The sequence below is a fragment of the Pseudopodoces humilis genome, chromosome 9 (genome assembly GCF_049639895.1).
Source record: "Pseudopodoces humilis isolate 2021_Gansu_Grassland_sample_001 chromosome 9, ASM4963989v1, whole genome shotgun sequence".
NCBI lineage: Eukaryota > Metazoa > Chordata > Aves > Passeriformes > Paridae > Pseudopodoces > Pseudopodoces humilis.
Genome location: NC_142208.1, coordinates 14531753 through 14603841, shown reverse-complemented (window position 1 = coordinate 14603841; position 72089 = coordinate 14531753). Strand labels below are relative to the sequence as shown.

General features: G+C 40.8%; 2 protein-coding genes and 1 long non-coding RNA gene across 3 annotated transcripts in view; 2 read left to right on the top strand and 1 right to left on the bottom strand.

The window, feature by feature from the left end:
- Positions 1-29371: 29371 nt before the first annotated feature.
- On the bottom strand, positions 29372-33497 carry ZNF503 (zinc finger protein 503). The gene is made up of 2 exons (XM_005520507.3): positions 32635-33497; positions 29372-31545 (listed from the first exon to the last, which is right to left on the bottom strand). The coding sequence occupies exons 1-2, from the start codon at positions 32941-32943 to the stop codon at positions 30025-30027; spliced, it is 1830 nt and encodes a 609-aa protein (XP_005520564.1). The 5' UTR covers positions 32944-33497; the 3' UTR covers positions 29372-30024.
- A 2369-nt stretch (positions 33498-35866) lies between these two features.
- Positions 35867-37658, top strand: LOC148183777 (uncharacterized). Its single transcript, XR_015773306.1, has 3 exons — positions 35867-36058; positions 36767-36957; positions 37061-37658. It is a non-coding gene; the product is annotated as an uncharacterized LOC148183777 (long non-coding RNA).
- Positions 37659-60000: 22342 nt separating this feature from the next.
- The window catches only part of LRMDA (leucine rich melanocyte differentiation associated), a 616838-nt gene continuing 604749 nt past the window's right edge, over positions 60001-72089 (top strand). The window contains exons 1-2 of the mRNA XM_005520506.3: positions 60001-60119; positions 64143-64243. Coding sequence (XP_005520563.1) covers positions 60090-60119; positions 64143-64243 — 131 coding nt within the window. The 5' untranslated portion in view covers positions 60001-60089. The remainder of the gene's footprint in view (positions 60120-64142; positions 64244-72089) is intronic.

Below are 72089 nucleotides of genomic sequence, written 5' to 3'. Positions count from 1 at the left end.
CATAATCTTCTGTGTGTATGAAGACACAATAATAAACTGGATTTTTCCTCTGGCATAGGAAATGACGTTCAGAAGGAAGTTATAAAAGAAGAAAAAAGGAGCACAGGTAGGCCTTTTCTAAGCGATTTTTCTAAAACAAAAAAATCTAAATTAACTAATCTTATGCCAAAAGTTGTCTAAGAGTACAAAAATCTGAGTTTTGTTCCATCTTCTTGTGTTTACTGAACCTTAAATTAACTGTAAGTATCCCTATGCTTGCATGATTTATCTCTTACAGTGTTGTAGGAGAGAAAACTTTGAAAGGAGCCTTTAAAATCAAGAGTGCAATAACAATTTTTTGTAGTTTTGTCTTTTTGCAATACAGCTTTAACAAAGGATGTATTTTCTTTGCTCTTCAGTCTGGATTTCTGTCTTTCAACATGAGAAAATAAAAACTGATAGATTGCATGCTGAAGTCCATGCTTCTGTCACTCTCCAGTTTGTGGGTGAGAAATGAAAGGGGCTAATTTTTTTTGCTGATGAGCTACATGCATTTTGTATGTTTATATGCAGTGAGTATAAAAAAGTGTTTTCTCATTTCCTTAGATTTAAGTTTGCAGCTCTGGTATATTGCTCCCCTTCCTACCATTCATAGTAACCTTTGTCTTTCTAAATTAGAAGCCCTACAGTCATCTGGGATGAAAATGAAGGTGTCATCTACAAAGACAGGGTTTTCATCTGTCTGACCCAAACAGTGGCAATGTGGATTGCTCATCAGGGAAAGCTGATTCCAAGGAAATATGTGGATCATAAAGCAGGCACCAATTTGTCACTGCATAGGTGCAAAAACACTATAAAATATACATACCAAATGCTAAAAGGAAAAGCAGCTGTCAGTTCTTTGCTGTCCTCATAAGGTCTCTCCTGCCCTCGTACCTTTCTTCAACTAATGCTGCTACACCGCTAAATATGTATTTGAGGCATATTGCATGTTCCACTGAGGGGGGTGGGGCTGTCACTGTACTAATGATGTTCCAAATTGAGCTCTGTATATCTAGCTTATGCTAATTCCCATGGCTTCTTAGTGCTTTTTTCATTGTTTCATAATAATATAAATCTTTCATAATTTCTGACTAATGCTTTAACCTGGATCCTTTACAATGACTTTTCAAAGTATTCTTCATTTCACCTGATTTTGTGCTAGCTAATGAGCAAGTAATGATTTTTGTTTTAGTACTTACTACAAACCTGAAACAAATTCAAATAGAGAAATTGGACCTAAATGTCCAACACTGCATATTCCACCAACATTTTCACCAGTGTATCATGGTAGTAAAATGCTAACTTCATTGTATGTTACTTTGAACGTCCTTCAGAGTACATTTACATGCAGGAGAATACAGCCTTCTTTATCAGCCAGTGCTGGGTAGCCCACATTTTTAGTTGGCTTTATTATTCTTAACTATTTAACAGTCATCTTGGTAATCAATTGTGCATTTCTTCAGGTAATAGTATTGGCTTGTAATTGGCAATGTTACTAGCATTAAAACTTTGTTCTGCTGTTTCTTGCTTGATAGATTGACTTAAGTTGCACTGAACTTAAACCAGGAAAAAACACATATCCATAAAAAGTAGGATGTTTTCTGTTCTTAATCTTTTTTTCCATGGGTTTTTAGAGCAGGTTTTTAGCTTGTCTGCTTTCAATTAAATGCCTAAAAATAGAGTTTATTTTGGATGATTGATTATAGGAATCATGTGCATGCAATTGAAATACAATATTTTAAGTCATGACTTCTTTCAAGCTACAAAATGATCTTTATACCTTGACATGGTTTACCATTTTGAAACTAAACCCATTATGGGTATAAGTTCAATGTGTAGCTCTTTAAACTGATAGAACATTATCAGGATTTATTAATAAAACCAGCACATCTTCCTATTACAGCTGTGTTTCAAAAATGAAACAAACAGATTAATGAGTTCTCTGTAATTATATCATTAGTTAATGGCATTTCTGATACAGTCTGATAAAAAATAATTAAGATGATGTGGTATTTAAGACTCACTGTGAGAGTCTTACTGCTGAGTACCTTCTAAAAAATTTTCAAGGGAGGTTTTTTCATTTAGTTACTAAACTGGGACGACCAAATATTAGGAATAAAAATAATACATTTTTTTACTCTTAATTATCTGCTAGTCCCATGGGACTATCCTTATCCTTTTAATGGTGATCCTAATCCATACTCCTAAAATGCACATAAGTGAGCTGTTAGAAGCACCTTTGCTGTCTTTTTCCCACTGTATGATTTTGTTCCTTCATTTCTTGCAGATTAAAGTGAGACAATCCATCCTTTTTCTTTTCAGAACATAATTATTTTTTCTCATGACATTTCTTCCTTCAACTTGGTCTAGGCAGGAAAATTTTGATCTCACAGCTCTATCAGGACTATTTTTTATTCTACATTTATTGCACCATAGCTGTGCTGGCAAAATTTCTACTTTATATGCACTTATACCACCAGGAAATTCTGTTGCCAGTTTTGCTTGTACTGCTTGAGAAACAGGTTTGTTTCTATTGCTTACCTAAACCATACCCCTTAAATTAAAGCTTTTATATTTGCTTTACTAGTAAACCTTTGAAGAAAACACGTGTCTGGGAAGTACCAGGACGTAGTTTTGGAGGAGTACAAGCTCAATGACACCATGGTCTCACTGTGTTACGCAAGAGCACAAAAATCTTATAAGAAAGGTGGGGCTTTTTGTTCCTCCTCATCAGTGATTCTTTTTGTCCTCTAATCACAATTTCTGATAAGCACCACAGAGATCTGTGGCTTGTCAAAGACTAAGTAATTCATTAGATAGAGCTTCAAGTGTGGAAGCAGTGAGAGTAAAAAGGACAGTAGCAGAAAAGGGAAGGTCTTCACAACCTCAACATTAAAAACACACCAGAGATGGAAAAAACTGTTTCTTAGGGATTCTTGGTAAGTAATGTGACAATCTAAGTCATAAAATCTTTAAAAGCTATTTAAAGGTCAGTGGATTCCAGTAAATTTGACATTAGTGCTTTGAGGTTTTGAAATTAATGCACTTATTGAAATATTTCATTATCCCTTCTTTTTCTAGTCAATAGAGAAGGTAGAATTTTGTGGTCTACTTCTTCAAGTTGCCATTATGTCAAATCAAAAATACGTCTGGTGAATAAACTATTTTGGCAAGTAAATGAAATGCTTTTATGGTTAGTTTAGTGTTTTCCTAAAACCCCAGCACAGTCCATGAAGCATTCTGCCTTCTCTCTTAACCAGACTTACTGATTGCTACACTTCAGCCACAGCCAGTCTCTAATATTGTTTTTGCCTTGCCCTAATGATCTTACTAAGACGCATCTTAACCCACACTGGCCCAAAAACAAATGCAGGGGGCAGTTGCTGCTTTTAAAATTACTACCGCAACCATTTCCCTGGTGAAACATAAACACATATTAAATAATGTGACATTAATAATTGCATAAAAGGGATGTTAAAAAAATAGTTTCAGGAAAGAGAATAGACCATTAATGAATTACTACATTAGTGAAGTAGTTTGGGCAATAGTTGAGATGTTTGTACTAAGCTGATAAATGCTGTGCAAGTAAATCACTTGCATATATCTTCTTTTCTAGCTGTAGTTCAGAGTCCTTTAGATCTCCAAAGGTTGTAGATAATTTTTGCACCCACTCAGTCAATGACTGGCAATGCGGCATGGAGCCGCAGTCATTCATTCTGTCAGTCAGCAGCCCTTGATAATGTGCCTGTCAATATAATTCACTGCCTGTTCAAGGAAAGTGACACTTTGAATAGTGGACACTTTTTAAAAGCATTCATACAGGGTCAGTTCCATGATAAATAAATATATTTTGTGTTTGGAACAAATAGGCAGTACGCAGGAGCTGGAGTCGGAGCTGAAATGCAGCACCAGTCTGCAGGATACAATAAACTGCAATGATGAGTGAATATCATACATGCATCTTTGGGTTTTTGATGCTGTAGTAACAATGGGAAAATAGATAATAAAGTCTTCAGGATCCCATTTGGCTTGATTGAGCCCTGATCCATGACCAGGGGCCCTATGCACTGGTACAGTACAAACGAGATATTAGAATAATAGTATCAATAATTCTTTAAACCCTATTAAAAAGGGTGAATATTTTCATTGCTGAATGAAAAACACAGGCAGAACTCTTTAATTACCACTAACAGTGTGTTAAAGAAAGTATTTATATGGCATATAGTGTTTAGTTTCTAGTTTCTATTAATACAGTCTGAGAATGTGAGGAAGAAATATGTGATAGTGACAGAATTTTTAATGGTACCTCACCTTAAATGCATTTTAAAATATGTAAATCAATAAAAAAATTATTTGTAATAGCAGACTAAGAGTGCTGGTTAGCCTTACTGCTGAATGAAATGTATGCTACAAGCCCTATTACCATACATCGTGGGAGCTGTAGTTAGGATTAATCTGTCAAAAGGGATGGTTTAGTGTTGATGAATATGACATGTGACCATTAATGATGTTGATTTTATCTCCTGAGATTAGCATGATTTACTTCGGATGGATAATAATGTCATTTGCTTGATGCAGTAGATCTGTTTACGAGCTGATTAAATTGTAAGGCCTTGCTTCATTTCATGCTATTTGGTTTACAGCTTCATTACTGCAATCACAAAAGCTGTGGAAATGTCCCACATCCCATGTCACAATAAATCATTGTTTAAGATTGCAGCTATGTATTTTAGCATTTCAGTTTTGCATGGACCATGCATTCCTTAACAAATATGTGATTGGGAATACATTAACAAGATATTTTGGAGCATACTGCTGCAGAAATGTAGAAAATAAGCCTGAATCTTTTAATTGAGATTAAGGAAGCACTTGAGTAATTAGCTGTAACAAATTACCTTATTATTTAGACAGTGAAGTAAACGTTTTTGTTGCAAGGATGATTATCATAAATCTGCAGAAAAGTGACAGTCAAACAACCATAAAGGAAACTTGTAAGCAAACTACATTTTCTGCCTATTACCTTTTATATTTAAATAAAATTTATCAGAGACAAACTCCAAAAAGAATGCATTTGTTGTTCAGGGATAGTATATGTTACAAGCTATACCATCTGTAATTGCTTCACTGGGAAGAATATATGCATGTAAATCACAACGGAAAAAAAAGAATCTGTTAATTATAATGGCAAATGCTAATGTTGCCATAGTTAAGGCTGTGTCAACGTTTTCATTATAAACCCAGTAATAAAGGAAAGAAGGAGAGAGGGAGGGTGGTAATCAGCCATCAGAGATTGCTGTGTGCTAAAATTTTGTATACAAAAAGGCACATTCACACCATGTAAATCAGATGTATTGGGGAGACCATGCTCACAGTCTCAGTGAGTGGAGGACCAGGGCCAAACTCTCAGCTTGGGAGCGAGGGTCACTGTTGCAATAATTTTTTCACATTTCACATTAAATGATATTGCTATTTTTATTGTACATATTAAAAAAATGTTGCATTTATCAGCCAAATGGGACCTTTCAGAGCTTGTGGTTTACCACTAGCTGAATTTGATAACTGTAGTTGATTAAGTCTTGGTTCACGTGCTCAATTTTAATTAAAGCTTTTATATTTCTTTTGAAGAGCATGCTTAAATAATTAGCTTAAGTTGGGTGTTTTATTGTAGTAGAATGGAATTTCTTTTGGTTCTTTTATTCCCCCTTTTTTTTTGAATCCTCCCAAGTTGGTTCTCAGTGGATTTCATGCAAACATCTCAAGTTCGCTTACATGTGAACTCTGCTGGGTTATAATATGGTCAAATGTGACTGTGAACTTTATAGCAGATCTGTGAACCTTTTTCCCTTAGCAAAACTCCCCTCTCACCTCAAAGTATTTCCGCTGGCAAATGAAGAAGTGGGAACCCCAGGAGGAACTGTACTCATGTATACGTATACCTATATACCGGCCTAGAGTACCCAAGGATTTCCAAAAATGTTCCAGCAATGACCAAAGTCAGAATGTTTTGCAAATGATTCATGACTCAGCTTTTCTGGTTGGCCAACGTCATGGCCGGCATTTTGAAAAGCCAGGCCTTTTTTCTCATTTGTTTGTTCATTTTTCACTGGTTGATGCATGAAGCATTTTGGAATGGGGACTCCTTTAGGAGAGTCCATGCTTTGGATTCAGAAAGAGGGAACAACTCTAATGCTTGCAACTCATTTCTATCTGGTTCTGTTTGGGAACAGATTTACTGAGCTGATTTAGTTTTCCAATACATTGTGGCTTCTGGGCATAGATCTTCCACCCCTGACTTTTTGCAGAACCAGTCCCTGTTGACATTTGTAAAATTAATGAAAATGTTTCACATGTTGAAGTGTTGATTTTTCCAGCAACATTTAACTAATCAAATTAAAACAGTGATAAACATTTTATCCTGTTTTCTAAATAGCTTTAGACCTGAGTTAATGAGAACATATCCTTGCAAACAGACAGATGCATAAGTTTGGGGTTTTTTTCCCACAAAAGAATAATTTAATTGCTGTGACAAAAAGAAAAGGACAAAAGAGGAAACCATGCTTTGAATCTTCATTGCTTCAGGAAAAATTTGGTAATATATTGCATCCCTGCTTAAGTTAGCGGAAATGTTTTTACTGCAGTTTCACAGTTTTATATTTTATAACTTTGAAATTAAACAAAATAAAGGCTCTCTCTCTTGATGAGCTGCACTTTTTGAAAACAATTTGGTTTCTTGCCAAAAGGGAAATGTAAGGGCAGAATTTTTTAGGGTGAACATTCTTTCACTTCTATTGCTGTTGGAACAAAAAGAAAAATGCCTTTGAAAATGCCAACTGTTGGCTTCACTAAAAATATATAATTTCACCACTGACCTGCCAGGGATGGTTAATTTAGTGTAATTTATGCACAGGAGAAAATCCCTTGCTAGTGCTATGAGGTGGAGAGGCTATCAGCCAGGTTGTGATAGTAGTTTTGTGGTGAAAGACACCTTTAACCTGCACAGCTGAAGTCATCTCCTTGAACTTTAGCAACCACTGTTTATGTTACCTTGGGAAAAAGTACTAAGGACATGAAATGTCTTAATTCCCATACAAGCTGTCCCCTGTCTGCCCTTTACCTTAAACTCTGTGATATTTGGGGAATCTATTTAAATAGAAATAATGATTCCTGGTTGATGCTTTGAGGTTGTTTTTCTGAAAATGGTGGCAACTGCTGAACACGTCTGTGTCTACCTTACTGATAAAGCTGCTACCATGGTATGAGTGAAGAGACTGATCTCTGTGACTGAGCCCTGAATAAAAAATTTATACATTCAAAAAGTTGATGGCTGCTGGAAGATGATTCATCAATCTTCTCTGCAGGTGCCTTCAAGTATAACAATTATTGAACTTGGAATTTAGGCCACTAAGAGAAAGCACTGAATTTTCCTTCAGCAAAAAATTTATGTTCATGGAAAAGCTTGCTGATGTCAGCACAGTTGTCCAGGCTAGTGCTGGGTGCATTTTCTTTGAGAGATTCCTAGGAATTGGCATTTCCTAAATCTGTGGCTGTTCTAGAAGGCATCCAAATAGCTGCTGAGAAGGGTCAAAGTCACAAGTGTGGAAAATCTACAAGGCAGTGCGTATGCACATACTTGCATTATGACCACAGTCATCCTCACTGTAATGTTTAGTGTCTGCTCAATGGCACTCAGAGCAGTGAGTTCTGAGTAACTTTAGGAATCAGAACCATGTGTTTTTTGAACAAATGTAGATTCCTAAAAGATATCTTGTTAGATTTCAGGATAAGCAAAATCTCTGTGACGATGAAGTCTGATTTTCTTTATTACTGGGCCACAGAATTTTATTGAGGAGTGCCTGCAATAAGTGTAGCTGTGTTTGATTCAGCTAGCTAAAGAATATGAAGAGAAATTGGGGCAGATAATTTGTTATTTTCTCCCTTCATAGAGTTCAAAAATAGGTTTTGCAAAAAAGCAATTGCGCCTCCTTCAATTATTGAGACTGCTGTAGTCAAGCCTTTTAATGAACAAATTTTGTAGAATTTAGGGTCTCTGAAGTGCAAAGCCACAACAGAGTGTGGCTCTTAATGTGCCATATGAACATTATGTTGCTGGCTTTCTCTGTCAAAGCTGGCATGTATCAGAATGCAATAAAAGAAAAACTATTTCATTCAAAATTAAACGGCCACATCCAATTAAAGAAAAGACTGAAGTCTGAAACCGTAAAATCCATTGAAAGTTCCTTTCTGTTTTAGAGGAAATGTACCAATTGCTAATGGAAGTGTTACTCTAAACGATTGGCTACTAGTTAACTATTATGTGTTCTAGCAGGATTTGTGGTAGGACTTTTTTTTTTGTCCTTCTTCCTCCTCAGAAGATTTGGGGAAAAGAACAGAAAACTGTTGAAAAGATTTCCTTGTTCTTTTATCTTTTGAATCAGTGTCATACTAACAAAAAGATGTTTTGAAGTCTTTAACCATTAATTGACTAACTGGTTTTCTTTAGACATAAAACTTGTCAAGGTCTTGATTGTTGTGAATCCATGGTGATAGATTCTGGCTGACTGCCTAAGTACAAGGTCTCTGAACACTAGGATAACACTTTCTGAAACAGTTGGGGCTTATCCCCCATAATGCCATTTAAACAAACTTAATTGACTAAAACTTTCACTTCTGTGCATTCTCTATGAGGTACTATTTGCAAGAAGAGGCCTTTTAGGAATAGACCCTAAGTGACAAAATCTGACCTCTACCTAGCCTTAGATTTCTCAGTTCTTGTTTATTTACACAAAATAAGCCAGTATGAACTGCCTTAAAAATTCACTACAAGCGAAGAGTCTCTTATACATCATCTTTTTTCACTAGTGAATTCTAACCTTAGAATGAGTCCAAATTGTGACTCTATGAACAGCATAGAGTTCACACACTTCTGCAGTAAGACTAATCATTATCTTCAGATTAGTGCCTATGTATGTCAGTCAGTAGGCTTGTTCTCTATGAAATGAATAAATAGTTTTAGACAAAGGTGAGACCTGCCTTTTTTTTTTTCTCTTTTTTTTTTCTTTTCTTTTTTTTTTTTTTTTCCACAGTTGTTATTGCAGTGAAGCTTTAACAAAGAGACACCGCTGGCATAATTTTCTTCAATTTTGATTTCTGGGCATATGCTGAACATCTATCTCTACAGGTTAGTGATTTTCATTTTCCATTCCTCTTTCACTGGTAAAGTAACTTGGGTTTGAATGGAAGCAGTATGTCAGATTTAAATAATATACAGGAATGATAAAACTCTAACACTTTTTTTTCAGGGAACATGACAACTCTGGGATAGCTGTTTTATCTCTAGGAAGTCTTCAAACATCACATGGTAAAATTCTTGGCATTTCTAGGGAGTTTTGAATGGCCCACATAACATGAGTTGGTGACAGTTCTCTACTCTGTAGTTGTCACTGCTCAAAAACATCACCTGTGGTCTCCCCCAGCCCCTGTCCACAGGCTCTGGAGATTCTTCAGCCCCTGTCTGAGCAAGACCATGGTCATGGGCCCCACTGATCCTGAGGCTGACCCAAGGGCTGATGGCTTCACTGTTTTACCACAAGCCTGCTCAAAGGTCATGGTCCCAGCTGCACTCACTGGGTCTGATCCTGACCTGCAGACAGACCTCCAGCTTGACCTTGGATTTGCCTCATCACCACAGACTTGTCTAATTGTCTGAACTCTTGGTTAAATATCAGCTGCTGTCTATGGTCCTGCCCTGCTTCCTCACTGGGACAGCCAGGACCCTGCCCTGGTGAATTGCCCTTGGCTCCCTATTCCCTATGTCCTTGCTTCTTCCTGTCAGTAATGCAAAAGCTTTTATCTTATCAAAACAATATTGCAGACCAGAGCCAGATGCCAGTCTTTACCCTGCGGTAGCCATAAGGTGATTTCCAGTGTTATTGGTGATTTTTTGGGAGAAGGGGGGAATATCACTAAGAAGCCCATCCAATGAAGGGAGCTCCTGTTAACAGTGCACTTGTCTTGTGAGCGGAGGATTTCTCTCTCAATTATTTTCCAAGAATAACCACAGAGCTTAAACATAAACACACCATTTTCTTTTAATGCATCTTTGAAAAAAATATACCAAGAAAAGAGGATTTTAGCCTGGGCAGCTGTTACGAGTTAAAATCAGAAGGATGAGTTTGGACTAGGCCTTAACAGGCCCCTTATTTCACTACAAAGTCTCGCTGTGGAAGAGTAATTTTTTCTCTTGAGCTCATAGATTGAACACCCTAGTCAGGCAGACGCTATATAATCGATGTGCCAGTCTTTCCTCATAAGAGAATGTAACTGTTATTAGAATTTAGAGTTAGCTTGAACATCTTTCTGATTTTAAGGATGTTTAATATATTTAGTTCTTAACTGACCTTGGTTTTGCTAACCAAAACATAAAAAAAATCCACCCACCCTCAGGTCTCAATTTTATTTAAAGATAATTTTTAATGGAAAAATGTTCCAGTTTTCAATTAATGGAGCAAATGTTCTGAAGTATATTTTGACTTTAAAAGTTTTGTGTATATTTATACTGATATATAAAATCACATTTTTGCTATGCAGAATTTGGTTTTCTTGACTTCTGCATTTAACTAAGCACTTTGCTTTTAGAAGGCAAACATTGGTGATGTGGCAGTGGTTTGTGAAGCAGCTATAAATGTGATATATCCACAAACAGAGAATGCTTTTAAGATATCTGACATAATAACTCTGAGACTGTGCTAGCTTTGTTAAGTCCATTATCTCAATCAATAGCGCTTGTATATGTGATATCTAAAAGGTATTATTTAATTATTATGTAGGTCTTATTTGACTGCAAAGACGCTGAGAACCTTTCAATGTGAAGATGCAGTGTCCTTAGGCCAACTCTTAATTTATCAGGACAAGGTGAGACTCTCTGAATAACAGTGAGTCTTATCACTGTTTTACAGAATCAAGTCTACTGAGAGCATACAGCACAAAGCTTAACAACACAATTGCAGAACAGTAAAAGAAAATGTTTTTGAAGGAAAAGTGTTTCTGCCAATAATGCTAGGGTGCTGAAATGTACAGTGATTTGTATTTTGATGTGCTGCATCCATACAACTGGAAATTGGACAGAGTAAAAACTACTACTAAGAAAATGCTCGAGACTGGCAAGAAGAAAGTATCTGCCACCACTGAAAAAAGGATGCCTAATACTTATAGAGGTGTGTGCCCTATCTCCACAATGAGTGGTGACCTGTATGGAGAAATAAAAAGGGAACATAATGTTTTCTTGTAGCGTACTGTTTATTTACTGGGGTTTTTTCCTAACGTTATAAAATAGTTTGAACATTATGTAAGTTTTCTGGTATGACTTCATGACCCTTCCTTTTCCCTCATCAACTTGCACCTTAAAATATTTTAGAATTAAACCAATTTATTAATAATAAAGATGTGTTGAAATACCAAATACTGTAATGTAAAACATAACAAGAACCCCTCCTGCCAGCAGTAAACAACAAAGTTAAAAAGGTATGTGTTAAAGGAACAGTAATAACCAGCAACACAGACTCACTGGTAAAGGTATTGGAGAGTTGAATGGCTGCATGGGATTTAGTGAGAAGCAGGAGTAGCTGTTTTCTGCACAAGTTCATGGACTTGTTCCTCATCTGTCAGTCGCTGCATGGCTGTGAGTGTGAAGCACTACCCACAGGCACCCCGAGATGTTAGAGCAGGGTTCAGACACTTGAGTTAGTGAGGCAGTGAGGTAATCCTCCTGCTGCAGTCAGTTCTGCTGTCTTCTCTGGCTCAGTGTCAGAGAACAAAAGGCTGCAATTTCATCCCTCTTTCCTCGTTTCTCTCTTGCTCTTTTACAGTTCTCAGTTTTTCACTGAACGAGAAGTGCTCGTTCAATCTGCATTACAAGTCTTTAGGCATTTCTTGCCATAGGTTATCCAAGAAAAATGTCCCTGTTGTTTCCTCACCGGCTCTACAGTAATCTGGGTGTTTGTCTCAGACCTACCTAAGATACAAAGCCCCAACAAAGCAAGGAAAGAACAAGGGGGTTTTTATCTTTGGAAAGACAGAAAAAGTCCCTCTACTACTAAGCAGCTTGCAAGGCCAAAAGTTGATAATTTTACATAATTAATATTTCTTTACTTCATCTCTAATCATTCACTTGTCCAAAAGCTGTTTCAGGCCAGTTTACTAACTCCCAGACAGACTAGTAATTATTGTAGATTTAAGACACCTAAACCCAAAATACTGTCAGATGTGACTATTGCACAAGAGGATCAGACTAAAAGCCTGACACATTACTACTCTTTCAGATTAGCAAAGCTTTGGATGCAGGCTTCCCTCCCTCATTCCTAAAATAATGCTAATCCCTATACCTAAGGGTTTGCAATTCTGTAGCTGGACAGCACCTATACTAAAAGGATTTTCCATTGCTGCTGTCTTCTTAGCAGATTAGTTATAGGAGGGGACTCCACAGAACAAGCCATGCTTGACCTGCACAGAATCTTCAGATGTCTTGACTTTTTCCTCCTAAAAACTTCTCATGCATTAACAATTAGTAGTGGAGAAATATTAAAATTGTGTTTATATTTTACAAATTAGATTATCTTAATTTTTCCCTTGTGAAAGGAGAAAGACCAGTGGTACAAGACACTAAGGAGCTTCTTCCTTCTAAATTTAAGATTTAATTTAACCTACTTTGACACAGCGTAGATTATGCCATAAAGATACCACCACTGAAACTACATTTTGCAGTGCATCAGTAAGACAAAGTTTTGCAGTGGAAGTGTGTTAAGTATATACACATTTGTGCTATATTTCCAGCTTTTATTTTAAAAAAAATAAAATTAAGTAATAAATTCAAGTATAGCTAAATAATAATAATAATCTGATTTTAAAAACAGTGATTTGCAGTCATCTGGGCCCACTTTAACTTGGTGGGCTAGGGGTTATGATATAAGAAGTGTGGTGCCAAAGAAGTAGAAAGTCTTCTTTCCTCCTGAAGTTAAGGTATTTCATATTATGATACACCATAAACAATGATTCTGTGAATCCAGAAAACCCTGGTCCAGAAAACCTTCTAATATATAGATCAATTGGTCTAGATTCCCTAGTTCTGCCTTGGACCATTCCTTTCATGTCCTAAACTCACAGTGCTGTTAAAGACTACTCACTGCAACTTTCATGCTTGTTGAGAGGTGAGGAAGAACAAGGTAGGCTCATAGTCCTTTCAACAGAGATAGGAAATAGATTTTAGAACTGCTTTGGTCTCTTTATTATGCAGAATTCAACACTGAAATTTTTATTCTTCCAAGCTAAAGAATAGTAATTTATCACATCTTTTGCGGTTTCCTTTACAAACTTTTTCAGACCACAGTTGTGGATGTCCCTCCTGAAATGGCACTTTCTGCTCTATTCACACCAGAAGGCAATTGGAACTCACGTGTGATTCTCCATCCTCCTAGCACTTCATAGAGACATCTGACCAGAGACTGCTGATGCACAGGCAGCTGGAATATGTGCTGTTTTATACAGAAAAGAGTGTGGGAATAAGTAAACAGAAGGGCCAGAAATCCTCACTCTAGGGAACTGTGGAACTGATACTGGAAGACTGTCAAGTCAGAATATCCCTAGATTAATAGGACATGAGTTCAAGCCATACATGAATCCAGATTTCAGAGGCTTGAGCTCAGGTGAAACTCTGGATTACATGAAATTTGTGAGAAAAGTACAGGAAATCTACAGTGATTTCATGTATTTAAAGCCTGTTCTCAATCAAACTACTAAGACAATTAATTTCAACAGGAAAAAAACCCAAAAGAACCCAAACAAACCTGGAAGGGACTTCCAGAATTTTGAATTAAGAAATTTTCAAAAATTCAAGTTTAAGATATTACTTGAAAACTGTCTCAGGCTGAGGAGGGATCTGAATCTAATTGTCACAGCCCTACAAAATTATTCTACATATAGAAACTTATAACATACATAATAACCTTATTCTAGTTTGTATTCTAGAACAAACATGTCTGCACGAGACAGTTATTCAGTAAGGATGCTGCTTTTATTCTTAAATTCCACGTGCAGTCAAGCTCTCAGTCAAATCACCACAACTCTGTATGTAGATGAATTGTCAGTCTCTCTCTGCTTACATTTACAGGAAATCTGTATCTCTGCTACTAAATGCAGCTGACAGATCTGAAAATGTCACATTTGTTTGCAAAGTAGGCAGAGATCTTAAAAACTCTCACCCCTATTAGCCTACTATTTTTGTGTCCTTTGCATGAGTTATGAACTGCATATTCTTCATATTTTGTGTTAAATGTCATAAGCAAACTAATAAATGTTATGGAGAGAGGAAAAGTTTTTTCTTCCCTTGTTTGCCAAATTCCTTCTTATTTTGTGTTAAATATAATTAGCAAACTGATAAATGTTACTGAGAGAAGGAAAAGTTTTTTTCTTCCCTTGTTTGCCAAAGTGAAGAGTTTTTGAGTGTGATGTAAACTTTATATTTGAGTCTAGGAGAAGAAAGTTGCTTTTCTTTGGGAAGGGGGAAGGAACTAAATCTTGGTTCTAGTTCAGTAAAAAAATCCTACATATTAGACCTTTTAACCATAAAGACTTTCGTTTCTTCATGCTATTTGTGTTTGTCACCCATGTTTGCCTTATTCTGTCACGAGTACTGTCTCAAAGCCTTAATAAAACATTAATGTCCAAGCCCCAGAACTTCCACTGTTACATTTCTATCATTTATCTCTGTTACTGATTTTAGCTCTGGTTGCTTTTTAGAAAAGTAAAACAGCAAGCTATACATTTCAAAGAAGGGACAAGATTAATGAATGTATACAACTGGGACCTGCTGCTCATGATGTAAAATATCAGTTAGAACTCTTAATATGTACTTAAAACTGTTCATTTTCCACTTTGTATAGTTCTTGTAGCTCCACTTCAACACTCTTCTCTAACACAGGTGTCAACAATTCAAGTACAGACTGAATGGCCTTATTAGCATCTTTTTAATGAGTAAATAAGTGTAGCTTTTAATTCAATAGCACCTAGGAGTTGTCACTATATGACTACTTTCTAGCCCATAAGAAATTACATGGCGCTGGCTGTTGAGGCATGTTTAATGTGAACTCATCCCAGCTGTGTTCTCAGCAGAGGGCAATTCCTGAAAACCCAGAAGATGGATCGGCTCTCTTTTTCCCCCAGTACTTCCCCCAGCACATTGGAAGGAAGAGATCAGTTCTGTTATCTTTTACGGTTTGCATGCTGTGGGCAGGAGTCTGTATCCTTGTTTAATGTCACAGCAGACTGTAGATATCAGGCATTACACAAACATTCTGTGACAGCATCTTTCAGAATCACAAGCCCAAAACCAGTTGGTTTTCTTGTTGGGAAGGTCATTCTAGATTTCCAGAATAGGACCAGTGAACAGAATTCCTCAGCTTTCAGATATGTTTTTGTTCTTTAAGTAAGTGTCATTAGCCCCAAGTCACGGTCACCTCTGGGGGCTCTAGAAGGTTCCTCACACCTCCCCTCAGCAGTGAGGGCCCAAAGGCACGTAAGGCATTAGCCAGAGTTTCTGGAGAAGGGGAGGATGTGCATGTCCCACACCCCAGTCACTGGTGGGAGGACACCCAGCCTGAGGCCTACAACACCTGGATGCAGCCGCTGCAGGCATCTCCCAGAAGGTCCATCTGCCTCACAGGAACGTGCCCCATCACCAGCTCCAAACCAGTATGGGCCACCAAGTGACACTAACTGGGCAAATTGAGGGAACCTGAGCGTTTTGAGTTGTCACCTGGGGATGATCAGCCCTTGTCACAGAGGGCTCCGTGCTCCAAGGGCAGGCAGGAATGGCTGCCAGGGCGCTGCGGTGCACGAAGGCGCTGTTTGGCTGCTTGGGAAGATGGGAACAGCAGGTCCCTTGTCCTTGAGAAAGAAGGGCCGTGAGGGGCAGGTGCTGCCCGGCCCTCGGCTCGCCCTGCCACCTGTACCCTGGGGGAAGGAGGCTGTGAGCAGGTCAGGGCCTCAGCTGAAATTCCATTCCTTCTTTTCTCTCTGAGGAATGGTTTTCATCACATTAACTTCTTCTGGAGATTTTTAAAGTATATATCAAGAAAAATCCCTTTACAAATCGTCATCTACTTAAGTCTTTGGTGCAAATGTTATACCTTTTTTATTGAAAGTAAACTTTTTTCATAAAGGTCTGTTTCCCTTTAAAACAAAGGATTTGAATTTTTACATCGGAGTAGTCTTTGAGCTGTTTGTTATTTGTGTATCTTGCAGTATGGTATTTCACTTTAAGGAAGAATATTTTTGGGAGATTTATTTTGTTCAAAAATTTAAAAGTTGATGTGTTTGACTTGAGATTCTATGGGTTTTGTTGATAACTTGTTTTCCACAGGAAAAGGTTAGTTTTGTCATAATGGCTTTTCCGTTCAGATGGGAATGCTGTAACTCTTTTATGTCTAATATAGTTGTCTACACATCATTGTTTTGCAACTTTCTTCTGTTGTTTAATAACAAGCTGGGGCTTCTTAAGTGTGAGAAGGGAAAATAGCCTTTATACTATTGTTTACCTCATCATTGGTATTACACAGTTCTTCATGTCTTAAAAATGTTATTTAATCATGGTAGATTTAATCCTATCTATCAACTCCTCCATTGTGCAAGGCTTTGGAACAGGACAGCACTCCTTGGGTTACTGAGTCCTCCCTTCCCTATTGCAGCCGTCACACTGGATAATTTGTTTTTGAAGTGTGTTGTACTCTATCTTAACAGCCCTTGTGTGGTTTATTCCCACTATTCCCAGAGGATGGCTGTTACAGAATGTGATTGCTTTACAACATTGCTGGTGAGCCATTTGCCATTGGAACTGACTTGGGATAAAGTCAAAAATAATGAGCTATCACCATATACTTAAAAAAAAATTCATGGCCAGCTAAAGTCCATTTGGTCTCATGCCAAAATCCTCCTATAATTTTTTTTTCTCTCAGCTTTTTAACTAGAAGTTAGACAGCAATCCTCAGCTTTTGTTATAGTTGACTAAATAAATCAAGCTTGTTTAATCTTATTTTATAAAATAAGCTTTCTGTTGCCCTTATCTACCTAGCAGTTCTCCTCTACCTGCTCTGAGTCTGGTGAATCTCTCGAATGCAGGTGACTAGGTTGAATGCAGTATTTCAGGTGAGCTCTTTCCCGACCTTTACACAACACTATTGCTTTTTCTTGGCTCTGTTGGAAGTCGCGACAGCTGTCATGCAGTGGTGATCCACAAACATTGTATTTTAGCAGTCATCCCATTAATACTGAGAAATTATACAATTTATGCTTTTTTAGCACATAATAGATTTGAGGTTTGTTTTTAAACCAGAGGAAATTTAATATGTTGTCATCTACTTTCAATAATCCCAGGCTATATATCTTAAATATTTTTATTTATTATCTGCATTGTAACTTTCAACTTGCTACTGTAAAGTTTTGGCTATTACTGAGAGCAGAATGAAAAAAATACCAATGTCAGACATCATATTTCAAATCTTATAATAGTCTTTCTTTAGCTTATATCAGTTTTGCTTTAAGTTTGGTAGAGATTCCTTGTTGCTGTTGCAGTCTCAAATTCTAGAGTTCTGAGTTGGATTGGAGTTTAACTAGACTCCTACAGTCTGGGACCACACCAGATTTAATTTCTTTTTCATTTCATCTGATTTTTATTCTCTCCTGTCATTCCTATCAGTTGTTTTGCTTTCACCCCATGCTCAGTATTGCCCTTCTCATTTCAATGAATACAACATACCAATACAAGGCTGGAACATGCCTGTATTATCCTTAAACTTTACTGCATTAATTTCTTTCATTTATATAACTGAAAAGACATTTTCATCTATTTTAATTTCCTTTGCAAAGCCTAGGACAGCTCCTTTCTTGGCAGTTCTCACTTCACCCCATGCTTCCCAGTTAAGGACCAACAAACACACACAAGTGCTTTTCCCTGTCTTTTTCTCTTGACACATCTAACACTTCTTGAGGCGGTAGTGCATCCAGTTAGGCCTGGAGTACCTTCTTCTTTTTTCTTTGTACTGTGTTTGGAAGGTAGATTCTTGACTATTTAAATATTCTTTATGTGAATTATTAGTAAGACTTTACTCCCTATTCAACCTATTAACTCCATGGTCCAGCTGATGTCACTACACCAGAGTTTGCCTTGCTGGAATTTGAAGGTTTAGAGATCCTCTTACTCAGTTTACTCTCCTATTTAACTTAACCAGTTTTGTCTGAGTTGGTCCTGAGCTGGCTGATTTCTATAACTTTCTAATATTCCCATTACATATCAATATAAGTATATAAATATAAATATAATACCTCTTGTCACCTCTTATTGTCCTGATGAAGATTTGGTTAATTGCATCAAAAAAACCCTGAATGTTACTTCTATGGATAACATTTACAGTCCATTTTGTCCCTAATTTTGTGGTTATAAACAAACGCCTTTAGCCACCACTCCAGGAAAAGAATTACTGAGTTATGCTGCACACAATGGGCCCAGACTTAGGGAATACCAGACTCCAAGGTAATGTTTCCCATGCTTTCCTCTGCTGCAGTGAACCCTGCTAACAGTACCATCAGAGTAAGGCTGGTTTTTTTTCTTTTTTTAACAGATTTGAGCACCTGTAGTTCAGCTTCTCTGAAAATCAATTTCTGAGCCTATAAAATGGATTAGTCTCTAGCCAATCTTTAACCTGCTTTTCAGTAGGTCTGTATATGTAACCCACTGTTCACTGTGCTATGCATCCCTCTCCCTGGCTGCATCTGGCCTACAGCGGATATGAGTATGCTCCAGCTGCTTGCTAGGATATTTAACTCGAGGTGTAAAGGTTTGTGAGTCAGCCCTGGAGGTCCCAGGTAATGAGCAAGATGGTGATTATTACACTTCCAGGATTGTATGTACTTGCATTCCTAAGGACAACTTGTGATGTGGGTGTGGAGAGGATAGTTTAATTCTGGTGGGGGGAAAAAAACTGTTGTGAGCTTTAGAACAGATAAAAGGAAACTATTACAAAATACATCAAAAGAGACTTCACAGAAATATGCCTGTCCTCATTCTAATGTCTGCAATACAAAAATACTGGGAAAATGTTGCACAAATGAGTTTACCATTTAATAGCTGATGAAATTATGTGGTTATGCAGTAATTGTTCTCAAGATGGGGATGCACAACTCGCTACATTATTCCTCTAGTACTCAGATTAGTGTGTAAACTAATCTGTGTATCTATGCATACAAAAGCTAAACTAAATTACCTATACAATAGTTAATTTTTATTGGTTTGTTTCATCCAAGATTATTAGGTATCAGAACAGATGTAGATATTTTCAGAGGTGCTTGGCATAAACAGCCAAACAAACTTGTAGAACTTTTCACAGTCCTCTATTTTCTTACTAACTCATAGGAATTTAAGGTTTGGGGTTTTTTTAGTTAAGTTAAAAGTATTATTCTATTATTTTCTTGGGGAAAGACCTGGACAAGACATTTTTTTGTGTAAATAACACAATACAAGAAATAAAAATGCACACATCTCACCCATCACTGAAATGAAACAATTTCTTGAGTTAAAACATGAGAGATGACTTGTCAGAGTGATGTGCTGATTAAACTCCCCATGCTCTTATTATCTTGACAGGCATCAGTTCCAAGTTGACTGAGTCTGTGATACAGTGGCTAAAACCTTCTCCTCTTGGTAGATGTGTTCAATGTTTTCTTTCTTACCTATTTGTGTGGATGTACTTTGCATGGCCTCTTCAGATTTTGTCATCTAAACTGTCTCATCAGAGAAAACAAAAATTCCCATAGTTTGCTTCAAGGTGTTCACAGGCCCCTTCCCAAATTGTCGTGAATCATGTGACTGTGTTACATATTCTTATGTTCAAAATTAGAATTTGTAAGCTTTAGGGTGTCTTTTGTCCCAGGAGAAATCCTGCCTTTCTCAGAATTGCTAGAAAACTTCTACTAATTTCAGGCTGACTAGAATTTCACATTACATTGTGAATTTAGGGTGTGTGCAAGTTTTAATGGCTTAAATGTATAAATGTAAATTGACACAATCCCATTAACCAGCAAACACAATTAACCATGTGGAACACTGCTTATACAAGTTGAAGTGTTTTAGTTAGAATAAATATTTTCTCCCTTACAGAGTGAGCTTTTTTCATAACCTGTGACCTGGTTTATACACAAGCTATGATGATTCACAAGTGCCTTCTCTAATAGGGATTAAACGATACTGGTAAAACTAGCAGTACAGGTAGAATCAAGCAGTATTTTTGCTTACTTTAATAGTATCTACATGCAGGAAATTGTACCATTTTTACTCAGTTACTTTAGAAATAGGTACATTAAAATAATATTAAAAGTGTGAACTGTTCATTGAGGAGGTAAGACCTGCTATAACACTTCACCAGTTTATTGAACTCTAAAACAAGATTGTGGCACTGTGAGTAGCCAGTTTTCTCAGAGAATTTGTCAGTACCTGTTTTGTAGATACATCAACAACCATTTGTTTCTCAACCAAATTGCACAGTTAAACTAGAAAAATTAGTTGCTGCATCTGGTCTAAATTCCTTTCTCAATCTTTTTATAAACCTATTGATGTATGTAGGATATCTGCTTTTGATCAAGCATAACATTTTACTCTAACTCCATAAAGTCAGCTTGAAGACCATAATTATAAATGTGATCAGCTCTTTTCATAAAATATTTGACACCTCTACTGAAACGTATTTAGCAGCTGATCTTTCTTAAATAAGTAAATAACACCAAAACAAAAAAAAAAAAAAACCACACTTATTTCTACTCATCTGTTTTACCTGGAACACATTGCTTGGGCCTGATGGTGCAATATATATTTAAGGAAATTGTAATCTTGCAAAAGAAGGTGAATTGAAAGGGGAAGTAGGAAAAAAAATCATATGAATGTTCTCAGACTCATGAGCTCAAGTATTTTATGATGGAAATTGGCTATAAGGCAATTATTTTTCTCTTTAGAAGATGACAAAATTAACTTAATCTTGTAAAAATATGTAGCAACAAGTAAGGTTTTGACTGGGTTTGTTTTGGTCTCCATCACTGAATTTCTGTGGTAGCCTGATCAAGGCAGTGGTAAGCAGGTTAGTGGAGATGGTCTTCAGTGGCTCCATATAGGGTGGGACAAAGTAACAAAAATACAGGCCAAAGAGGAGAAATATTTTTACTTGCACAGCTGCTAATTCTACTACAAGAACCAGTTTTAGTTTGCTCTATAATCAGTGCATGCAGTGGGAAGCCTTACATTTTACTGCAGCCTTGTCAGGCAAAGCCTGCTGTCACCTAACGTGCCATGGCGGCTTCTACTTTCTTCGAAAAAAATTGTGACTCAAAGGTGCATATTCCGTTAGCTATTTGTCTAACAGCTTGGTGGCTACAGATTTGGATTTTTTCCTAATTCCCCTGAGTAGAGCAGGAGACTCATCTTTTCTAATTACCATTTAGGGTGAAAAGGGCAGGTTGCAAAGGTTGCCTCTTCTGTATGGAATGTTTAAAGCTTTTTCTTGGGCAAAGAGAGTGGGTAGGAACAAGATTAGATCTGAGCACTGGCTGGGACACCCGAGCTCTGGGCTTTGGTAACAACCATAACCACAACCTTGTTAATTCCTTCTCTTTCCCTCTGGCTCAGCGCACTTTTATGCAAAATGAAATGCCTTCAAAGGAGCAAATGGAGATTTCTCCCACATCAGAATATCCAGTGACTGAGAACCCAAATAAGAAGTGAGGATTGTGGGTTTGAAATCTTTCAGATCGGGGAATTGATGCATATTCCTCTGCCTCAAGACAAGTACTTCAAGCACGGAGAAAGAAAGCAGCAGATGATGGTAGTAGTTGATCTTTCCTGGTAGGAAAAAATACATCTCCACAAAGAGAAGATTAAGGGCTGTGAATTGTACAAGAGGGGGGACATTTCCCAGCAAGTCTGAGATAGATTGGTGTGCTTGAGAATCTGGGCTGATGCTTACTAACTTCAGTGAAATTAAACCATTACATTGCAGCTGCAGTTTTAGATCTTGTGATGGCTGAAAGGGTGTTAGTAGTGGGATTACCTCCCTTATGAGCGAGTCCTAGCACCTGAGCTGTCTGTCCCAGCTGAACCGTTCCCTCTAAGGCTGTGGCAGTGGATGAATGCCAGAGGTGGCCTTTTCCGAGCAGCATGCGTTGCCGTGAAAAAGCCGAACGGCTTCTCCTGGTCGTGCCGTCAGGGTGCCGAGGTGACTGCTGCTCGGGCCAGTGCCCCATCTCGTCCCAAGCAGAGGGAAGTCAGGGAGACGCTCCGGCCTTTCTCCTGTCGCCCGTCTCCAACGGGGGGACCCGGGGAGGTGCCGCAGCAGGTCCTGGGGCTGGCCCAGGGCCCCCAGCCCTGCCCTCCTCGCCCGCAGCCCGCGGGGGTCAGGCTCAGGCAGGGGCAGCTCCTCGGCTTTCTGTCCCTGTCCCTGCCCTCCTCCTCCCAGTGTAAGTAATGACCGCATCACTAACAACTGATGCTTTCACCTTTGCAAAACGTGGGTCGCGGCTTATGTGACTAAAAGGGCTGAGGAGCCAAGGGTAGGGTACAAACCCTAAGTCTGTAATACGAAGGGTACGTTCATAATAACCGCATTAGGCGGAAAACAGGCAGTTCTGCATGTCTTCTGTGATCTGTAATAATTATCTGCGTTTTACAGGGCTCTTGCGTCACTGAAATACCTGGAGGTGACTCCGTGGCAGCCGCCCATGGCAGGGACGCCTCCTCGTTAGGGAAGGGATGGCAGCGGCCGTGCGGAGGCGCAGCCGGCGGGGAGAGGAGGGGCTCGCTGCCCGGGGCAGCAGCGTGCCACGGAGCCAGAGCGCTTCAACACCAGCCTTAGCTTTTGACGCTTTTAAATGATGGTCACGGGGCTAGCGTGACAGCTAAAGGAACTGGAAATCAGCTGATACTAAGTGAGAAATCATTTATCGGTTTAAGGCTGGTTTGGGCCAGTTTTCTTAAGGTGATTGAAGAAAAGGGGAGAAGGGTTTGAGAAACCTGGAGCCTGCGTACCCATTTCTAAATTGCATTGGACTTCTAGTTACACATCGAAAATCCTTTTCTAAAAATAACTGTGTCCACCCAGTAAGGTAAAAGGCTCGCAGAGAGTCTCTTAGTCTGTTAGATCTCCATCGTCCAGTAGCATTTCATGCTTCCGCCCGTTTAAAAACAATGGGGAAAGGTGGTGTTTGGATTTAGACTAATTTTTCAACAGCGATAAAGGGGCTGTTTTCTGTAACAGCGTAGATTATTAGAAACTTGTAATTTGCAGTTCGCATTTGCCATCAGGATCACAGCAGGGGGGTAAAAAAGGGACTAGATCCTATAGCAGGCTCAGTAATTCCCGTTTTGGATTTGGTATGTCGATGGAAAAACCCAAGGCTTTCAGGGAGAAGTTGCTTGAGTTTAATAAACAGTGACTTCAGAAAGTGCAATAAAATCAATTAATGTTGCAAAAGCACTGGCCAAAAACAAAGTGGCGAAAGGATTTATGGAAATGTAATGGATTTACAAGCGTTTATCCTGCGACTTGATAAACAGCAATGGGAAACCGAGATGGTGAAAATAATTAGTCCCGCAGCCCCAGTGAATATGGACAATTTATTATTATAATTTTATCCTTTCAGTGGTAATTCAAATTTATTTTTTAATTTTGTGAGCTGAAGCGCGGGGGGATTAATCCAAAGTTTGGTTCCCCCTTCCTCGGGGGCTCGGTTTCTTCTCGCATTTTCTCTCTTCACAAAGCAAAGCTGATCTGTCATTTGCCAGGGCTTCTTCACACAGAGAGCTCGTTCTTAGGTTTTCTGCATGTATTTTAAAGACTATTATCGTTGGCCTCGGTAAATAATGTTACCCAGCGGGAGAAGGATCAGCTGTTTGTCTCCCTGTACACCAGGGTTTTCTCTCCCTTTTGATTTTCAGATGCGTTTTCACACAAACTTTGAAAGATCCGCAGTTGGGAAGAGGCTGCAGGAACATGCCCTGGCTCTTGAGCAACGCTAGCAGCGAAAACTTTTCCGCCTGCTCTCAAGAGTTCGTAGCCCTATTATTACAGTAGAAAAGAGACATCCAGCATGGAGTAGAAATTACCATTTCCAGAAGTCAGAATTTATTACAGTTAAACTGTGATAAGATTCCCATCTGTTATGAACACATGTAGCACCAATTGTTTTTCATACAACTGCAATTTATTTACCCTTCAGAGCGAATGAGATTACAAGAGTGATTATTAAAAAAAAAAAGCAAAAAACAAACAAACAAAAAAACCCCAAACCAACCACCATGGGGTTTTTTGGTTGTTTGGAGTTTTTTAGCTATTTTTTTTAATTTTTTTTTTTTTTTTTTTTTAGTTCGGCCTATCTGTTTTTATCTGGGCAAGCCATTTGTACAGCCGTGCTGCCCTGCGGAGCTGCGGGGCGATTCCCGGAGCCCGAACACGCCGTGTCCGTCGGGTCCCGGCCGGGCCCCGGCGCCCCCCGCAGCGCCGCCTGGCGGCCCGGAGCGACACCGCCCGCGGGCCGCGCAGACAAAGGGGAGCCGCTCCTCGCTCTTCCTCCCACGGAGCCGCTCCTCGCTCTTCCTCCCACGGAGCCGCTCCTCGCTCTTCCTCCCCGGGAGCCGCTCCTCGCTCTTCCTCCCCGGGAGCAGCCCCTCTTCCCCCGGGCAGCTGCGCGTAACGCGCCCGCCCGGGCCTCCGCGTACAGCGTGCCCGCTCTGGCCCGCGCCTCAGGAGAGCACTAACGCTTGTTATTAACTGGAACGTGAACCTGAAACGGCGGAGGGGGAGGGGAGAGATTTTTGTGCTTCCATTGGTCTTGGTAGTTTGGGAGCGAGGAGTGTGCCTGCTCGTCTTCTTGTGCCATCCCACAGAAATGGTTTGGATCGAGTAGCACGCGCTTCACAAAATGAGGCAGGAAAGATGAGCCACTTACACACACAAAATCCCACACGTTTTTACCGCGATAGCCTAAGAGCGGTAATCTAATTTTGTTCTCTTTCAAACTGTTTCAAGGCATATATATGTGTGTGTGTATATATATGTGTATATATATCCTCCAGGTTTCAGTGGGCGTCCTTCTGCTGCTCTGTTATCATTATTTCTTGCCTTGATGTGACGTTGAAGACAGATGACAGCATTGTCAGGTTGTCTTTAATTCATTTGAAGATTTAAAAAAAAATACACACACAAGGCTTCTTACACAATATTCAAAGCCTGAACGGATTCACTTTTTTTTCACGTAGGGGACGTGGGGCTGGGAACGGGGGTGGGTAGTTGATGAATTTCAGACATTAAGAGAGAACAAAGTCTGTGCATCGCTGTGCGTGCACACACGCACAGAGCAAGCAGCCGGAGGTGGGATTTTTGCAACAGCAGCACCTGGTTGATGTTGATGGAGAAATATCCAGCATTAAGACAGTCTTTTCGCATTTATGCACAGGCTCAAATGTATAATCTGATCAAATTTCAACCACGTCTCTGCTGCCAAAGCATTCCACCTCCGACGAGGTGAGAGCATACAGACTCAGGGTCCGTCTTTTTTCTTCTGACACCTCTGCTTCATCGCAACAAAATTTTACCTTAAAAAAAGAAAAGGTAGTCTGCCCCGAATTTTCCAGGAGTGAGCTGAGAAAGAGATTTAGCAGGGATTAGACACCTCTGATCAGAACTGGTTGCTTGCCTGCCTCAGGTCTGCTCATGAAGCAGTGCGAGCTGTGCTTCATGGTGTAGAAAGAATCAGGGCTGGTGGGGTATTTCAACAATGTCAAAATTGATATAGAAATGTCAAAAATTATACCCAAAAATTCGTATGGAAAAGGAATTTGGTGCTGGTGGCTCCAGCGATTTTCCACTTTGCTCCTTAAAAGAAGAAAAACAAAACCAAAAACCAACCAAACAAAAAACCCGAAAAACAACAAAAGAAAACACAAAATTTAAAAAACAAAACAAAAACCAAAAAACAACGACTATAAAAAACCCCCTAAACTGTGGTCTACTGAAAGCCTGTAACGAAAGCCAACGGTATTAAAGCAAGGTAGCATTGCTCTCCACCTTTTCTACGTATGAAAGAATGAAGTTTGATCAATGCTTTTACAGAATAGCAACATGCATATTTACTTTTGTTTGGGAAAGTTTGGATCCTTCAGGATTCCCTTTGCCTGAGTGATTTGGACTGTAGGTGTGGGTAGATCATTACAAACCTCGGGTTAGGGAGAGGAGGGTCAGCCCCACTCACAGTACACGCGTGTACCTTGCTGGCCGCGCTGAGCATGGCTCAAAAGGTGGTGAATGGGCAGTGGGTGACTTTCCCATCTTAGCAAATGGAGTCTCTTATCACTGAGGAAAATCTTCCCGTAATAAAGGCACCCTTGTATTTTCGTTCTAGTATACATTTTGCATTCTAAAACCAGGCAAGCATGTGTATATGTGTGTGTTTAGTGTGGGCTTGTGCACACAAGCCAAGATACATATGCCCATCTAGGCTCAGATACGTTACAGAGACTCCTTTGCTGTCTGTGGAGTCTGGTGTTTTATTGCTTCATAAAACTACCTTAATTACATTTCCCCATAGATAAGATAAACAGGACCCTTCTTTTCTAACCGTTGCTTATCAGAAGTATTTTGTCGAAGTGGCATCCAAAGTAAGCTTTTGAGAGTGGATGGAAACGCATTAATTTTTATTTTGGTTCTTCAGTTGCACTTAGCATCTGACAAGAGTTGATTTAAATATTACATGATTCTATCTTTAATGTTCAAAAAAGATTTGTGAGAAAGACAAAACTGTTTAATTTAAACTAATGTATGCCTGACTCCGGTCAGATTGATCACAGTTTCGGGTTTTGATGGGTTTTGCCCTTCTGTTGCTTGTCCTCTCAAGCTGGTTTTTCACTGTGAAATTATTTTAGTTCGGTGGCATGGACCAGCGGCTGCTGTCAAATCCACAACCCATCCAGTTAGTAAGAACGGGAGGGGGAGTGGTGAGGAATAACAAACGTACTCCTTTTACCTAAAAACGTTAATGTCCATAAGTCAATCTCTATTAGAAAAAAAAGGCGAATTTCATAGATTAATATCAAAATTCTAGGTGGCACTTGCCAGGTCATGTACTTAACAAGGCTGGAAGAGAGACCTACTTATCACCACTCTACATATAAAATAATGTATTTAATTTTTTCTTTAACCTCGGGGACAGTGTCTGAGCAAAACAGTAGTAATAGCATTAAGTGTTCATTTCACCACTGGCATCAGCAATCATTGCGTCTAACTTTTCAGAGCTGAAATCCCCAAAACTGCAGTTAGGGTTCCAGGACACAAATGCCTCCCCCGCTCTTTTTAAATCGCCCCTGCCACACCTGATGGGCGATGGGATTTGGCTAGCGAAGTCTGAGCTGCAGCTGTTAAAAGATCCGTAATTGTAAAACACACGAACAGGAGAGGAACGTGGCAATGGTGGTGTGTTTTAATCGCGGCAAAACTGTAACTGTTGCTTGCACACCCAGATGGAGCCTGAAATGCAATTTTCCTCAAATTAAGCGTAGTTAAAATAGCGAAGCGGGGAAGGCAGTCTGGCCGGGCTGCAGGAGAGGGCGGGGGGAGTGCGGCATTGAGAGAGGACTGCGAGCTTGTTCTGCCTTTCTCGGGCTCGCTGGATGAATCCTCCGCCACCATCACCCCCGACCCGAGAAGCCCTTCTTTCGATTACTTTCTGTGTTTGTATCCGCTTATTTTATAACTAAAGTTTACTTGGTGCAGTTAACAGCACTGCCCTCTCCTCCCTTTCTCTAACTCATCGGTTCATAACGAGAGCTCGTTTTACATTTCCTAAAGCAGAGATACGCAAAGGTCGCTTTCCCATTTAAGGCGGGTGCGGGGAGGGGGAACACATTTGGTTGAAGCTCAAAGCGTTTCCCGTGCCGCTTTCGGACAGCCGAAAGAGCCGCAGCGCGGCCCAGCACCGGCCTCCCCGCGCGTGTCCCGGCCCCAGAGAGCGAGCCGAGCTTCAGCAGCTTGCTGCTTTTCTCGCCTTTGCACATTAACGCTAACTTCCACTAATTATCTGGAGTAAATGTATTAGACTAATTAGCATCTGGGCGCCACGGGAAACTCTGAACAGTAATTATATTGTGGGGGGATCCAGAACGAGAAAGCAAACCCAGCGATTTGTCAAGCAAAGTCGCCTCTTGCAACTTTGCCCCCCGCCAGTGGCAGTGGCGCTGGGGCCGGGGCGAGGGCAGCGGGAGGAGCGGGGCCAGGCGAGAGCCAGCAGGTACCCGGCTCCGCCTGAGCCGCCGCCTGCGAGCGCCGGGGCACAGCCCTTCGCTGGCATCGCTTTTACCGCCTTGGTTATCGCTTTTCCGACTAGCTCGGCGGCAACGGCTCGTTCCGCAGTTTCGGTAGCTGCTCTGGCTTCTCCGTCGCAGCCCCCGCTCCTACCTGAACGCAGAACGACGAGCCGGAGCTGGGCGGTGGCCCTTGGGCGCCAGCAAACCCGGGCTGGGGAGGCAGAGACGCGGCGCAGGCAGGGGCAGCCCCTCTCGGTATCCCGTCAACTTTGGCACTGCACTTCAGGAAAAGAGCAAACTCGGCCCAAATAACGGATGGCTTCTTTTCTTTTTCCCGTCCCTTCCTTTTTAAAATAAAATGAGTTTTCAGAGCTGTCCGTTTTTTGTTTTTTTTTTTTAACGTGATGATCTTTTGTGCTGCGGTGCGAACTGAAGAGAGAAATTGAAAATAACTGGATGAGCTCAAGCTTCCCTAATTACTTCTGAACTTCTCATTTAGAAAGAGATGAATAGTTATGCATTGCATTGTTAAAAAAAAAAAAAAGAAAAAAGAAAAAGCTTTCGGATAATCATCTTACACTTTTACAAAACAGTCTTGCCTTCCCCGTTTCTTTCTCAAGAAAGAACGATGTCTTCTAGCTGAAAACTACTTTTAAAAAACAGAGATTTCACAATAAAAACATTATAAAAATAAGTTTACCTTCTTTAAAATTTAAGCGATTCTCATTTTTCCTATTTCGTGCCAACAAATTCTACTGAAGAGGAAAAAAAAAAAGCCAACTGTGTCTGATTATTTTTTGAGAGCCCTGGGGTTACAATAAAAAAAAACTTTGGTTGTTTTTTTTTTTTTAATTTTTAATTAAAATTGAATAAACGCTTAAGGAGAAATTAGCAGTCACCTCCATCCAAGACCTACTCGGGTTTTATAACAGAATCAAAGCGTATTTAAAAAAAAAAAAAAAAAGTAAAACCTTTTAATACATCAAATATACGGAATTTTAATCTTTAAAGCGATACATTGTCTATTTTAGTACATGACGTAAACCTTACTTAACCCTTTTTACAGGGTAGACTTAAAAATTAAAAATAGTTAAGTGTTCCTTTTAAAGAACAAAATAAGGCAAATGAGGTTTTTGGAATAGAATTGTTTTTGTTTTTTCTTCCAGAATACATACAAAAAAATACCAATTCTCTTTCAAGGGTATACACCTTAAAAATAATTGCAATTTGAAATTATAACTGACAAATTGCGAGTTGTTTTTTAGTAACAAACATGCATGTAAATTTTTTTGTTTCAATGAGACATTAAATAAGAACGTACAATACAATCATAGCAATTTTAAAGTAACATTAAAGAGAAGACCTCTATCTTTTTATTTATATTCTACAATGGGTGTTCCACTTTTACCTATTGAGCTCAGTTTAGTAATGCACTTTATGATTCGTTGTCCCGCTTGAAGCTAACATAAATAAATACAGTGCTCATGGATCCAGTCCTCAAATGAACACTATTTTATAAAAAGTCAGATTTTTTTTTTTTCTTTCCAACTTTTATAAAGTTTCGCAGGGCTTCCTTCCCTTACCGCTAGACTTTGTGTTGTGTGTCAAAGCCCCGCTGCCTGCACTCACTGGTACCCCAGGGCCGAGGCTGTGGTGAGTCTCTGCCCATAGAGTGCGTAAGGGGAGTAGTAGGGTCCGGTGGCAGCGGGCACGGGCACGGGGGCCCCGGGGGTGGGCAGGGGGCTCTTGGAGTAGGGGTGGTAGCGGCTGCCGAGTCCCAGCGCGTGGTGCGGGCTGCGCAAGGCCAGGGTGCCCGGGCTGCCCGGGGCGCCCGTCGTGGGGATGTGCATGTGGCACGCCATGGCCGCAGCCGCTGCGCTGGCCAGCGACGAGGAGCTGGGGTAGCTGGAGAGGAGTTTATCGGTGCCCGGGAAGGCAGTATGGGTCCGCAAGTGGCTAAGCAGCTCCTCCGAGGTGGCAAAGCGCTTGTCGCAGGGTCCGTTGGCCGACACCCAGTTGCAGATGTGTGGCTGGGGGTCATTGGGGAGCATGAAGCCGTAGGGGTACAAAGGGTGGCCGGCTAGCGAGGGCGGCGTGGCGCCGGTCAGCGAGGAGTGGACGCTGTGCAAAGGGTGGGTGGGGTAGACGAGGGGGTATCCGGACTTGAGGGCTTGGTCGTGGGCGCAGGAGGCTCCGGCGGCGCCTGCCAGGTGGCTGGCGCAGTGGTAGCTCAGGCAGTAGGGGTCTCGGCACAGGCTCGCCGTCATCACCGACGGCGGCGACGCGCCCGCCAGCGGGCTCGACCCCGCCGGCTTGCTGCAGCCCAGGCTGCTGGCGGCGGCCAGCTGGGCCCCCACCAGGCTGGAGGATTTGGTGGGGTCCAGAGCCACTCCGTGCGGCAGGAACTGTGGCGGGTAGCCGGCGTAGGCTCCAGCCAGCGTCCCCGGGTAGCTCATGCCCGCCGGGGGCAGGGGGAAAACGGTCTGGCCCGGCTTGTAAGGGGAGACGGGGGCCACGAGGCCGGAGCCCAGAACGGAGGTGGAGGAGGTGGCGGTGGTGCTGCTGCAGGAGGAGGCGGAGTCCGACGCGATGGGCTTGGAGCCCGGCGTGCTCTCCTGGTGCTGGTTGACCTCCACGTTAATCCCGGCACAGCTCACGCTAATCCGGCTGTGGCTGATGCTGGTGGTGCCCGGGCCTCCCTCCGAGCCGGAGCTGCCGCTCTTTCCGCAGCCCTCCGAGTCCTTCTTGTCCTCCCCGCCTTTTCCCTCGGCCGGCAGCAGCCCGGGCGAGCAGGCGGAGGCGCTGGAGTTGGGGCTGCCTGTCCTTGGGGTGAACGGCTGGCAGGTGGCGCTCGGCACCCGGAATCCCGACTTCTCCCCGGCCGCGACCCCCGCGGCGGGGGCGCCCGCGCAGCCCGTCGCCCCCGGCTCCTTCTTCTCCGCGCCCGGCTTGGAGTACGGCTTGAAGCTCGATTTGTCCTCCACGCCGATGTCGCTGAGCTTCAAGGGGCCCGATTTAGAGTCCTTGTCGCCTCCGGAGCCATTGGAGGTGACCGAGGAGAGTTTCGAGGAAGGGGACGGGTCCGGCTTCCCTATTTGCGAGCAAGTTTGTGCCAAAAGGGCCAGGGGGCTCTTCTTCGCATCCAGCTGCGGAAATCAAAGGACACAGAAAGAAATTTAATCGGGGTCTGAGAAAACCCCCATTGCATACATAGGACTCCTGTCCCGTAGGTTTCTGCAGAGTACAGCCTGGAAGTAACGAACAGTTTGTGCGCATTCATCAACTTGACAGCCCCCTCCCCTGAATGCACCATTTTCCATAAAGCCTTTAAAAAGGGCCGGGGATTTTCGTATCCCTTGCGAGCCCGCCGCGGCCGCCTTCAACGCCCCCAGCCTCCCCGGCAGCGGCTCGGGCAGCTCGGAGCTCGGCGTCTCGGCATCGCTCGGGCCGCGCTGGCCCGCAAACCCGCCCGTGAACCATAGCGACTGCAGCATTTCTGCACCCTGACTGGTGGCACTATTTATAAACAGAGCCCGAGTCAGCCGGCGAGCAGGGCTCCCCCGGAGAAGGGTGTCCTCGCTCCGCAGAGACCTTAATGAAATCATTCATTCCCACAGACACACCCTTCCCACCACCAGCTCCGTTTCGAGTTTCGGTCCCGCAAACAGCGAGCTACGCAGAGGGGGACTGGCAACCTCGGCAGAGCAGAAAGGGGACCAACAGGCCCCCCGAAGTACAGATCCGTGTCGGTACTTGAAAAGAATCGGTCGGCGAGCCGAAATAGTTATCCTGCCGCACCCACGCTTGAGCCTGTCGCTCTCCGCGCCGTGTCGTCCCGTCCCGTGTGTGTCCCCCCCCTACCCCAAAACACCCCCTGCAAAAGCAAGGTAGTTTGGCGCTCGGAGCGCTGCTTATTTGCGTGGCCGAATCGTGACCCCAGCGTGGATCGGTTCCTTCTACTCACCCCTCCACAAAAAAAAAAAAAAAAAAAAAAAAAATCTCAAAATAGCAAAAAGAAAATATTAATTTACACAGGAACTAGAAATTATCCCAGTAAACACGGAAACAATACCCAGGAGCGGTTTCTCGCACTAACTCGAGATCAAAAAATGTCCCTGTCCCGGTATAAATGCATTTCAAAGCGCAGGAAAGTGCCGAGGGCGGCTGGCGGAGCCGCCATGCACAGCCAGCGCCCGGGCAGGGACGAGAGAAAGCGACGGGGGCCCGGTCCTTACCTCGATGGGGCTGACGGGCGTGGAGGGTAAAGGCTGCAGGTATTCAGGGTGTAAAATGTGTCCAGTCCGCGCCGTGAGCATTTTCAAGACTTTGATGGGAAGGCGGTTGGCTTGGCGTAGCGGGTCCGAGGGGGGGACGGCGTGGAAGCAGGGCTTGGCGGCGGCGCTGCTGCCGTTATTCCCAGCGTGCCCGTTCGGCCCGGCGAGGTCGGCGGCGCTGCGGCTGCGGCGGGGGCTGCCTCCGGGCTCGCTGAGGCTGCTGCTGCGCTTACTACTTCTTATAGCAGAAAGCGAGGGCGATGTGATCATGACCCAAAACCTCGCATGAAAACTGGGGCAAGTGGCGCCGCTCGCACTCGGAAACGCTCGCTCGCTTTCTGCGGGCGAGAAAGGAAAAAAGCCACACGCCCCCCGAGCAGAAAAACAAACATACAATGTCCCGTGGCTCTCTCTGGCGGGGAGGGCGTGGGTGGGGAGGGGGAGGGAAAGGGGGAGCCGGCCGGAGAGAAAGAGGAGGAAAAAAAGCCGAGTAATCCTTGGGCTGTGCTGGGGGCGGGGGTGGGGGCTGCGAGCGTGTGCCGCGGTCCCCCTCGGCCGCTCTCAGCTCCCCCGGCTGGCGCGGCGCGGAGCGCTCGCCTCCGCCGCTCAGCTGTGATGCGAGCCGCTGCCCATCCAGCCCGGGATCTGGCAAAGAAACTCACTTCAAAAGCAGCTGAATTAGTCTGAGATTAAAGCCTTTGCCGCCTTCCAATCAAATGGGACCCCGAGGTGATTGGAGGGTCAAGGGGATGTGACGTTCCCTTTTCTGGGCTTTTTTTTTTCCTCCGTTTTTAATGGTCTCTCGCTCTTTTTTTTTTTTCCCTTCCCTTTCTCGTCCGCCTTCCCTCTCCCCTCCCCTCCTTCCTTGTTTTCGCTCCTAGGATGGGATGGGCGTTAATTCTGTGTTTCACATCGCGCGCTGCGAACGTTTTTCTTCCTCCGCAGCCAGCGCGGATCGCACGGCAGCGGCGGGGCGGCCGCGGGGCCGGGGGCGCCGCGCCTGCCGGGGGGGGGCCGCGGGCTCCGCCGCCTTCCCCCCGCCCGCCCCCGCCGCTCGCACACCGCCCCGAGCACGACCTGGCGCCCGCCACGCTCGGCGCTTACGGGCCCGGCCCGCGTCCCCCTCCCCGGGGCCAGCCCGCCGGCTCCGCTCCGGGGCCGCCGCCGCTCCGTCTCCCCCCCGGGAGCCGCGGAAGGGCGCGGGGCGCTTTTCCCGCCCCTCCCGCCTGACAGCGCGGGGGAGGCCCGGACGAGAACCTGCAGAGCGCCGGCCTGCACGTCGCCGGCGGCAGCGGGCGGGGGCCGGGGCGCTGCGGCGCGGCTTGCGGCGGGGCGGGGAGCGCGGCGGGATTGGGGGAGGTCGTCACACGCGGGGCTGTCACGCACAGCCCGCCGCCGCCTTTCGGGACTCTCCGCCCCGCCGTCAATTGTCAGTGCTCCCCAACCGCAATCAATCAGTTATTTGTCAGCCCCTGTCAATCCGCCCTTGATTTATGTCAGCTTTTGTTGCTGATTACAAGCCTGGTGTGACTTGAAGGGGGAAGGAGAGAGAGGGAGAGAGAGGGAGGAAGGAAAACAGAGGGAGAGACGGGCTCCTCGGAAGAAAAAGCCTTTTAATTTACGGAATAAATCCTTGGAGTAAACTGGATTTGTTTGCCAGCAGCCGGTAGCCCTCCCCAGCCCCTCACCACCCTGTCGGGGAGGGCTGCTGGACTCCTCTTCCCCTTCCCCTTTCGTCCTCTTCGAAAGTGTCCTTCGTCCCTGCACCCGCCGGGCTGAACCGGTCGCCGGCAGCGGGGGCCTGGGGAGGCGGCCCCTCGCCTTAACGAGAGTATTGGCTCGCCATTTATGTGTTTGATTTTTAGCTAGGCTGTGTTGAGAGCCTTCTGGGTACGCGCACGGTGTCCAGCCGGGCGTTACACACGTCCTGCTTTGTGTCGGTGCACTCCCGAAGGGTACCGAGTCCTCTGCCCTCAACCCCGTTTTTTACCGGTGCCGGCGGCTGCCCCGAGCGGAATCCGCAGCCCTTCAAGTCGCTGGGTTGCCTTTTTCTTTTCTCTTTGTACTTTGCTTCCCACTATCCCCCCACCTCCTCGTCCCATAACATTTTTTCACAGGCAAAATGTGTTAATCAATCTTTTACTTTTGTTTCCGGATCTGACATGGTGGCCCACACAATCTACAACATTAACAAAAAGGTCACTTAGAGATAAAACACGTTTGACAAGTGAAGAACAAGGCAAGTGCTTTAGGGGTCGCGTCCAATTCCTGACCTGGACTCCAACCAGAACAGGCGCTGATCCTGGAAGGGCTGGACGAGAGGAAGGACTTTCACTTTCTCACGTTTAGATCTGCTGAAACAAGTCCTTTTTCTTCTCTTGAAACACCGATCTGCCCCAGTCCCTAAACAGATGTGTCAGATAGTCTTTAATGACCTGCTCTTCTTTCGAGGTGTATGTAAAGCAGGTTTTCCGCGGTATATCCCCCCTTCCCCCGCCCCCGCCAAGCGGTACCCTTTAAATCTTGCAACGCAGTAAGTATATTTGCTGTATTTTATTTAAACCACTTTACTCTTTTACTATAGCGTATAGAGTAGTAGTAGTATAAATACACGGAACTCCTCTAGCTTTAATAAAGATGAGATTAATTTTAACAAACTTTGTAATTTCTATCTTTTCTCTGAAAGATAAGGTTTATTGGCATAACTTCTCAGTAGAGAGTCATAAACGCACTTTCATTTTGCAATCACCGCGGTCATCTTGCAAGACCATCAAAATTAAAAGGCAGGGGGAAGGAGGTAGAGAAAGAAATCTTGCATAAAACCCACGATATTGCAATAGGACTGACAAGACCCACAACTTGCCCTCAAGGAACTCCCCCCCCTTTCCTTTATCTAGAGTGGAAGTGACTTGAATCTGCCCCAGGTTTTCCCCCAGTTCTTTCTTTTGTTGTCAAGTCCAATTGATAAATGGAGTGCAGTAAAACTCTGGAAGAAAAAAAAAAAAAAAAAGCTGAAACCTTCATTTGTGTTCATTTGCATTAAAGTGCTTGGAACAGCTGTTTTCCTTACAGGACCGGGGAGACTCCTATCTGTTTTCTCGTTGTATTTATCCTGCCTCCCAGGGTGAAAGACTAAAGATTAATTGTCTTAAGGTAGAGTCAGCTGTGGGAAGGCTCTCCCTCCCCATTTTTCCTTCCCTCTCTCCTTTCTTGTGGAGGTGAGGGTGATTTCGGGAAAGGGTTGTTTTACTTGTAAGCCAAGGAAGCACAGGCGATAGCCGGTACATGTATAAAACAGGCAGCGCACCGACGGGAAAAGCGGGGGACGGAGCGGGGAGAACAGCACGAACCCCGATCTTGCTGGCTGAAGTAGAAGCATGAGAGGGTAATTTAATTAGCAACTTCAGAGGACAGCTTTTTCATTTACTTCTCTTTTTCTTTTTTCTACTCAGCCTTTGAAATAAGATTTAAATCGCACTCAATACTGTAAACTTTTTTATGTAGAACCTTGTAAAAAAAATCAGCCCCAAGACATCTCCTCCCCTTTGCGCCCTCCAAAGCATTTTTGAGCTATGAGAGCTTATTCACTGCGCTTAACACACGCAGAAAACGATTCCCAGCGAGGGGCTCGGAGTTAGGATGCACACGCGTAGGATCGGGCGGGCGGCGGGGCTGCAGCTTGAAAGCGGTGCGGAGTTTGTGATTTGCCTGCTGCGGGCTCCTTTCCTCTCTGGAGCCGAGGAAGAAGGATTCTGTCCTGCTCGTTACCTTCGCGAGGGATTCTTGTTTAATGAGTCCGTGCAGACGGTTTGCTGTTTGGTATTTACTTGTGTAGTCTTGTTGAAGTTTTGGTGGCTGTTGCTTTTATTCCTTTGAAAAAAAAAAAAATAAAAATTGCAAGGGTTGGAACCCGTCTTCCTCCTTTTACAAAGGAAAATTGTAACTTTAAAAAAAAAAAAAAAAAAAGGAGAGTAAAGGAGGAATTAATTAACAAGTGCCAGTCCACACTTTCCTTTACCTACCAGCTATTGGCAAGCATGTCAAGTCGATTTTATTTGCACACAATGGAAATGATTTATTTTCTCTTAAAAAGGAGTGGGCTGGCAGATATTTGAGGAGGAGAGGAGAGCGAGAGAGGAAAAAAAGTTTGAAAATGCCTTGAACTATTCACTGTCGAGATGGCTAATCAGTATTGAGGCTCGAGGGCACTCGGGCAGCTTTTCAATGCGGTTTTCCTTTCATCTCAAGCTGGATGGAGGCGCTCAATTAAAAGCCTATCAGTTTGTAAGTAAATCAACGCCTATCAAAGTTGTCACATCAAACAAAACGATTATTATTGCAGCCCGCCTCCCCTATTAATCTCCCTCTAAAATAATCCGCTTGACAGGTCAGGCTGGCGAGCTGCAAACCCTGGTCAGGATCACCCAAAAAACCCGGACTGAGTATTTTTCCCTCGGGAGAGGGAACTGCAAGAAACCTCGACACCAGCGTGCCTGCTCTGCGAGCTTGCTCTCTTGCCATTTAAGTGTCAGCTTCTGTAGATCATGTTGGAAAAGGGCGTTTAGTCTTTTAAACGGAACAGCAACAACCCTACAGGCCCTTTAGTTTAGCTTTTTTGTTTGGTTGGTTTTTCTTTCTCCCCCCTTTCTTTACTACCGTTTCGAACAAGATTAAGATTTTAATTAGCAGAAGCAGAGTTGCTGAGTTGTGTCTGGGTTGTGTTTCTACGCGTAACACAATTCAGTTACGTGTCTGTCCATCCGGTGCATCAAATTTATTTCCTTTGATAGTACTTACATTTCACTATCTACCCCAAGGTTTTTATTAAGATATTCATTGCAATACATTTTTTTTTAGATGGTGTATCGGTGTATCTTCTTCCCTTTTTTTTCCTCACAAGAATGATAGTACTTCGTATAAGAAGATAAGAAATGTGATGGGTTATCAGAAATACACCACCACGATTTCATACATTTGGAGAGAAGCTCTTTCCCCCTCTTTCTCTCTCTCTCTTTTTTTTTTTTTTAATACGAGACTGCATGTGTTTAGCTAATAACTGATGCATCTGCCCAGGTATCCAGCAGAGGTGTGGGGTATTTATTCCAGAATGCTATTAAAGCAAATAGTTGGAAAGCTTGCCAACATAAAGTAAGATTTCCAAACCTCTCCCCTGTTCGCATAGTACCTGAAAATATTTACCCTTATGATTGTAATTACTTTCCTAACACATAGAAGCAATATATATTTTACTCTGCATGAGATGTAGGTAATCGTTTTATAAGTGGTGATAATTTCAGAACCATCTTCAAAATAATAGTCACGTTTAAGCGAACGTGAATTTTAGTAGTCAGTGGCATTTTTACTAAACGAGCAGAAAATCACTTTTGTTTGCTTGTTTGGCTGGTTGCTTACTGCTTTCGGAAAGATACCTTCACCTAGAATGTTCTCAAATGCGTTTGTCTAATTTTGTTCCTTTTGTTGCACCGAGATAAGGAAGAGATTAATGCACCTAATAATAAATAAACCCCACCCCAACCTTTCTCTTTTTAGCCTTTTGACAGATTTCCTTCTTGACATTGTTTCATGTGTGAGTGTGAAAATTTTTACTCCCGTGTCGAAACCCGTTTGCCAACAGCTATTTTCCAAATCTACCCTCTTTTATGTTTAAGGTGTTTCTTATGCAAACAGCTGTTATTTAAAATATGCCTTAAGGTAACTTTCTAGAGGGAGAGAGCAAGTCAAATAATTGCAATGACACGAGCAAGGCTGGGTATGTTTCCTGTTAAGTGCATGGAGATTTTTAGTGTCATTTCATGTTTTTAAATGTACTACGATTAAAATGATTGAGCCCAAAGCGAGTGAACACGTTTCCTAATTCGTACATAAGTAACTTGAATTGGTATTTGGCGTCTAGATCCTAAGAGTGAAAAAAAGAAAAAAAAAAAAAAAAAAAGTCTTGTAGCTTTTGTAACACCTTGGTCTGATCACTCCATCCCAGCAATCATAAAGGCATCTTTGTGTTTATCTTCTGCAAAAGCCTGGAGGCTACGGGAGAGAATTGTACCAACTAAGCACATATTTGGTTACAGTAATCCCTCAGAAATTAACCATGGCACACAATGGAGGCGATCTCCAGCTTCATCACTCGGATCCCAAATGTGGAGAACGTTTATTGACAACTTTGTTATGGAAACTGTGTACATCAACCAGATGCATCTTCAACAGGGCGGTACAGTGTAGGAACAGCGTCCTTTGAGATATAAGGAAGAGTTTTGAGGATATGCCTGGAAAAGGCACTGGAACCCAAATAATTAACCTTATCTAAATACTCTAATGGCAAATGAACAAGGATCCTCGACTCAATTACAAAACAGCTATGTTTGGCAGGGGCAGGAAGAAGCACGCAATGTATCTTAGCTATTTTCTTCAAACACTCTAGGTCCACGATCTCAAAAGGTTAAAATAATCTTAATTTTTAATAACTCTTAGGTTGTTTTCAGTTATCCCTAATGATGCATTTAGGTCTCCTCTAATCCCCACTGCTTTCATTTTTAGCTTTTTACACCCTAAAATTAATTCCACCTAAAGTACATTTTTCATTTTGTACTGTACTAGCGATGTGCAAATAATTTACATCAGCGTTCATCAGGACTGTCCTAAAGTGATGGATCATTTTGTTGAGTTGCAGTAAAAGTGCAGAATGATCTATAATGATGTAATATATACATTAAAAGGGTGTCTGGATGATCAGAGTTTTGCTAAAAATGTAAAAGGGCTTTTTGATTGATAACAGGGTTGCTGTTTTTCTGCAAAGGCTGTCACAGGCTGACACAGTGCTTGAGTTATTAGGGCAGAGAAGGGCAACCATAAATTTCCAACGTCAGGCAAAAACTCTCTTTATTGTCTATATGATGGATGGGCCTCCGTACTAGACACCAAATACTTCGTATCACCCTTAAATGGGAACACATTTTTCGTGGCCATAATTCATGTTTTTTAAATAGAAAGTTTGAAATGCCTGCCTATATTTCACAATCCTGACATATTTATGAATCACTCCCTGCATGCAAATATAATTATTTAAAGCACTGAGGTGACATATGGGTTAGAAATGTACCAAATGCTGTTAGCGGAGTGATTTTTTTTAATTCCCTAAATTGAACACCATAGAAAACTCTGCCTGTCTGTTCAGATCAATAAAGTCGAAGGTGAAGTTTTACTGATTTTGTCAGTGCCACATACAGATATTCGGTTTTGATTAGGTGAAGCTGACAAAAAGGGAGTCTTTTTGCAATTACCATTAGGTTAATGAAAGAAACACTCATCTTTCTCCTGGCACCCCACGCAGGCATACGCGTTTTCCCCCCTTTCTTTTCGGCCGATGAACTAGCCGGAGGTAGATTTGACAGGCTTTTTCTTTTTTTTTTTTTTTTTTTCCCCCTGAATTTATTTTCCGTCCAGCTGCGCTGGTCTCGGAGGGAGTGCGGGTGTGCCGGCGGGAGAGGGGGCTGATGAGAGCGGGCAGGGCAGCCCGCGGTCGGGCAGGGCGGCCGGGCGCTCTCCCGGCCCCGCCCGGCTCCCGGCGGCAGCGCGGGGCAGCGGCGGAGCCGCGCCTGCCGGGCCCCACGGGCTCAGCCGCCCGCTCCGGCGGCGGGCTCGGGGCGAGCACACCGGCAGCGCGGAGTAGGCGGCCGCTCCGCTGCCGCTTTGCTTCGGTTCATTACGGACAAAGTCATTCCTCCCCCTCGGCGGGGAGGCCCGAGCGGCGACGCCTGCGGGAGGGCACGGCCGTGCCCAGAGGCGCGGGGCAGCCCCGCGGCCGCCGGCACTTCCGCCGGGGCGGGCGGGGCCGGCCGTGTCCGCTCCGCCCGCCGGCTGCGCCCGCCCCCCGCGCGGGCAGAGCGGGGCCGGGGCGCGGGACGGGCCCGGCCCCCGGCGGCGGCGGCGGGAGGGGAGCGGGGCTGGCCGGGGGCTCTGGCGGCCGCGCCCGAGCCTCTTCGCGGCGCCCCACCGCAGCCTTTGGCCGAGCTCCTCCTTGCTCGGGCGGCTGTGCCCGCGGACCGGGAGCTGCTTACTCAGCCTGAGGGTCTGACCCGTAACGGGCACCTTTGTATTTAATTAATTGAAACTCACGTTGTTTTCAGTAGAGCTCGAGGGATGTGAGAATCAAAACCACGGAGTATCTTGAATATTTTTTTCTCGCGGACTTGTGTGTAAATGTGTAAAATATTTCCACTAGTGCAAACTTACTATAGCAGGCTGACTCTTTGCCCATAAAATGTTAAATCAACCATGACCAGACTCATTTTCCCATGTCAGCCAAGAGGACTCTGTAAATCAACACATTAGGGCTTCGCTGGGTAGGAGCTGCGTGTGCTTCATGCAAAATGGCCCTGACAGTCGCTCTCTTGGTGCTGTGGTTGTCAGCCTGTGGCTGACTGCAGCAGTGTCAGGTGGCAGCAGGAAACTTCGCAGGTAGAGAGCAAAATCATTGGTGACGCAACATGCAAGAGGCTGACAACTGGCACAACAGAAGGAAATTATCTGGGTTGCTTTACCTTTTGATGTGATTGTGTTTTTTAGACTCATAGATGTTTTGCAAAGCCTGTTGCACCAGCCTGGACTGACTAGAAGAGCCTGTGTCTCCCCTGAAGGCCTGCTTAGCTATATGTGAGCTGAGATGTTCTGCAGGTGCTTCCTGCCATCCCAAGATGGAACCTGCTTAGAAGCCATTACAGAAAAGCTCATCTCAAGGTTATGAAGGAGTGTGTGATAGCTATACCTGGAAGCAAATGAACACAGTGGATAAATACAGATTAAAAAAAAAATAAAAAATTAGCACTGGCCACATGTAGCTGTGCCTAAACAACCAAGACAAACTCCATTCTTTGTTCAAGAAAAAGAATTAATCCCCCAACTCTAAACAATATGTGCTCTGTAAAAAGCCTCAGCCAGCTAGTCCTTATCTAAACCACTATCTCTGGGTAAGGGTCCAGATACTGGAAAGCTTATTTCTGGGCACTAGTAGGTTGAAAGGAATAGGAGACATAATACAGGATATAACAGAATAATATAACTTCTTACTACCACACAACAAATATCAGTAATTACACACATTGGATCAGATTAGATTCAGATATCAAGGTAAAGCTTTGTGCTATATTTCTTGAAAGGGGCCTCAGCTTAGAGAAATCATTATCTAGTGCTCCTTGCTGGATTGCCTCCCACTCAGAGGAGTGACCCAGCTATGACCCAGACTCGGAACACTTGTGTGTAAATTTAATTTTCAGCATTACATCATTTTAACTGGAGTCTTACCTCTTTGCTCATTGCTGTGCTATGTGGCTTACCTGGAGGTAAAGAAAGAAAAGATAGTAAGAAAATGTGCCAAGTATTAGAAAACATAAGTTCAGCTTAAAAGTGCGCACACAGCCACTTCTATCCTGTGGTCAAGCAAGATGAAATCACTGAGCCACCAGTAAGGTGGGAGGGGAAAAACTTACATGATTAGTTTCAAATCCTACAAGATGACAAAAGGAACATTTGAGGGTTACTTATGAAGGGATAATACAAACTCTGCTTGCAAAATTTCCCATGTTTAAAAGAAAAGGCATTAGCCAAACAAGTGCCTGTAGCAACATTTCTTCTTGATCGCTACTCTCAACACCTGAACAATAAAAACTTGTTCTTCTAAATTGAGTGTACTTTCTAAGGGGAGTTTTGCATGTTTGCTGGGAATGATTAAGCACACACGCTTTTTCACCTAATTGTAATTTTTTATTTTTCATTAACTGAGCTGAGTGTTCTGCTTTATGTAATTTCCCATAAGAAACTCCATCCCAAACAGATTTCTTTCTTCTTTTTCTACATCGTTCACAGAAAGTTCATATCCTTAATGGATGACAAAGTAGGCAGTAGCATGAGAGTGTGAAGAGGTTTTTTCCTTGACCAGTTTCATTCAGGTACTTCCAGCTCTGATAAATGTACTATAATTAGTGTTATGAGTAGAGATTAAAGACACAAGTCCTTACAATAAATTCTGTTCAGGTAAACTTCTTAAATTGTGGCCACCGAAGAACAGAGACTAGATAGAGTTAGCGACACTTAAGTTTCATTTCCAGGTCTACCGTTAGCAGTGTTCAACTATATTTTGCAGCTCCATATCTGTGAAACAGAGTCCTGGTATTTAGTTTTCCATTACAAAGAGTTGTAATCAGGATAAGACAGTAAATGCTTTAGTGCATTACCATGGCAGAAAAATACAAGAACATAATCTCACACTGCCTGCAGAAAAGCTCCAACATTATGTGGTGTGACTTGCTGTATAATAACATAGTCAAATCAAGAGGATCATCTCATTCCTGTTTGAATGCCATGATTTCTTGTCAGAATTAAACATGCTGGTGCTGCTGCAAGTTCTATATTTTGCATTACTCAGTCATTGGAAACAATCATGCATCATCAAGGTTTCTTATTCTTCCACTAATATTCAAATTCATGAAATGATGTAATACAACTTATGCATGTAGGATGATGTTTGGTTCTTTGAATTAGTAGTTGCCACATAGTTCTATAATATCTGAAGTCAGTGTTCTAATTGTTTAGATTTATAAAATATGATGTTTTTACCCGTGACCTTGAAATCATGAATAATTATGCTAGTAGGACAAAGGTACAAATGCTATTATTATATTATTCTGGTAGTCTTGTTTGAACGTCATTAATATACAAGGGGAAAATCAATTAGCAAAACACCATTTTTGAAATGCAATTTATTAACACTGTGTAAGAGTATTCTTTGGTTGAATAGCTCTAAGACAGAGATAATATAATGGCACTGTGGCTATTTAGTTAGGGCCTGCACCTTCTCTCTTTGAACTGAAAGATGAAATTTTCTCATTTACTTGTATATGAAAATAATTGCACTGTAGTAAGCATCTGTTTTAGTCAGTGTTCGCCTATTGTCTCATTCCCACATTCCCACATGATCTGAATGGGAACCTCCCAAATTTAAGTGTGATACCTTCATATTTATTATGGCTATTTATGTGTGGATATTATCAAAGCATGTCAATAAGCAAGAGGAATGGTTGAACCTAAATGAAAATATTTAAGAAAAACAGTAAACATTACAAGCCACTTGAAAAAGATGCTTAACTTTCTCTGGACTGTTGGTATCCATTTGTATCTGTTGTTGTTAATAATAAGTAATATTCATAAACCAAAGCAGAAAAAATAACCTGGATGCCATTTTTTGTTACTCATCATGAAAACTATATAAAATAGATAGGATGTTTTGAAAGGGTATATTTCTAATTACGGCACTTATATAAACAACTGTAATGGGCTCTTTATACGAAGGTGAAATCTGTTCTTGGCCACAACTGTCTCCTTCTTTCAATATGGCTCTTAAAATCATTTGTGCAATAAAGACAACAGGAGCTCAGTTGTGGATATGGAGATAAGTTGATCTTGATTTTTTTTGGCCAACATCTGAAATTTCTGTGACTAGGATGGCATGAAAAACTCTGTTCTATGCAGTAGAAAAGGACAAGATTAGTTCAGCTGAGTTCTGGGTGAGCAACCTGGTGTAACGGAGAGAAAAGTTGAAAGGAAATATGGTTCTTTCCTGTGCCAGTCTGTAGTTCTATTTATATATTTATTATGGAGTAATGAAAGCAGTAACATTTTTACAGTGAACAGTAAATAATCATGGGATGCCAAAATACCCAATCCAGGGTAGGGTATATTTATGTTTGTAGTATATATACACACACAAAAAAAGTGCTACCTCTTGGAGGAGTGTTGGGCTAAAGATGGTTTGGTGTTTTTTACACAGTCTTGGCTGCATGTCTCTAGATAGATCAAATGTTTATCAGTAGTGCCCTTATATCTTCCCAGAAGGCCTGTGTATACTTGCTTGTGGAATATTATGAAGTACTACAGGAAAAAAGAAAGACCTTTAACAGCTACAGATTTCTCCAGTTACCTGTCCTCAGTGTGGGCACTAGAATATCATAAGATCTGTTGCACTGGGGACTTCCTAAGACTTTGAAAGGCAGGGTGAATTTCATCCTTAGAAGATTAAAAACTGAAGCAGACTCCTGAAGTACAGAAAAATTAATTTAGCAGTTATAAAGACATCAAATTGATGACACCAGAGAATGAAGTGCAGAATGTCCTCCCCTGCCTTGCCAGAATAATTAGGGAACAGTTCATTCATATCCTCTCTGTTGTTTCTGCAAAAATATCAGTCGTGTGATGGGGCTTCTGCAATGGAGACGCCTACAAATTCAGATCACAGATTATTTAACACCTGGAGAGTGGCAACATCTTTGATACAGACTTTTAGACAGTAGCCAGTGGTTACTGGCTCAGTGTTTTAGCTTCCAAATGTAAAATTACTTGAATTTTCTTCCTCTGCTCATATACTATGGATGACTTAGATTCTTTTCCCTTTTCCTGCTAAGGATTTTTGCTTCACCTTTAAGTGACAAGTTCAGATATGAAGTTCTCTATTTTTGTCATTTTAGGTCAGTTGTGAGCACAGTTTTTGGATTAAAAATGCTTAGTCTTCCACCTTTCTATTCCATATAAAATAAAATTGCCTGGAGATATCCACTATAATCTAATCTATGATATTCTGATATGTACGCTATCAACTTTAACATTTTTAAATCTTAAGTGAATATATGATATCACTGTTTAATACAAATAGATCTGAATTATCATAAATATATTTAATGCATAATGCATGTCACTCAGGTATTATTGTCAGTAATGGATGAAGAACAACACTAGGATAATTTACAAAAGCAGAGAAAATAATTTCTCAGTAGTTAGTGTTTTTCAGGGAGTTGGTTTCTAATAACAACATTTTGACCATAATACATTTCTAGCATAACTTAAATGACTTGTGCAAATTACTGAGCTAACCTGAGTGCTTTTATTATACCCAAAACACTGCAAGTGTCTTGCATTATAAAAATGTGTATAAAACTAGTTCAGCTCTTTTGCTTGCTTCAAGTCAAACAGTAAAACATATTTTTCTTGCTTACAAAGTAAAAAAGCCTTCCCCCCAGCTCTGTGTGTGAATTGTGAGGTGTCAATGAGTTGGAGATGATCTTTAATGATAACTCTGTTTTCCCTAATACTGGGGAATCCTTAAATGATAGAGATTGATGGAGGGAACAAGCATCTCAAGTGAAGGAGGGAACATTGCTCAGGCATACTGTGGGCTGCAGTGGTGCTGAACCCAGTGTGACTGCTCCGGGGGAGGGTGAACTGTCACTGCTGGGAGCTGGTAAAAAGATTTTCTTCAGCTTTCCCATGACTTTGAGGAGTGCCAAGCCTATCAGAGGCTGTACCTACCCTGTCAGTTTAAGATGCTCTCAGGCTTTGCTTGCGTACACTGCTCACTTTTAGGCTTCCCCCTAGAACAAATAGTTTCCTTCCTGCTAACAGAAAGTTTGAGGCTGGTTTAGCAGGCAGTTCACTTCACTGGGTATTGCACTGACATCATATAGACTCAAGCTGGGCTTCATTTTCTCTATTCACGTGAGGTACACCAATATCCAGAAGGCCTTGGATATTCATGTGTCTCTTTAGTGCCGTCAGACACGTGCCACACATTTTATGTCTCATACCAAATTGTAGAAATCTGTCTGAAAGAAATGGGACCTCTAATGTTTTAGCCTTTGGACTTTTAACCAATGACTAAACAAAACGATGATGTTGTAGGGACACACAGATATGAAATGAGACCTGAGAAGATCTGGTTTGCTGGAATTAGCTCAGGCCAGTGCTGAGGAAAAGTTTCTCAGTAGCACACAAGAAGAGGTGAGTTGGTGGCACCTTGGCATGGCTGTTTCTGACCATGGAGATGATTATATTGAACAAAAAACCCCGAAAACTACTGACTGAAAAGATAGGGATGTCAGGAGTGTCCTTACATCCTCCCAGAAGGCCTGTGTATGCTTGCTTGTGGAATATTATGAAGTACTCCAGGAGAAAAAAAAGGTCTTTAACAGCTACAGATTTCTCCAGTTACCTGTCCTCAGTGTGGGCACTAGAATATCAGAAGATCTGTTGCACTGGGGTGGATAAGAGGCTGCATGGTCTCAGGAACCTCTAGCTGATACAGACTGTGCAGGGGTAGAAAACCGGTGTTCCAGACTTTCTTTAGTGCCAGGCTGATTTTCCCTCCTGAGCAAGCTGGGGCTGCTGGACACCACAGCATTGTGGCTGTCCTCTAGGTGTCCTCTAACAGGCTTCTGGCATGCTGGGAGCTGTCACTAACTGATAGGTTGGGTCAGGTTGCTCTTAGAGAGCACACCTGAGAGGCTGCATTAGACATGAAGCATTGATTAAGTGATTACAAGATATGCACAGTACTAGAATGGCCCACGGCTGGAGGTGGTAAGGAACAGTTGTGGAGCCAGTTTGGAAATCAGCCCATTCCACATAAACAGGACTTGGTGCTGAGGCTTTCTTCTCTTACAAGATAAAAACACAAGGACATTATAGATGTACACTTCAGTATCTGGCTCAGAATGTCAATCTTAGTGACTCTCAAATAAAAGAACATTAAGCATGCAAGGTTGGGCATAGAAAAAAGTGAATTGCCAGAACAGAGGTTGCCTCTGCACTCTTGGTTCTGTTGTTTAGTTCATGGATGTGATGACAGTCTTGAGGATAGAACATGAAGATTAAATGATATCACCCTTGTATCATCCCTGCCTCATTTGGTGCAAAATCTGCAAGACAGAAGGCCAAGAGATCATGGTTTGTCACTGACCCCTTTGAGAGGTGTGGTAGCAGCACAGTACAACAAAGTAGCCAATTTGGTTTTTTTTTCACCCACACAGAATATACAGAAGTTTGATAAAAAATGAGAAACCTGTAGCGGTTTCCATACCAAGTTAGAGGACTAAAAGCAATAAAGGATTATAAGTTAAGGTATTAATATGAAAGCACTTTTAAACCAGTAAATTATGAGTACTAGATATTAGTACTAAAAGCATGCAGAAAAGTTATGCAGGCATGCTTGCTAAATAAGGGTTACATTTAGGATGTGCACCAGCAACTGGTTTGGCATTTTTGTAATCAGTGAGAATTATAGTACCTCAGCAGTAGGGTAAATATGAGGACCTTTATTTTGCACATCATAAAATTGAAATAAAATTATTTTCTAGTAGCATTAGACTGGCAAATTTGATAGAATTAATATGACGTGAAACTACATGGTTATGTTAATTAGATACATTAATTTTTGTTTTTAAAACAAACATAAAGTTGCCTAGACTTACTTTAAGGGAGTCAGCTTGAAAAAAACCTCTCCAAACTGTACAAAGTGGAAGTTCTGTTCAGTGTGAGATGCTTAGCCTGGCTTGGGGAATGGAGAGAGTTTATTATGGGCTTTACTTCTAGGCCACTGTTTTTGCTTTGACTACAGGAACACATCTTGTGCAACTTCTTGTAGAAATCTCTTCATCATATGTATTCACCTGTCTCCAAGAATTTGTAAAGCAATAGTTTGTTTCACAAGAAAATATAGAAGTCCTGTTAGAACCCAAACTTTTGTCCGTTGATTTTGCCTTTTATTTTTTATACTTTCCATTCTACAAGAGGGAAAATACTTTCATTTTTAATTGCACATGGAGAAGTGATTATCATTTGTGGGTTTTATCCCCACTCCTGAGGGGTATTAGCAAGACAGCCAACCTTTCAAACTATCCTTAGTGTAACTAACTGTAAAATTGGGATATTAATGCTTAATTGAGATGGGTATAAGAGGGCTTAATTGATTAATATATGTAAAATGTCATGAAATTTGCAGCTGAATGACATTTTTGAAGCGTTAGGTAGAACTTCTTTATATTTTAACATAACCAGTATAAATAGCAGCAAGAACTGATCATTATGAACAATTTTTACAAACACATTTACTTACCTTTCCACTGAGAGACAAATTAATATACTGTACAGTGAATACATTTTGAAGTGGTAAATGCAGAAGAGAATTAACATTCCTTTCCATTCACTAGAAGGAGAAGATGAATGCTAATAAATTTCCTTGTAGATAACAATTTGAAAATATTATTTGCAGTATGTCAGTTTATGGGCCAGTATGATGAAATATGTATATTCATTATATATAAGTGGTCATTAAGCTTAAAATTGAATCTCTGAAATCAGTGGACTTGTCTTCTTTTTTGCTCACTTACCTGTTTAGTTGATGAAGGTCTTGATCTTAGCTTTTCTGCTGAAACAGAATGATTTTAAATGTTAATATACAACAGATACCCTCAAACTTTCTAGGTAACAAGATTTTCAGACCTGTGCTTACCTTAAAATTAGAACTTTTTTCTGTTTATGACACTGTGGACAGTTCTGTAGCTTCAGTGACATATGTATTGTTCCATAATGAAAACTTAACAGTAGAGAAGAACTGTGTTTAACATCTCGCTATGCTTTAATAAGAATTAAAATTTGGAACAAGCAGAAATACTCATCATGCTGTTGCCCCTTTGAGGTTATTTCACCAGCTTCTTTTTTTCATATTGTGAAGAGCTTAATTTTTTTTTTTTCAATTCATTTTCTTTTAAGTCAGACTTGTACTTACTGTAAGATCAAAAAGAGAGGATAAAAGTATCCAAGTTAGCTATTACATCCAGGGTGGTTGGGATTTTCCACAGGAAACTCCACAGGCTGTATCCAGGCTGCTGTATCTGAAGTGTGTGTCAAACTGTACTTTGAGATTACAAGGCTTCAGTGCCTTGTCTGGGATGCCAGGTGAGGCCTTTTCCTGATTGTGTATCACATCCTCAAGACAAGAAAAAGAAGTTCTAATAACTAAAAATCCTAGTGAAATTTCAATAAATATTTTAATAGAAGGTTAATGAATTGACATAAGGTTAAACAAGCCAATGGACGCTGCTTATAGCCATACATGACTGCTACCACATAACCTCATCTTTGACACTTGGTTCTCAGACTGTAAAATTTTGCAGGTTCTCTTACTTACTGCATAACATTGCTTTGAAAATTATTTACAAACAAAACCTTCTTATAAAGTACAGCCTGATGGTTATTTCTTTCTTGTTTCAGTAAGAAGTCTAAGTCAACTCACAAATTCAGGAAAAAATGCTAGAAATTTCGCTGGCTAATCTGGATATTTCCTTTTATTGCGAGAATTAACTGTGCATATTTCTCAAGAGTTTTGGGCTGAGAATAAAGTAGTTTTTATTGGTTACTGCTACTCCTCTGTGAAGTCAATTTGTGAAACTGTATTTTATCCCTCTGTCCTGTTGCCCTGATCCATAATGATATATGTTAGGACAGGCCCCTTTTTGCTGGGTTCTGCCACATAAATCAAGTTATTCCAATTAAAGTCAACAAAGTTGTTATTGTGGTAGGCCTTTTTTTTTCCTCCTCAGAGAGAAAAACATTTAATTTGCAAATGGTTTATGAAGAACAATATCTTAAGCTTCCTGAACATTTTTTCTATGTCTTGATATGAAGTCTTTTTTAATAATGTTGTGACTAAGTCTTAAAGCCACAGCATCATCTGTGATTACATCTTTTAGCCTTCACTTTTTATTACATAATTCACTCAGCCTTGTCTTACCAAGGTACAGAATCTTTCACCTGCTACCCAAATGCAGCACAGTGGCCTAACTCACAGAGAATCATGTGAACAACTCTGTCACTCAGAGTCACCGGTATAATCATTACTAGAAAGAAATCCCAGTCATAACCCTGTGGTGTTTCTTGGTTAGGGCAAGTTAATGGTATTAAAATGTGCTACACTGTCAACTTGGAAACAGAAATCTTACACTGTGACGGTGTAACTCATGCTATCTCCATTTTGATCCAGAGGAAAGCCCTGGGAGACTTTGAAATTATTTTATTTTTGATGTCCATTCAATCATTGCCTTCTTCTGAAAGTACATCCACTGGTATCTGTTTCTGTTTTGATTTTGTAATGTGGACATTTCTCTGCTTGAACCAAAATAGTTTGTTTCTAATTAGTCATATATGTTTTCCAACACCATCAGCTGACAGTAGCTTTACTCATCTGAGTGGGATTACAGAAAGAAACATAAGCATGAAGAGCTTTATATGATACTGTTATCAGTCTTCTACTATATTGTAATCAGTCCACTTTTTACTTGAGAAGAACATTTAGTAATCTGAAGCTCTGAACCATTCTCTTGTGATTATGGGAAAAGTCCCCAGCATGATGGCCAAATACCAGCATGTTTTTGGATGCTTTTATATGTATGGAGTCAAAGTTGGATTCCAAAATCAAGACAAGAATTTCCTTAAGTTTAGCACTGGTCTGTCTCTAATAATCCCTGCAGTATAAACAGGAAATCTCTTTGATTTTAGTCTGCTATTTCTTTTGTATTTCTCACCAAATGAAGGCTTATCAAAAGATTTTTTTTTCCTTTGTTATTTGTACAGATGGTATGGAGACTAAAACATAACATACAAGTTACGGAGGACCACTCTGTTCTCAATGAATGATGCATTACTTTGGCTCAGCTACTTTCTTTTTACTTTCCCACTTGGATAGCGAGAAGGGTCTAGAAGCAGGTTTTTGTAAAGAAGGAGTGGAATACTTTTGGCAAAGTTGTAATGGATCTAATCTCAATATCACAGGACTGCTTGACTCATAAGTTGGAATTTTTTCCTGCATTTTCTGTTCACAGTAATGCAATTTTCTTGTTAAAGAATAGTTTCTGTAGAAAATACCTTACCCTGCACTGGGCTCCTTTGTTCTTGCACTTGGTTACTCATGATTTTTTAGTTTTTGGAGAACTGAAAATTGTGTGACTGAGTTGTGATAGATGCAGGAGAACCTCGAGAACCTAGGACAAAAATGTCTTATAGGACCAACGGGCACTACAGAATCTACAATCTATCATTATTCACTTTCTGCCTCATCTTACCTAGGAAAGGTGATTATGCATGTTATTGAATTTGAAGGATTTCGCAGTTAGTGTATTTTCTTATGCAAGGAGAGTAGAAGAAAGGAATAAAACACTAAAGTCACCATTCAGGAAGAGTGAAATTAAACTAAACCGTCTTGCTTTTTCATGCACTCTTTTGCATTTTCAAGATGTGTAAAACCTGTTTCTTGTAGTTTTCATGTTTATGTATATCTCTATTTTAATAGACAATGTATCGCTTGTAGAGACCTCTGGAACTTTCAGCTTTCAGCTCTTCCCTCTTGCATCATGTGTGTGCATGTTCTTTTCCTAGTGATGTCTCCAGATGCAGAATTAATGCTGGCTGTGCTATATTTATCCCTCCTCACCCAGAAGGATGGGTGGATGAAAGTAATGAGTGAGTAATGGGAAAAGTTGCTGTTTAACAATCTGCACAGGATGGTGGCTTTTGTTTGGGCTGTACTCTTTCTTAACCATCCAAATTGTTAGCAACTTACATACATTTCTGTGGGAATCTTTGGTACTTAAAAGGTATAACAAAAAGCAGCAACTGCTTTGGAACTGAACACTAGGGAACAAAAACATTTGCTACTTGAAGTACAGAAGTTATTCCATATTCAAGTGTAGGAGGTTGACTACTAATTGGACTCTATTCCTGCTCACTACTCCTCTCAGCAGAGTATCATGTATCTGTTATCTCTGTGGAAGGCTGTGGTTCTCCCCTTTGCTGGTATAACCTGCTCAAATATGTAAGATTAAAGAATGAGGCCGTGAGAAGCAGGGAAAGAACCTGTTTGTTAATTCAGGTATTCCCACACCTTGGCTTGAACTTCTTCCTGAACATACAATTTTCTGTTGGGGTACAGACACATCTTTAGGGCCATCGGCTCTTAGGAGCACAGGGCCCTGTCCAATGTGTATTTTCAATAGTATATGCCTATTTATAGGTAGGTCTCTCTTATTATGCAGGGTTGTTTGCAAAACAAGATGTGGAATATGTCTTCTTGGATTAAACAGGTGAATATAGTTCTTTCTGACAAAATCAAATCAAAACTAAGCAAAACCCCAACAAAACAAACAAAAATTCTCCCCTTCTCCCCTTCCCCCCATCCCCCACCCCCCCCTCCCAAAAGGCCCCATAAACCCCTCTCAAGAACCCAAAACCCCAAAACACTTCTGGCAAGTCTTGTAATTTGGTCCTATGGTGAGCTGCCAAGGCAGCAGGAACAAGAGAGAGCAGCTCAACGAAAGCTGCTCTGGCCTCTGCACCCACTTCCTTTGTTTTTGACCTTTGTAGTCAAACACTTCCTGCAATAATTTTGTTTTGTCTTTGAAACGAGCACGGTGTGACAGACAGTTGCTGCCCCAGACGTTGTGACAGAGATCTGTAAGAAGAGAATACCTCAGTGAACCTCAAATCTGTTATTTAGAATTGAACTTTAATGTTGTATGGCCTCAAATTAAACTTTATCCTAGCTTTAGTACCCTTTTTCCCTGCAAGTTCTGATTGTTGGATTCTTATGAGCAAGCATCAGTGCCCAGAGATGTACAGTTGCTTCAGTATTGCAATTTATTTTCCCACAATTGTGCAGCCAGCCAACCTGAAATTCACCTATATATAATGGATTGTAGGGAAGTATAGCACTTCAAATCTGTTGTGAGTCAGTCGTTTTAGGCTTAGAAAATATAATCTCTGTGTATTTGTGCAACATGTAATTATAGGAGAAGTGGTAGCAAAAGCTTCCATACCAAGTTTATGGAATTGTTTAAAATTAAAAAAAAATCTTATAATCTTATTATTAACTATTCTGTGCCTCCATGGTTAGCAACAGGACTTTGAAACTTGGCAGAAGGAAAAGCCTGGCATCCTTTTGATGGCTTTATGAAAAAAAATAAAAATAAAATTATAGTGTATAAATTATAAGAAAAATACAATTTCATATTTTTGGTTTGTGCTATACATTTAGTTTTGACAATATGTCCAAATCTTGCAATAATCTGCAAAGCTTGTGGATGCCCCATGTCAGCATCTTTCTTCTGTGTGCTGTACTCTAAATGGGACAAACAAAAAATCATAATCACCCTTTAGCTTGGAATAACTCTTTGCTGCAAGTATTGTCTACTTGGAGCAAAGAATTTATGTTTCTTGCCCATCTTCTTACTGAAAGTAATATTTTTGTTATGTAATACCTACACCAAACAAGACAAAGCAAGACAGAGTATTGTGTACAGTTAAGGTATCAGACCTAGGTTTTGGGAGGTGCAGCTTCAATTCCCCAAATGACTATGGATAATAAAGATAAGTTTTTATACGAATAAAATATCCATTCTATGCTCCAGTTCCTTTGTTTTGTAGGATAATAAGAAGAGGATTTTTCTATTTTCCCAGCATAGAATGTGAATAAGTGCATTAAAAATGCTAGAAGTTCTGGTAATATAGTGTATTGAGGAACTTAGTGACATTTTACCTGGTTTAGGTAATTTAATTATCTCTGTCCAATCTACAGTCTAAAGGACAGAGAATTCTGTATTTTATAAAACCCAATCAACAAAACACCAAAATCCACCAAATGATAATTCTGTACCACAGCATATCATATGAGATATAAGATATTGCACAATTAATTGTTACTATGTCTTAGTTGTTAAGCATGTAACTTATAAAACATCATTCTAGCCTAATAGCTATTGTGTGCTATATAATATAACATTAGGGGTTTTTAATTGTATTTGGGTCATACCATGGTCAGCAGAACCATCATTACCTTTAGTGGAAGCAAGATGAGATTACTGAGCACAAATTTTATGAAAGGGTTTTTTTTTCCTGTCAAAGCTTTTATGTTCTGTTTTTTGAAAACTCAGCTTATAGAGTAATGAATTTCCAAGTATATGCATCAACTTACCTTAAAAGAATGGTAACAACATTACAAAATGAAGCTTTTCAAAGACATCAGAAGATGGTGAGCTTCAGGGTGCCTTTGCGATAAAACAGTGAGTGAGCTTATGGGCTGCATTAATTCACAATGACCATGTAGCCTCACTGTGCTCATACCACACTTCTGCCATATAATAGGAAAATAATAACCAAATATATCCCAGAGATGATTTTAGACATAATTCTGTTTTTCTGGGGGACACTGGAGGAATGAAAGAGCTAAAATGCAAGAAGTAGGAAATATATCAGATTGGATACTCTGCTTTTGTGTTGCAGGAAAGGGTAAACTCTAGATGAATGTAGAAATATTAACACCCCCATCTTTCTCATATGAGTCTCAACAAGAATGGAAAAAATGTAAATCAAGGCCATTAGTTAACAGTAGGAAAGCAAACCCAGAGTTGTTACATGAGCCTACAGTAGTATGAGATAACCAATTTTCATTGACTGCTTTTCTGGACAAATTTATCCTGCAGTTTCAAACACTTCACCGTGGGCATACTTCTGGAAAAAAACCCAACACTTCAGTGTCACTCAGATGTTCTTATCTTTAAGTTTTATAGCACTATATCACACTGTCATACTAATACTGTTGAAGAAAAGGTGTACCAGTGTATTGAATACACATGCATAATATGCTTTTCAGATCCCTTTAACCTGTTTATCATTGGCTGTTAAATATCCTTATAAGTGGCAGTATGAGAAATAGTTTGGAGATAGGCAAGAAGAAGCCAAATTTGCAGCAGTTCAGCTTAGGAATGGCAAATGACATCATCATTACTGTATTTCTTTCTGTAGAACTAAAGTACACACTTTATTGTACTTTATCTTCTTTCTCTCAGGGTTTTTTTTTCCTGCATGTTTCACAGCAGGGAGTGCTAGTGATGCTGTTTCCTGGGAGACATCTGAAGTTATTAGTTTGGACATTAAACACCCTATTTAACTCTTTGTGATTAAAAACAGGTGTAAGGGAAGCTGCATATGAATAAAATGTTCCTCTGGCAATACAGAGGTAAATATCTATACTACAGTCAATCTTATTCAGCTAAATCAATTCAGTTTGTATTCACATCATATTGCTTTGGATACTTATTAACAAATATTTTGAGACAATATTTTCATTGTTAGCATCAGGAAAATGAGTTTTATGGGTAAACTGAGCCAAATTTTCGGAAGGTCAAGTTGGAAAAACTCTGTTACTTGGCTGAGATTTTTGTCTGAAATCACTTGCTTCAGAAAAGTCTGTTCAAACACACTATTTTGTCAGGAGAAATTATATATATATATATATATATATATATATATATATATAACATATATATATGTTTTTTTTTAAAGTAGACAATAATTTATTTGACTTACTCTGAAATATAAGATAATTGTATTTGTGTACATTGAGGCATACATGCATAGTGTGCTGCAAGCTGGAAAACAAACAGACCACTTTGATTAACTCAAATATTTTTATAACTTTCAGTTAGTGAAACAGTCAGGATTGCTACTATTTCCTCTTATAAATTGTCCATTTAAGTTGGGGAAATGCTTGTATACAAAGGATTTATATGAAATGCCAAAATTCATTTGGTGCTTGGTGCTATGCCATATTTACTGGTTTGTATATCAGTTGGTCAATGAGATTTCCTAATTGTAACTGAGTACACATTTTAAGCAACTGCCTCCTAAAATGACACAAGGCTCTGTTATTTTATGAAGAACTTAATTTATATGTGATGGATCTGATATGTACCTACCATGGATCCAACACATTGCTTTCCTAGTTGTTTGGAGCTGGTTTCCAGGTATTATTTTGAACATATAATTCTCTTTATTCAAAGAACAGGTCAGCATTATATGTCTCTGTGTGTGTGTGTGTGTGTGTGTGTGTGTGTGTGTGTAAAAGAGGTATTGAGCATATCAGTGTAACTCAAAAGGCCCACTTTTTTAAAAGACCATGTTGTTTTTGTCTGTAACATGTCAAGCAGTTTTAGCAGTACTCTGTTAAAAATCTTAGGAAATCTTATTGAATGGCCCACAGAGAAGTGCCACCTTCTACATCTAACTGCACTGAAACTGATTACTTAAATAAACATGTGACTTTAATATTTTTTTTCATATAAATATACTGATAAAGAGACATTTCAAAGGTCAGCTATGGCAAACTGTCACATAAACTATTTTAACCTCTACAAAGAGTATTCACAAAACTTTATTTTCTGAGGAACTACTGAAAAATATATTCGGCAAGTACAAACTTAGTCCTTTGAAGCTTTATTCGTATAGGCAACTCTATCAAAGCTAAACAAATAAAACCTTCAGATGATGCAGGTTGTGTGGGGCCAGGACTCAAGAAGGTAATGTTTTAGATGCTCAGAAGTACAAATACATATGGTAAGGTGAAAAACAGCCTAAACCCAGAGGCTGCCTCACGTTCATCTAGAATCTGTGCTGTAAGGTGACACTAATGATCAGCTGGCTCAAAAGCTGGAGAAGCCCTCCAGTATTTATATAGCACTGTGATGGATTTTAGCTTCGTAACAACATGGGACACAAACTAACGAGCACATTGACTCATAAGCCTGAAATCTGAGAGTATGTTATAGCTTTGTTACAATAGCAAATTAGATGGTACAAAATAGTCCTTCAGTGGCAGAGAGCTGTGAGTTTTCATTGCTTTTGATGGGTAGTGATGGGTACTTAAGAAATTAGGGAATTAGGCAGACTAAAAATACAAAGTTTGAGAAGTTCACCAGTCATCCTGTAGGACAGTGGCAGCAGAATTAGGATTTCTGAGATGCAAGTTTTCAAAGTCTAGGGAAGCACCACAACAAGACAGCAATTTCTCTTTTCCTTTCATCTCTTCCAGGGAGTTGTTTTTTCCTTCCTGTACAGTATAATAGTCACATTTTGTCACTGTGGTCAGTAGCACTCCCTCTTTGTTACATACCACAGGACTTGGATTCTTATTTATCCATGGCAGATAACAATCTAGGCCATGTCTGTACAAGAAAATGTTGAACTGGTTTCAAAAGAATGACTATAAGCCTGATGCACTTAAAACAGTTTGCCACTTCTTTAAGTTGTTTTTGTAATTTAGAAAATTCAGCTCGACTGATTGAAGAGATGATAAAGTCAATTTAAGTCACCCAGTTTAGGGAGCTGCACCTGCAACTTTTCCCTCTAGACAAGGTCTTGCCTAGTAAGTAGGAGGATCAATGGCAGGTTAATGCAACTGGCAATATAAGAAGCTGGAAAAAAAAACCCAAACTTGCTATTATTTGTGTGGGCTATTTTGTAAACTATTTAGGCAGGGATTTTTTTTTTTCTTCATAGATATCTCTAAAGTGACAGCTAACGCTCTTCTAAAATTAATCCTAATAATGCAGATAATGATGTGCTAAATTGCTTTCAATATAGTTATTCCAATTTTACATGAGTGTAGTATTGAACTGAATTTAGTCCATTAAGATAAATACAGCTAACTGTAGCAGTGGGCCACTTAAGCCTAGAGCTGTGTGTTCATTCTGGTGGGAACCACATGCTTAGCTAAAAGACAGATAAAAAGAAGTAGATACAGAAAGAGGAGAATGTATTGCTTTGTTTGAATTTACAGTTCACATAGTACTTGTTTTTCTTGGCATATGTTATTTACTATATAATCTAATAGATAAATAAAGGCCCTGATGGTTTGAAGCATGCTAAGTGATGATCTGAACCAGCAAGTATGCCTGGACGGAAAACTCTTAGAGAAACAGAACTTTTATTCATCAGTGTAGGATCAGCTTATTTGCTGTGGCTGAAGGGTTTGATTCTTCTGTCTTTCATGATACAAGGAAAATCAGATCATGCAAAGCACTGGAGTGATTTATTTATTTATTGGCCATATTTTGATTTTTATGCATGTTGTCCCATTGGCATTTCTAACACAATACATGAAAACAACAGGGAGGAAAACCATTTTTTCCTCAGCTATTTGCTCTGTGTTTCCTGTCCAGCAGTCACTGAAGAAAGAGGGATGGCTGCAGAGAAGGTGTCGTGCCACAGCTGTACCAAGAATTTATTCTGTTGATACTAAGAGGTAGAGCAGCAAGTACAGTATTGGTTTCTGCTGTGTTGCTGAATAAACTCAAGAAAGCGGTTTGCAGTGAGGAATACATATCCTCCTGAAACTTATTTCCTCTCACAGCATGTGCCTCCGCTTTCAACAAGAGTGAGTTATGCTATATTAGCAATAAAGGGGAAAAACGAGCCAGATTTTTAAAGGTGCTTAGGCAGCTGAAGAGGTACGTAGATGACTAATAGGATTTAGGATCCAAGCTTGGGAAAGGGAAACATTTAGAAGTCTCATATAAAATTCTTACAGAAAACCTGCAGCTCCTCTAGTCTGCCTGAACAGTGGTAACCTACCATCATGCCATTATTTTAATTAGTAAATTCTTGTGTCCTGGATAGACTCGTTTGACAGGGTTTTCTGATGATTCCAAAGGTATTTCTGGTTTCCACACAAATTACCCTGTGTTCTAGAGACAAAATAAATATTGCTATGAGAATGTGAACCTCTCCTGGAGATAGCATTTTTTTGTTTTTTTTTTTTTCTGCAGGTGTTGCTTTACCAGTGACATACATCTCTTCAAAGGCAAGTTATGCTTTACACCACAAATTAATGAGCTGCTTAGTACGTGGAAAGCCAGTATAGATAATGTTCCAAGTCATCTAGCACTTTATGGGAGCTGGAATCCAAGGCCTGATCCCCCTGTCAGTGTCACACACTGGCTATTTCCATCACTTCTTCCCATGGCCTATTCCAGCACTGTTGCAGCCCAGCACATGGTGCTGCCCCGCTGCTGGGAAGGGCAGAGAAGCTGGGGAAGGGTCTGGTGAGGAGCAGCTGAAGGAGCTGGGATTGCTTAGCCCAGAGAAAAGAAGGCTTGGAGTAAGGGTGGGGGCAGCTTAAAGGAGGGTTTGGAAAGGTGGAGGTCTCTTCTCTCAGGTAGCTGGCTACAGGACGTACCTCAAGCTGGGCCAGGGAACATTTAGGTTGGACATTAGGAGGAATTTCTTCATAGAAAGGGATTAAAATGGGCTTCCCAGGGAGGTGGTGGAGTCACCCGAGAGGTGTTAAGCAAACACGGAACGCGGCACTTCTTGCCGTGGTCTAGTCGGAGTGGTGGTGTTCGGTCTTAGGTTGGACTGGCTGGTCCAAGAGGTCTTTTTCAACCCAGCCGATCCTGCGAGATGCAGCAGTCGCCGTGTGCGGCTTTGGACTCGCGCTCCATGCAGGATGTCGCGACGGGGCCTGGGGCGGCCTCCGGAGAAGGGTGACCTGACTGGGCACGCGGCCCTGGGGTCCCGGCAGGCCCGGCGCTGTCCCCGCGCGCGCGGTGCCTCAGGAGGCGGCGGGAGCCCCGCGCTGCCGCTGCCGCCGCCCCCGGCCCGGCCGCGCTTCCGCCCGCGTCAGCTGACTCTGCCAGGCAGCGGCCCGGCCCGGCCCCGAGCCCGCGGAACCTGCGGCGCGGCCACCCCGCGGCATGGCAGGGGTCGTGGTGAGCGGAGCCCAGGTAAGTGTCCGCGGCCGGTGAGCCCGACCGGCCGCGCCCCCACCTGCCGCGTGCAGCTCGTCCCGGCCGGCGCGTCCCCGCCCCCGGCACTGGGAGCGGCTGCCCCAACTTCGCGCCGGCTGCCGCCGCTCTGCCGGTGCCGCTCCCGAGCGCTCGGGGCGGCGGACGCGCACGGGGCCGGGTTTGTTTCCAGCCGCACCGCGCTCCGGGACGCCGCGCAGGTATCGCCTCCGTCGCCGCCGCGCTGTCCCGAGGCCGCCGAACGGAAGGGGCTGCGGAGCCACCCCCGCCAGCGCCGGGCGGCCCCGGGGGTGCACTCCGAGCCCCGCGGCTCGGGGGGTGCGCGCCCACCGTTGGCGGATGACGGAGCGCCGGGCCGGGGCAGCGTGCCGCTCACGTGCGGCGGGCGCGCTCCCGAGCCCGGGCCCTGGCGGCTCTGCGCGGCGCGCTCCCCGCGGGACGCGCTCCAGAGCGGATCCGCGCTGCGCGCTCCCGGCTCCGGGAGGCCACGGGAATAAGCTGAAGGAGAAGGCGTGAAATCTGCTAAATGTTGTTCCTCCTGAAACCTCCTACGCACGTTTCTGTTTGGTTAAAGAGAAGTTAGGAAGTATAGCACGTCCTGCTGACTTTTACCCAGAGCCTTGTATGGCTACTGAAAAAAGTTCTGGCTAAAAGTTGATGACATTAGTGATGAACCTGTGGTTAAAATTAGAACTTTTTTTTTTTTCCCTCTAAGGAGAAGGAAGCTTGTCTTATTTTTGAAAATGGTTTGCCATTAAACTATTGAACAAGAATGCTGCCCATCTAATTGCTTCTTTAATCTGGTCACAATTTCTGTGTGGAATTCATGTAAATATGTGTGTGATATGAAGGCAATTAATTGGCTAATTTTGCAGCTGCTGCAGGGAAGAATTCATGTAGTCTCTGTGGTGCCCTCTGGCACAGAGGGACACGCTGCCTTCTTCCCTTGGGCATGCCTTGAGCCCCTTCATTTGGCTGTGTGCCCACATACAATCTCCTAACAGCACAGGGTAAAATGTAATGCCCAGCTGACTGGAAATATTGTCCAGATGTAATTCCCTTCAATAGCAGAGAACATGCAGTATTGAGAGTTCATACATGACCTTTTTGGTGACATTCCTTAATAAAGACCTTACTCTATGGGTTATTAAGATTACAGTATAATTGTAGAATGATCACAGAGACTAAATGGTAATAAACTCTGAAACTAAAGCAGAAAAGAGGTGCAACTGCTTTGATAGTTAACTTATATTTTAAATATTTTGTAACAACATATCTTTTTCCTGAATTGCATACAGCATGTTGAAGAGTCTGCAAGAGTATCTCAGGCCTCCATAGCCTATCCATAGCTGGCCTTTGTGGGAAACTGAACATTTTGGTGGGGTACTGAATAGGGCACCAGTAATGACTGACTGTGACCAACCTGTACTATACCTGAGTTGGAGAATTAGACCACAGAAACCTCTATATCCAGTTTTTAATCCTGTGTGATGTTCTGTGTCTGGTATAGAACAATCTAAGAAATCTGCTGTTGCTGATGTGCCTTGCAGCCAAAGAGCTGGAGTCTTGGGAAAAGTATGCTTGCTCTCATCTCTCAGTGGTGACGTCTCTGGATATGTACTTGGAAGCTCATAATCGTTTTGAGGGTATTTGAAATGGAAGCAAAAGGAAGAATACTGAATTATGTACATTTTATTGTTTCCCAAGTAAATGATTTTGAACTGAAACAATGAAAATGAAGAAATACTCTTCCTTCTTCTGTCTACTAACATCTTGTTTTATATTAGCATTGTACTATGAGTGTGCTGAAGTGGACTCTGTGGAAGTAAAGTGCCTTTACAAGGCCTCAGCATTGAGAGGTCATGATAACAATATATCATCTGCAAGTATGCTTGTGAATAATCTCTTTGTACCAGCTTTTTAAAATGTATTTTCATATTATAACTGTTCAAAGGCTGAGGCTTTCCAACATTTAATGTATTTTGTGTCCTGTGTGCTCTAAACCACATCTTGTGATCTTTTTCTTCAACCTGTAGTCTTGTGGATGGGGCTTTTATGGTCAGGTAAGTTTCTGAAGCAGTGTTTAGCAGGCCAGAGTCCCCTACTCCCTTTCAGCTGCTCCTCCCTGGGTGAAAGGCAAAGTGAGGGTCTGTGCTCTTGCTTTGTTTGTAGCTCCCCAAAACAGTCTTGTCCTCCCAGTGTTAATAGGCATCATATTTTAGTCATTTTTGTTTCAACACGTTACATTGAACCAAATGCTTAATCCAAAGTGTTATTAAGCTGTTAATGTGATGTCTTTCAAAGGGTTTGCAAGCGTTAATTTAAAGAAATCTACCATTCAGTGGAGAATGACACAGTTCTTTTATGCATACCTTTGTGTATGTTGTAAAATGCATTGTGATTATCTTAGATGTGAACTGGAGGAAAACCCCTACATATTTAATTCAATAAATTCTGCAAAACATTTTCTGTTACATCCGAACCATTAGGATGTAAACTACCCAAAACAGTTCCTTTCCCTTTTGTTCTTATATTTGCTCAAGTTGTGTGTATGTCTGGTAGCAGAATATATTGCAAGAGCAGGTCTGATTTAACAAGGGGAAGAAGTTGTTAAACTGAGTGAGCTTCAAGCTACCTGTTTTCTGCTCATAAAAATTATTTCACTGTTGTCAGCTTTATCTGTTGAAGTTATTGAACAAAATGAATTAAATGGGATGCCATATAGTATTATCAGATGCAATCATTTTTAGAGCGTAGGAGATCAGGATGACTTGCAGAAGTACATACTGTCAGTCTGCTCTGCAGAGGAGTCTCTGTTTTAACAGAAGGTGAAATACTATCAAAACAAAGTTTGATGGATTTTTTTTTTGCATATTTTTCATCCAACATATTTTTGACTAGTGGAATATGGTATTGAAATTGACTTTATAATTAAACATGTGGATAATAACAGTTTTATATAGACAGTGGTCTAACATGGTGCTTAACTTGCTAGTTGGCCATTAAGGGAAACTAAGATTTCTGCTGCACAAAATCTGAAATGTCAGTATTTTGAACACTGAAAGTATGAGCCAATATAGATGTATAGAATTCTTGACAATAGTTTTGAAAAGCTTTGTGGGGTTTCTTTGAAGAAATCAGTCCAATGACTTCTGGGACAGTACAGCAGAAATAATAGAGAAAGTTTAGCTGCTTTATTTTTTGTATTCTACTGGAAATGTTATTACTCACTTCATCCTGACTAAAGATAAATAAAAACAAACAGAATCTGAGTAGACTGGTTTTTGTGCTACCACTAATTCTTCCTGTGTTTACTAAGGATGGGTTAGATGGGCTGATATGAGAAAGAGAAAAGACATTTACATGTATGTGAGGAGTAATGAGAGGTGTGATCTGCTCATAGGTGGTGAAACCAGAAATCTTTAAGATTCTTCCATGACTGAAAAGAATCTTCCTGCTTTGTTTGTCAGGGCATGGGCAGCCCTCTTGCTCTGTCTCTGGTGTGCTACTGGGAGTAATAATCTTCTCAAGGAATAGTTAGGAGAATGGATTGACCATATGCTGCGTAGGCATTTCTGCACCAAAATTTAGAAAACAAACTTTGTTTGTTGTATATGAAGGACCAAACTGGAAGATCCTTTGGGTAGCTTCTGATTCTTCAAACAAATTTCTTCTGGAGCATGTCAGAGGTGTAATGTGAAATAACATTAGATCAAAGTATTAATGGTGAGACAGAAGAAATGTGGTATATTTAATCGAAGTATTTTACTTGGAAGGAGACAAAACATACATAAAGACTATAGATGTAATAAATATTAAGTAGATGGTATCAATAGGAAAACAAGTTTGTGTGATAGATTTTATAGCTGTAGAACTTAATATATTTTAAAGCTGTAATTCCAATTCACTGTATTGCATGTTACCATTTTATCAATGAGACAGAATCTAGACAGGGAACTAAATTTACCCATTAAATGTTTCCTTGTTGCTTCTATTTCTCAGGTGTCCTACATTAGTCAGGACTGTGAAGAAATTCCAGAATTCCTAGGAAGAAAATATGGACATATGGCAAAAAGGCTAGACCTTAGCTTCAACTTGTTAAGGTATGTGGTAGTATATAGATTTTCAAATGCAGTGTGGAATTCCAACTCCTTAAGTAGACTGTTGTTTTTTTTCAAAGTAGAAAGATGTAAGTCAGGTACATTTAATTGTTATCAAGTGGACGACACTGTTTTATAGGTAATGTTTGTCTCCTTTTCTCCCACACTTGGAGCAGAAATAACCAGGTGAGTCTGAAAAATTACTGTGTTGTCATAAATGATGCCCATTGAGAAGCTTATGCTTTGTTCTCTACTTAAATTGGAAAATAAGCATTGTTACCTGAAGAATGGGATCAAAAGTAAATTTTCCTTAACCAAACACAAGTAAGTGTGTGCTTCTCTCCCTTTCTTAAAATTTTATTTATGGATTTCTGGTTATTACTATAAATGCTTTATAACGCTTTTTTTTCCCCAGATGATGTGTTTTGTTCTATGATTTTATTTTCGTGCATCTGTGTAGTTAACTGCTAAAGCTAAATGCAGTTAGACTTTGTAATTCCTTCTAAGTATTTTAATATATGGATTGGATTAGGATTTTGTAGTATTCCTGTTAGCTACTACAGCATACCATTCCATTTAATCCTTATAAGAGAGCCTGCTGAGGTTCAGCCGAGTATATTTCAGGTTGAAAAATGTGGGTAAGTACAGAGAAAGAATTTGAGTGCAATTGCCTGTTTAATAAAAAAATAGGTTTGTGGAGGTAGGGTTGGACTCAACTCATTTTCCTTTTATTTTGTTGGGGGCAAGCTCACAGTCTGCTTGTGAAGAGTAATACAAGAAGTAGTGTGCTGGTGCCTTGCTTTCCTGGAAGAAATAACCACTGATTTTAACTTCCTTAACACTCATAAATGTTCTTCTGAGCCTCTGTCAACTCTGAAAGACTGAATCCTACATGTAAGAGGTAGCAGAGCAAAGGAGACACTAAATCTGTGGACTGTTGATATCTTATACTATGACTCTGTTCTGTTGGATAGTGTAATCAGAAAGGAGAATTTTGCTGGGGGAGGGGATCAAATGGTAATTTCTTTTTGATTTTGTCATGAAGATAATTCAAGGTCTGTATGTGTATTTAGATTTAGCAAGTTGTTGACAAGACTGCTCCTTCTTTACATTTCTGGGAAAAAAAGTGTTTGTCTCTTTCAGTTAATGCATGATTTGAAGAACAGTTCTCTGAATTTGTTTCATTTCATAGAGTAAAATAATAACATTAAATTTGGATGTAAAGTACCACTTTAAAACTGATCATATTTTCATGTAGAGCACAATTGGTGATGTATTTCTGAAATCTGTGTTTTCTTTCCTTCTTTTATTCTCTAATGAAAACACTTAGCCTGTTTTTCACAAGGGATATAGTTGGTTTTATTGAGGCTTAGGGAAGAACAATCAGCTTGTGATGTAGGAGAAGTTGTAGTTGTTAATCTGTAAAAGTATTTTAAGACCAGAAATGAGATTTGGGAAAGGGGAGAAGTGGATTTTATTTTTTTTCTTTGGGAAGCTAACACTAAATGGGATGTGAGCAGTAAGGGTTTTTCATTGAGTAGTGCTTAGATTTACTGAGCATATAGAAACTAAGAAGTATTTATGGTACAGTAGCTGTTGACACTGGTCTGCACTCATATATAGACCCTGTACCTGCATATTATTGAGAAAGTCAGATAAGATATAGAATAAATGTCATAATCTTAAATGTGAATATAGAAGAATGTCTTGGGCAGCTGTTGAAGCAAGTGTAAGCAGGGTCATCTTCTTTAAACAGGTATTATTGCTTAAAAATCTAACAGTGTTGTGGTACAGCAATGACTTTTATGATTTTCATCAGTAAATGCTTAGTTTGAAAAGTTTACGATGTTGTTTTCAGTGGGGAAACAATATCTACCATTAATGTTGATTTAGGAAGGAGTTTGATTTTCTAGTATAGCTTGCTGTCTCTTGGTAGTGGTGTGAGTCGAATGAAGAAGACCAAGGGTGATCAAAATACAGGTAGAGATGAAGAGAATACTGTATTTTGCTAGCACAGTAGTTATTTGAAGTAAAGATGTTAGCTTTCATTATAATTTTATTTATTATTGGATGAAGGTTTGTTTGTGTGGCTTTTGAAAGGAAAAAAGGAAACCAGATGTTCTTACATGAGATGGTTTTGTTACTCAGATTTCCCTGGTTATTTTCTTTTTGCTTGTGATGAGTCCATATAACTGAGGAGGGGAGGGTTGTCGTTAATTCTTTTGAACTGGCAGTTTAATACAGAAGAAAGTGTACATTTTTCACAATTCTTTTCCTGATTTCAGAATTCTTTCCAGGCTAGAGCTCCTTCCTCTTTCTTAAGTAAAATTTAGGGGCCGTGAAGATGCTTAATTATCTTTGCATCAGTTGTGGTATATCTAATATCAGCATTTGATACATAATCACAAACAGTTGCTTTTGTGTCTTTCTTGTCTGCCTTTTTCCAAGAGCTAGTGTCTGTCCTTGGTTATCCTGAGCAGTACATGGATCCAGCTCTTTCCTCCGGCAGTCCAAGTGACTGTTACCAGTCGCAGTGGTTGCACATCCCCTTTTCCCCGTGAGGGAAAGGAAAGAAAGAGGTGAAAGGTACAAGTGAAATTATATGGGAACATTGGGAAAGAGGAGGAGTAACAGCAATTTGTTGTGTGTGAGGCAAAGGGGAAAATGTGTGTGTCCTTAAAAGATGCTGGCTGTAGTCGGCAGGATGTGGTGCCACTGGATTGCCTTCTGTTTATGTCTCTGGCTGATGGAAATCCTTCAATCCCAGATGACTGTAGTCCACTTGTGACTTATTTCTTCTCGTGCTGTTTTCATTACATTGATTTTGTTTGAATGCTTTCTAATATCTTTTGTTTCCTTTTGGGGCCAAGGGGGAGTTGTGAAGAAGACAGAGCCAAACTCTTGTCAGATGTACAGCAAAAGAACAAGAGACAGTTGTCACAGCTGCAGCAAGGGAATTTCCAGCCACCTCAGGGAAGGCAGAGTGAAAGAGGTGCCTAGAGAGGCTGTGGAATCTCCATCCTGGATGATATTTAAAATGCAATTGGACAAAACCACAAGCAACCTGATCTAACTTTTGAAATCCCCCTTTTCTGAGCAGGGAATTGGACTAGATGATCTCTAGATGCTCTTTCCAATCTAAATTGTGCTGTGATTCTGCAGCTTTATTGGTGTGATATGGCCTGATTTGTTGCAGCTCTTTTGATTTCATAGTGATTTTCAGCTATTTTAGAAATGAACTATTTACGTTGTGTATTTTCAGTAAGGCATTTTTCAGGAGCAGAGTTGTTTTGCTTTGGAAATCTGCTCCTGAGCCTCTCATGGCAACTGTATTTGATAGCCTTCCCTAGTAACAGAGTCCTTTCATAATGTGTGGAAAGCATTCCCCAGTTCTCATTCTGTGATGGCATAGAGTATGGGAAGAAGAGACACTGATGTGTCAGTGTTAGTGTTACCTGGAGACTTTGTAAAGGATTTCAGGGTGGAATGAAAAACTGTCGTTGATCATGGAAAGTTAAAGATTTCACTAAAAAAAGAACAAGGTAAGTAGTAATCACTGGTGAAAAAAAGGAAGCAGTAAGTGAGTAGGAAGGATATAATAGAGGTAGGGAGTAGAGATTTGGATGAAATACAAAGATTTTAGTTTAGATGCATCTTGCTATCTTGTGGGAAGAAAAAAACCCAAACAACCCGTAGCTTGTTCAAAGCTTTTTTTACTTGTGCTAGATGACTTTGTTCAAAACTTTTCCTTTCACATTAGAGGCTAAATGCACTCTGGTGCTTGAATAACAGATGTCAGTGGTTTTGTACAAACAGGTGCCATGCTTTTATAAATAATATCTACAGTTCACTTCACTGAGCAGTCCATCTTGTAATTTTGTCCTCAGTAGTTTTAAACATCTGAGTTGTTTTCCTTTTTCTTACAGAGATTTCTTCTCAGTCTAAGCTATGAGGTGAGAGTGAATCTTTAATCTTGGCCAATGAGGAAGGATTAATCCAATAATTGTGCTCATGGAGATACAAATATCTCTTCCCTCTCTCTAGGGTGCAGATTATTTCTGCTAGGAGCCTGAATAATTTGCACAGTATGTGCTTGTGTATAACTTTCACTGTCTGATGAGGAAGGTGCATGTATGAAAACATCCCCTTGAACTTCAGTCCTAGTCTGGAATGTTCCTCCATGACTTTTTTGAGGCTGAGGCTTTGTAATATTTTCTCTGTGGACTAGATATTGTTCTTTCTCTCTTCTGCCTCCTGTTTTTTTGCCTGGGGGAATATGCAAGTGGCAGCCTGAAAATGGGCTCCAGTTTTTACAGGGCATGTTCCTCTTTGTAAGTTGAATACGTGAAAGAGAGGCTTTTTTTTTTTTTTTTTTTCCCTAACCACCTTCCTGGTCTGTGCAGCACTAAGACATGCAGAACAGGAAGATGAACAACAAAAGAGAGATGGAAATAAAAACCAGAATTCAAAACAAAGCATGACATATTTTTAAAGCCTTTAGACTCATCTTTATAGCACTTTAAAATGTTGAAGAAAATGCACTATTGTTAAAACTTTTTGATGGTTTTATTTATAAGGTAGAAAAATATTTTCACCATAATTGGGTAACTCTTAATAGTAGCAATTGCATATTTATCAGTATGAGGGGCTGTTATTAATGTAGCTGTCATGCACAAACACATTTCTGCATTAAATCCATTTAGTATGTGCATTATTCGGTCTAGAATGTCACCAGGACATCAAAGCCCCCTTAGGCATAAGAGCACAGTGCCCTGCTGTGGCTGCAGAAAGGGCTTGATCAATAAATGTAACATGTTAATGCAGAGCAAATAGAATAAAAGATTTCTTTGACAAGACATGAAAAATCACCTTGTGGCAGCTGGCATGGTGATGCCATTTCAGCGGAGACACTAGCAAAGTTGATCTGACAAGTAAAGAGGAGAGATGATGGTTATAAGGTGCTTTTGTTTCAAACTTCTTTCTTGACCTGTCAGGTTTTGAAGGAGCCTGAATGGCCCTTTTTTGTCATGTGAAAATTGTAGTCTTAGGCAGTTATGAAGCAGTTATCTCTTCTCAAATTGTGAATGCTGCTGTTTAATTGATTCACTTAGCATTTGAAACTGTCACGCATTAATAATTGCTAAATCCTGTAGATACTGCTCCAGTGTGTCATGCTTAAATGTGTAGTTATCAGAAAATTAATATCCTTAATGAACTGATGCTTTCAAACTAGCATTGCATGAAATCTCTTTTGCCCTTTCATTTGCTGAAGGTATATCAGCCAGTTTTCAGAGAAACCCCTCCCGACAGTTGTGTGGTTTTATTTATTTATTTTTTTGATGCCCAACAAATGCCAGCTTTGCTTTGGGTACATAGTGTGCTCAATGACAATAAATATAGTAATTATGCTGGAGTTGGTAATTAACATAATTATAGTCAATTACGACAAATACAGTGCAGAGCTAAATGAATGAGGGTGAGAAATTAGCAAGCTAATTGATTTACTGTACGTGCTGCTTTTTCCTGCAACTAACAGTTGCAGATTTTCTGCAGGAAAGAGTGTTTACAAATAGCTGATTGTGTTTTGAAATGACTCTGTCTTGTGGCTCTCTCTCCTGTTTCCCTTACACTGAGGTGAAGAGGATTGAAATATGGGGTAGTGGTTACAAGGAGAAAGGAGCTGCTCTGTTCTCACTGAATGCTTTGAAGGAAGATGCATGTACTTGCTTTAATTTTAGATGCTTCTTTCAGTATTGAAGGGAAAAAAAAACCTATGAGATCCTTTACAAAAGATATTGCTAGAGAAATTTTGGACCTATATTTTAATGCCCTTAGATGTGGCCTGAATTATCTAAGAAATGTTTATCTATCTGTTTATTCACATCAGAGATCTGCAGAGCACTGGATAGCTGAAGGAAGAATTAGAATTGTTCAAGGAATCTAAGTGTGTTGAAACAATATGCCCTTGTTCAACCATCAGTTTCAATAATTTAAACCACTGGACCAGTAGAGATGCATAATATCATAACATTTGTGCACATTATAATTGCCTGTTTTGTTTCAAGATGATTTATAGTATCTTGTCTGAAATAAGTGTATTGGAGCTATGCAGTTAATCTGTTTCACTCTCCTTGTTTTTTTATTTTATTTCAAGCATGACAACAGTTTTCTATATGAAAGGAGAATGTATATGTTTAACTATTGAAGATTTTGTATTGCTCTTTTAAGAAAAATGTTGAGTAGCAGTTGAGATTTCTTCCTTTAAGAAAGCAATAATTTACAAATGTTTGTAAATTTTAAACTGGATATTGTTTACTGTTTGAAGCTAAATGGAATTGTATAGAGAGACTTCAGCAAAGAGATAATGTTTTCCATAGCTAAGCAATCTGAAATTTATAAATTCTTGGTAATTGTGCTTCTACTCAAATGTAATGTATCAAATGTATAAAAAAATTCAAATGGATACATGTGTAGTTTGAGGTGGGTTCTCAAAATTTACCCTTAAAGGGATGTCCTACAATAAGCACAAGATGCTGTTTTTAAATAATGTTGAAATGTTACGGATGTCTAAAATACTTGTACAGTGACATTGCTAAAGGTGATCAGTCTTTAGAAGCAATTCAGCTCCTAGAAAAATTTTACTGAATTAAATATTTATACACAGGGAATCATTGAAATTATTTACAGATATAATAGTATTTTTGTTGAAGTCTTACATGTTTATTAATCATTGTGGACTATCTTTTGTGTAATTATCTTCTAAAATAACTTCTTGTTGTACTACATGGACTGAAGACAAGTATGTTGATGTATGATATCTTCCTACATGGGTAATACCTAGGGAGTCGTATAAGATGAAGTTTTATAGATGTAAAACTATTGGAAAACTAGGAGAGTATTACCAGTAACAAAAACAATTACAAACTTCAGCTATTAACTCTACTTTTGGTAGTTGATAGATATCAAACAAAATCTACTCCTTGCTCTCTTCTTCCCTTCCTTTTCCCTCCCACCATGCCACCCCCTTTTAAAAAGTGGCATTTCAACAGGAACCAGGTGTGATCTGGCTAATGTATAAGGAAAACTTCTCTCCCTCACCTTAAAACTTTGGAAATATTAAAAATGTTAAGATGCGCCTTGTCTCGCATGCAATATCCATGCCTGTGTTCTCTTGTTTTGTCAACTTGAAATGTGATTATAGAATATTTGCCACTACAAAGTATTATCTGTGTGTGTTTTTGTGACTCGTGTATTTTCCTGCTGTGTCTTAATTGTGGTTGTTGGCTTATTGTTGATACAAAGGGGACCAGTCAATGACTATTGTTAAGAAGATCAAATTAATGGGTTATGGTATACATTTAAATATTGCACTGATTTCAGCATTCTATGCCATGGATGTAAGCTGTACTTTTTAATGGAAAAGTTATTTTTCCAAACTCAGTAATATGTAAGTAATAAGTAATATAAATTGTTGTATTTCTGTATGGGTGGCTGTTATCTTCTTTAGTCCCAGCAGCCTCTCTCTTTGTCCATTGATCCTTGCTTGACTTTTTATGGCCACATGGACACTAACAGACTGTGAAAACACTGTAGTATATATACCCCTGACCCCCCGTGCTGGCCATTATCCATTGATTTACAGTACCTGACAGATCAGAACACAAGATTGTTTTCTCTTCTGCTTTCCTCAGGAAGGCTTAACACTGTGGAAAGAGTTGTCTTGAGGGTGTATCATGTGGTAGAATTAGGCAAAAATTTTTTACCTGAACCTTTGGCTTGGGGGACAGTGTAGGTTCATATTGTGTAGGGGAGAATTCTTGTGAGGATTGCTAGAGCTTGAAATCTGGTG

Coding starts and splice junctions, on each gene's coding strand:
- ZNF503 (XM_005520507.3), bottom strand. CDS start 32,943: ATGATCACATCGCCCTCGCTTTCTGCTATAAGAAGTAGTAAGCGCAGC. Junction 31,546..32,634: donor CGCCCGTCAGCCCCATCGAG/GTAAGGACCGGG, acceptor TGATTTCCGCAG/CTGGATGCGAAGAAGAGCCC.